At 43.6% G+C, this 72,089-nt stretch overlaps 1 long non-coding RNA gene across 1 annotated transcript; it reads right to left on the bottom strand.

Annotated features, from left to right (window-relative positions):
- Positions 1-41,983: 41,983 nt before the first annotated feature.
- Positions 41,984-64,478, bottom strand: LOC124500955 (uncharacterized). The gene is made up of 3 exons (XR_006959671.1): positions 64,412-64,478; positions 58,776-58,859; positions 41,984-42,248 (listed from the first exon to the last, which is right to left on the bottom strand). It is a non-coding gene; the product is annotated as an uncharacterized LOC124500955 (long non-coding RNA).
- Positions 64,479-72,089: the final 7,611 nt, after the last annotated feature.

Genomic DNA, 72,089 nt, shown 5'->3' with positions numbered 1-72,089 from the left:
TTCCACAAGGTCTCAGTGGTTGGCCTCTTTGGCCTCAAAGGCCAAAATAAATCTATAAAACACGTGTGCGCACGGACGCACTTTTATTTTACACTGGTCTAAAACAAAACTCCTTCCCTCATCTGAACTCTTCTCAGAGCCCACACAGACAGGCTAATGCCAGCAATTACCTGAATGATCATTTCAACAACAACTGAAAGCTTGGCATTGCGCCCTGCTCAGAAAATAACATCCCACCCAATTTGGGGCACCCAATATAAAGCATGCTTTTATATTTTTTCATCTTTCTCTTACTTTCCGTTTCTAGAACGCGGTCTTACTGAGTGGTTTCGGCATCAGCTGTCCTTTGTGATTAAAAAAAAGACCCTCGCTGGAACAGAATGTGACAACCTGTGCTTCAACGTCAGTCCAAATCCTACGGTGTTCTCCTGGCAGAACTCCTGGCATTCAGATGCTTCAAAGGTTTGGGATGTAGCGACAGAACTTGTATTTGGTCTCCTCCGGACTTCTGGAACTTACACTTTGTGCATGGATTGGAGTCGTTCTCGGTGTTGCTCACTCATCTGGCACGCGGCTTTCTGAACTGTGCAAGATTTCACCTTCCCGAGGAAGGACTCCATCATGTCTTGAAGCCTTTCTTGAACCCCTCACTGCATCTACACTGAGTCTGGCGATCGATAGGTCATCAATAAATATGAGATGAATGAAAGTGAATACCTGATATTCGGAGATATTGTCAAATATCTTTCTCTGGTTGATTAAGAGCCTCCGTTTCAACAAAACTGTTTTCTTTTTTTTTTGAAAACTTTATCACTACAGAAAATTTAGAGAGAAGATGTATGACAGACCCATGTACCCATACCAGCTTTGATAATTATAAACTCATGAACACACCTGCTTCATACAAGCAGGGTTTTTTGTTTTTTTGTTTTGTTTTGTTTTGTTTTGTTGTCATTAATAGATTGCTTTTGAGCAGTTTTAGGGTTACAAACAAATTAAGTGGAAAGTACAGAGTCCCCATATATTCTTTCCTCTCTGGTTTCCCCTATTATTAACTTTTTGCATTAATGCTGTATATTTGTAACAATTGATGAGCCATTGTTAATGCATTATTATTAACTAACATCCATAATTCACTTAAGGGCTCACTCATTGTGTTGTACCTTCTATGGTTTTAACAAATACATAATTAACAAATTACCATGCCATACAGAATAGTTTTACCAGTTTCTAACAGTAAGAAAATAGCTATCACTAACCTTTAATTACCTCGGGGTGAATTACATTCACACAGTTGAAGGTATTTTCATTTAGATTCAATTCAAAATTTATGCTTATTATGATGATCTCCCATCTACTGCGTCGTACAATTCATAACAATTGCCTTCGGTAAACATTTTTATCCCCATTTTCTAAATGGAGATATTGAAGCTCTGAAAGGTTAAAGAACTTTCCAAAGGTCAAATAGCCAGTAAGGTGGGGAGCACAAGGATTCCAGCCAGATTAAGTGGGATTAATCCCCACTGCAACATTTATGACTTGGTAAATGGCAGAAATGCTAAAATTAGTCCTTTCTACCATTTGTGGAGCAATTAAGGGATGTAATGGAAAGCAGATCCAGATGGCGGAGGCCTTCCCAGAAGCAAGGTTTCCTATACTCAGGTAGAGGAACAAAGATCTGGAAGTGGCGCGGGGGGAGCCCTTGGTGCCTGATCGCCATCCCCAGCGTGGGGGGTGTGTTGTATGTGAGACTGAACAATTGCAAGAGACAGGCTGGGTCCAGGGAGAGAGCCAGGTTTCAGTTAGGGTATGGAGCTGAAGGTAAGAAGGTAGAGAGGTCCCGTGTGGTTCAGAGGAAAAATTACTGAGGGAAAAAGAGCAGTGGGGGTTATGGAGGAAAGAACCAAGTACCACGGGGTGAACGCGGAAAGCAGACGGGCTGCCCTCTCGGCTGGTAATTGAGGGAAGAATTCGAAGCACGATGGGCTTAATTGACCACGGTTTTTGAAGATCCCCCTCTTAAGCCCTTAGGAAGTGTTGAACCGGCAATCCCTGCCCTGTGTCTGGAAAGTCCGCAGTCAGCACCCTGCTTTCCAGTTGCTCAGAACCATGCTTCCTGAGAGGGAATCTGATGCCCAGAAGCCTGGCCCAACGCACGCAGATTGGTTCTACCAGGTCCTAGTGAGTGGTGAGCATGGCCTGGGTTGATGCACCAGTGGGATATCCCCTGGAATATTGGGCTGTAGGCTTGGTGTTCATGGAGGTGGTTACTGGGGGAGAACATTCGGTTCATGAGCTGTCTGACAGCTAAGATAGCTTTGAGAAGTATCCTGCCCTTTCCGGGTGGAGGGTAGGACCAAGTCTATGAAATGTTGGGTTTCCAAACTACTCTTTCTTCCACCTTGGTGGCTTCCTTTCTACTCTCTCCCTTGGTGCCACCACCTATGCTGCCATGGCCTGCTAGAATTTCTCCCCTGGGCACACTTTCATGCACACTTTTTGTCTCTCTGTACTCCATAAGAATACACCTGTTGTATGTCTAATCCTATACTAATAGACCATGTCATTCTTATAATCATGGAATACGTATCTTGCAAAGCCACTCCAACTTCTCACCCTATGACTAGATGCCCCCACAACACCTCCACCAAGTGGTCCTATCACCTATGCTTGAACAGATTCAGGGTGAGAAAACTCACTACTTTAAAATGTAGCCGAGCTTTGGATAGGTTTGAGTGATAGAAGCTTTTCACTAAAGTAAAATCCTTATATGCCCCTCAAAGTATAATTCCTCTTCTCCAGGCCATTCCTTCAAATATGTGCCTCTAGGTTTATCTTCCTAGTGTAGGTGCCAAATCCTTTGTCCCTCAGACATTGTATACCAGTGGGGCAGGGTGAGATTTTAGTTCCCGGATAAGAAACCTGCCTCAACTTTTTTTTTTTTTTAAACTACATGATGCATTAACGCCATGCCAGATGCTGTGCTAATTGTGAAGATTAAGGTAATTTGATTAATCCTGCTAACAATTCCAGGAGGGAAGTGTTGCTTTCTTTCTGCAAATGAATAAACAGTGGCTTAGAGAAACACATTATTTACCTTAAGGTCACGCTGCTGGTTAGGAGCGGAGCCAGAACCGAGGTCCGGGTCCTCTGAGGTCAAGGCCCTTTCTCCCACCACCACATGACTGACAGTGACCCTCTCCAGACAATGACCCATCTAGCAGAGCAATCAAATGTTACAAGTCCAGACCAAATTACAAGTGTGGAGGCTGAGGGAGAACTTGGAAGCTTTTTTTTTTTTTTTTTTAACATTTCCAAAAAGCGTACATATGTAGAGAATTATCTTTGTTATTCTCAAGCACAAGGGTATTGTGATGGTGGGATTGTTAGTTATGAGAAGAGACACTAGCTGCTATGACAACATACCCTAAAATCTCAGTGGCCTAACCCAAAAGTGTCTTCCACAAAGTCTAACGCAGGTGGTCCTCTTTGGCAGGTGGCCTTCCATGCACCCTGGTATGGTTTGAGAAGATTCATATGTTGAAACCTAACCCCGTACCTGAGAACATGGCCTTATTTGGAAATAGGACTGTTGCCAATATGATTAGTTAAGATGACTGGGTGGGGCTCCAATCCAATAGGACTGGTGTCTTCATCAAGTTGGACTCAGGCACACATACGGGGAGAACGCGAATGTGGAGACAGCCATCTACAAGCCAAGAGGGAGTCATAGAGCAGGGCCTTCCCTCACAGCCCTCAAAAGGTATTAACCCTACTGAAACCCTGATCACAGGCTTCTGAACTCTAGAACTGTGAGACGATACGTTTCTGTTGTTTAAGCCACCCAGTTTGTGGTACTTTGCTGTGGCAACACTAGCAAACCATACATGGTCCCATAGGGCCATTTTCCTACCTTATGGTTCTGCTGTCCTCCAGAGCGTGTTGTCGGCTGTTGTTTACTGGGGCCTTGGTGTTTGTCCAGCGGAAGAAGAAAGAGGACAGATGGAGGGCCACATAGGAATTCCATGCGGGCAGGGCATGGAGGGGAGGTGCATGTCTTTTGTCTGCATTTCATTGGCAAGAAGTCAGTCCCATGGCCAAACCTAACTTCAGGAGAGGCTGGGGAATGTAGGCCAGCTGAGTGTCTATGAGTTGGAATTAACAGACATCAATAAGCATGTAGCAGTCCTTGCCACAGACAACTTAGAGTGGAAAGATCCTGGAAGAAAAAGGCCCCTTCTAGGAGATTGGACAGGAATCATCTATCCCCCATTAACCCCCTCATTCCATCCATAAACCAAGTATTTAGTGAGTACCTACTGTTTTCGAGCATTGAACTTGGTACTGGGGATAGAGAAGGGGGAAAAAAGAGACACATTTCCTGCCTTCCAAGAATTTACACCGTGATAACCCACAAAAGTGCAAGTTGCCTTGGGAAGCTTTTAAAATGTAGTTCTAACCTACTATGGGTGCTCAGAGGTGTCTTAGAGAATGACACATTTAAGTAGAAATAAGAATGAGCTACTGGTTGCAATCTCTTCTCTGCAATTCCAAAATCCAATAAGCTCTAAGAACCAAGTTGTTGTTGTTGGGTTTTTGTTTTTTTTGAAAGTTATTTGGTAATAAAACCTGACCTGATCTTGACACATTTAGTGGAAAATCCTGATCTGAATGGACATGAGGTTACTTGTAATCTTTATTGTACTTGGTGTGAATATTTGTAGATCTTGCTGAAGAAATGCTGATGTTTGATTGCATAGATAGATCAAGGCATAGTATTGCTAGGATGCTGGACAGGGTCACTGGGGAATTGGAACAAAGGGATGTATCATACTGAGAACAAAAGGTGCCACAAATTGTCTTCAGACTTGATTCCAGTCACCCAGGTTTATGGACACCTTTAATAGTCATCTTTCCAGTAGTTCTAATAATTGAGTAGTTTCTCAAATCTTTGACATCAAAGAGGAATCATCAATGGTTCTTCTAATACCTGGAGACGGTGGGCAGTACTGGGAGTAGCATTGAGAGTAGTACCTTTAGCAACCGTCAGGCTGGACCTGTGAGCCACCTTAACACATAAAGAGTGGACTTGGGAATCTAGATTTCTGCTGGCTGGGAGCTTGGAGACAAAGGTAATAATGGGGGGCCACTGTGATATAAAATTGTCGTCTCCTCAATAACTATGGCATGGGGGAAATAATGACAGCATTAATGCTTCCAGCGATGTTTTGCCTGCTTACCTTTTCATAGATAATACCTGGAATCCACAATAAGAGGAAATATTAGTCCCAGTCACTCGTTTACAAGACTCATACATACAAACGAGCAATGAGGAGGTCAGTGTTCTTCAAATCAAGAAATCTGGGAAGTGATTGATATAAAGCAGGGTCATCCAACAGAGCTCTCTTCATGATAAGAAAGATTTACCATTATCTGTATTCTCCAATATGGTAGCCATGAGCCCCATGTGGCTATTGAGCACTTGAAAGGGGGGTGGTATAAAGGAGGTGAATTTTTTATTTTATTTAACTTTAAAATCAAATGGCCGCATGTGGCTAGTGTCTGTGATATAGGAAACCAAGGGTGTAAAGAGTTACCTTGTTCTTTCACATAAATAATACACCATGATTGAAACACAGAGCCAGGAATCCTTTTTTCTTGTATATTAAACACACATACACTGTGGCACATTTTTGAAGGCATACTGACACTAAGTTTCATTTCTATAACTTTATTTCCCCCAGGAAAGTGTTCTATCCTGGAGCCTATTAAGAACTTAAGGAAAGACTCTTTTTACTCTAAATTCTCTGCTGTCAATTAGTTACCTCTATATCTATAATCTCCCTGCTCCTCTCAAACAGAGAGAAAAAAAGTTACAAAGAAACATGGGTATGTTGCAACATTGGTATATAGAACACCTCCTGTTTATATTTCTTTGGCTAAAATGCAGTCATTCCACTTCCTTTGGTGGGATTCACTTATTTCGGGCTTTAACCTTTAATTCCTTACTGGAGTGTTCTCTTGAAGGGCAGGGACACGTTTAATTTATCCTCGTGTAGCAGAGTGGCAATTAGCAAGCATTTGATAAGTGCATGTTGGATCAAACAGCTTATCCCAATCATACAATGCCTAAGTTTACTTAGTAAATACTAAGTAATACATTTCTCCGGATACTTTGAAAACGCCACCTGATGCAACTTAACTTAAGCCAGAGGGTAAGAACAGGTTTATGGCGACATAGCTTAAACTTCTACATTGAATGGAGTACAGTGAAGCTAAGAAATAGAGATATGATATGGGGTCTCTATGGGTATGAAAAGATGATGTGGGATCTCCCACTTTATAGATACTTAAGGGTAGTATCAAAGACAATCGCTCTCAAATGTTTTATACTTTAACTCAGAAAGAGAGAGAGAGAGAGACAAAGGAGAGTCTCAGCGTCTTTTCTAGCTGTGAGTTCTTAGATGTGAAGATCAAATACATTCAGCCCTGTATATCTCCTAAGACCTTTCCCCACCAAAAGAAAAATTACCAATTTCTCCAGTAGTCTATTTGAATTCTGACATGTATACAAGTCTGTATATAGATTCTGACATGTATACGAAACATTCTACTGCTAGGGGTCCACCAAGCTTGGTGAAACCATGGCTCCCTGCCCTTCTGGGTGTTCTGACAGGCACCTTGCACAGAAGTAGCTCCCTTAGACAAATGGAACCCACATTCTATTCGTGGCCAGGATGGTCAGCCAACAGAATCCTCTGTGAGGCGCAAGGCATAGGACCGACTGGAGTTCCAGCTAACACGCTGTATTAAAGGCTTTCAACTACAGGGCTACTTGGATTCTCAGATCCTACTTAAGCAACAGAGGCAGTTTTCTATACAGATCTTTCCATGTAGCCATCTATCGTAACCATAACTTATTTCACCAATCAAAAGGAACTTGTAATATCCTTTATGCTACATAATCAATCCTCTGGGGGTGTATTTAGAGAGTAATATTTAAAGTATTTGCCACTGGAGTGTAGACCCCTTATTTGGATCCTTCCAATGTAACTAAACACCCTTGGAGTATGGATTTCTGACTGGGGCGCTTACGATCTTATTTAACTGCCTCTAAAAAGTCTGGCTATATGCACAATGTGGACACAGATGAATTTCCTGTAAATGACAGACAACCTAAGAGAGTGGTTAAGGGAATGAAAACTAGGGCTCAGCAATCAATCAACAACTTTGAAAGGTCTGACCTGAAGAGTTGGGAAATTGTATTTTATTATCCTACCTGACTGTGTTTTCAGAGCCTTCTTCACCACTGTTCTCTCTCATCTGCCTTCACCCCAGATCATTCCTGAAGAGCAACACTCCTAAAAGCAAGAACAGAGCCTCCGGAATCAGGCTGCCTGGGTTCGAAGCCTGGCTGTGCCACTTACTCTGTCATGGCCTATCTTCCCTACGCCTTCCTTTCCTCCCCGGAGAATGAGGGCCATCACGTGCCTATGCTATCAGGTTGCTCTGAGAATAAAAGCCTGGCACTGAGCCTCACACCTACAAGTATCCGATGGACATTTAAAGAAAAGCAAATGGGTGCCTGTAATGACGGAATTGTCTCAGGCAGAGTATATAGGATAAAAGCCACGGTTTCTGGTCTTAAGGGGCTCAAGACCTGGTGGGAGAGACAGACAAGGAAACAGTAACAACGTAGTTGATCAGAGAGCAGTTCTGTGCAAAATATAACTCCGGGAGTAATCTTCCAGCCTAATTATCAAAAATACATAATGCTATATCAAGGACCACCGAAATGTCCAATAGCTAATGGAGAGATTTAAGATATCAATAGTGATGAAGTACCGAGTAAACTTCAGCATAAAAAAGATTTTAAAACAACCGATAGATTAGAAAGCGGTGTTCTATTTTAAATGTTCCACGTTAAAATTTGCCTCTGTTGGATGCTGAAAACATTTTCCAGGGCCATTTTCCTGTGAGAAAAGAGACTAACGTAAACAGTCCAACAATTAACTACACACACTTGGCCTTTCTGAACTAAAATACGGTTATTGAGCCCAAATCTACAACTACAAAACACATCACCAGCCACAAAAATAGGGCTGAATCATATTAGAAAACATGTGGATTTCAGAACGAGTATAAAGTTTCATCGTTTTAGGATTCCCTTGCCGATTCCTTAATAGGCCATCTACCTTATCACAGCCAAGCTCCGTGTTGCCATTTTCTTTGCAAACCACAGATACGAGCTGAGATTTCATTGTGTAGGCATGAACCATTTCACAAGAAAAGACAAAATAGCCAAGTTAATAAATCCTAGACAAGATCTAGAGTTTATTTTTGAATAGAAATGACAGACTGAGGATTATTAACCTTCTGATCTACAGATGCCTTAAATGTTTGTGAATAGTCAAGCCCTTGATAGTTTTGATAAATTTTTTTTTTGGATTTTGTCATGGCAAGATAAATTATACACATCCTTCATATTTGCGGGATGAGATGGATTGTGCCAAACATTCAGGGTGCAAGTGTGAGAATATTTTCTTTACACACCTTCTTTTATTGCAAGTGTGGAAACTTGAAACTTCTATCTAAAAGTCAACCAATCACTCACTATTTTGTTTCCTTAAATATTTTTACATTTTTTTAAAATCTTTATTTATTTTTGAGAGAGAGAGAGACAGAGAGACAGAGTGAGAGCAGGGGAGGAACAGAGAGAGGGAGACACAGAATCTGAAGCAGGCTCCAGGCTCTGAGCTGTCAGCACAGAGCGGGGCTCGAACCCACAAACCGTGAGATCATGACCTGAGCCGAAGACGGACGCTTAACAGACTGAGCCACCCAGGCGCCCCTGTTTCCCTAAATATTGATTTCCATATAATTAGGCTTTGTTTTGCATAATACATGGATAGTATAATAATATCCATTCACAGTATAATAATTCAAATATATATGCTTTTCTTTAACTGAATTTTTAAGAACATTACCAGAATGCTGATGCATTCCATAGAAAAACTTTTTTACATTGTTGGGAATGGGGATGAGATTTTTAGGTAGAATGAGGGAAAGTAAAGAGATGCTAACATAAAGAGCTTAATAGAAGTTGTGATTAAAACCCAATCTCTTTTTCATTTGAAAATGTAGAATCTGAAAGTGTTACTGTGTTCATAAAAGTGAGAAAATTTAATTCTAGTTCAAATCATTTAATACCAAAAAACATAATTGATATTCATTTTTAAAAGTGTAATTAGGTACATTAATATGGTCCATTAATATCTAGATTTTATACCTGCTGGGTCATCAACCTGTCTTGTCTACATTTGTGCTCATCAGCTATTTCCTTGTCACAGAAATTCACAAATAGAGAATCAAATTAAGGCTCTATTCCTTTGCAGAGCTAGATCTTAACATGTCCCCCCACCCCCATTTATTTTACCTGTGAAGGTAGTTGGAGAGACGAATTAAAAGAACATTGCCCAAAAGATCAAATACAGAAATGAGTTTGCAATTTTCAGTCTCAGTTGTATATTCAACAGTATGCTACACATTTGGGAAAGAAATTCTTCATCGATTCCTTTGAAAAGTAATATACAGACCATGACTCTTTCTGACCACCATCCACTTGGCCTCAAGCTTCCCCAAGAGCATCTCCTTATAATTAATCTGCGCACACTGCTAAGGGCATGCCTGGTAGCCAATCAATCTTGTCTACTGCAAGGATACACACGTTTGTTTTATGTTCTAAGTTAAGTTTTAAAATAAGCTTGAGCACCCAAATGCCAGATACATTGGAAGTTTGGTCTGTTACTTTTGAAGCTATTCCTTCCCTTTCAAATCTACGAACTGCAAGGATCATACACAGTCTAATGGGGGGATCCAGTCTGACTGTCATATCCAAACAGAGCTCAGCCATTTGCTGCCATAATTCTCACCAACACATTGTGTTACTAAGAAGGGGGGAAAAAAAAGAAAAAAAAAAAGGTTGTCCCATAAAATCTAACGGCCAAGAAGGAATATTTCTGGCCCAGTCCCTGCAAGTAGATTGGGGCAGGAAGACATGCCTTTGAGGAAGCTCGTTCTCCCATATTGGATTTTTGAATAAGGCCAAGTCTCTCTTGCTCAGACTGAAGCTTAGGCAGGGAGTGCCCTCACTTGAGTTCCCAGGGTCACAGTTTTAACTACTCTCTAGGATACCAACTGTTCCAGGAACACCGTGTCACAAGAGTCCACCACTTGAGGACCCCCACCCGCATCCCTTTTATCTTTCTAGGGATTTGAACACCAAGAGTGAGGCTGGGAAGCTTCTCATCTTCAGGCCCTCATCCTCAATAGACTTTATTGCCTCTTAGAGCCCCAGACACTCACAGTAGTGAAGGTCTCCTTACCTCTCCCTGACATTAGGCCTTGATTACCTCCTGCCCCCCGCCCGCCATGGTCTACATTCTCCACTGTCTTTCTGGGGGTGGAGCTATGTTCCTGCCAATAGTGATGTGCTTTTTCAAGGATCACCCAGGAGCAAAACAATAACAAAACAAAGAAAAAATAAAAGCGCAAGTTAAATTTCAGAGGAGACATTGCACTACAATGATATATGATCAATCCTTCCAAGCAATAGCCTGTAAGTCTATCTCCCTGGGTATAGATGTATTAGGTCCTTGGGCTGCAAAATACTACAGACTGGGCGGCTTAACAACAGAAATTTATTTTCTCACACTTCTGGAAGCCGAAGGTCTGAGCTGAAGGTGTCAGCATGGTTTGGGCTCTGGTGAGAGCCCTATTCCTGGCTTACAAATGTCCACCTTCCCGTTGTGTCCTCACATGGCCAAGAGAGAAAGGAAGCTGTCTGGTGTCTCTTCTAATAGGGGCACAAATCCATCCCGCCAGTCTCCACCCTCATAACTTCATCTGACCCTAATTATCTCCCAAAGGCCCATCTCCAAATACGATTACATTGGGGGTTAGGCCTTCAACATAAACATTTTGAGAGGACTCAAACATTTAGTCTAGCATAGTACATAAGCCTCATTGCCATTTTTTTTTCTTGGCTAGCATTTAGGAAATGTCCCTCATTTAAGATTTATTTTTATTCCTGAGATGCATCATTTCAACCATAGTGAAACTGACCACCAACAAAATTTGTTTCATATTAATCATTAATATTTCAGAAACTTAGAAAGCAATCCATATTACTATCCAAATTGACTCAACTTAAGTTTTCATCTGTTTTAACTTTTATTGTCATACACACACTCTCTTCTTAGAGAAAAATCAGCAAATATCCCAACATGGAAAAATGTGTAAATACACACACATACATACACGGTGTACCTTCGCACAGTTAGAAACAGAATATACAGAGAAACATAAAAAGTTCTGGGTTTTCCAGCCATTTCTATAATCAACAAGTCTGAACATTTTTGTATCTAAAAATTCTGAGGGTTCCTTCATCACGACTAAAGGGGCTGCAATTTCATTCACGTGTAATTACAGTTTTATACACTTTTATAGCAACATGACCATCTCTAATACCTAAAAAGATTCACAACTGATTACAACAGAAAATATTAACGTTAAACTAATATTGATATTAAATCACGACTACAAGACAGCTGACAGACGACTAGAAGCAACGTGCTTCAACTTTTATCATCTATATTTATGTAGTTTCTTGACAACTGAAATAATAATGGTATCATTTTATGCAGTGAGACTTTTAGGTAACAGAATGGAAATTGTTTCGTTAGGCCCCCTCTTTAAAATCATACACACCCACCAGAATTTATTCTTTGTATAAATGGGCAAGAAAAATTAGCATGACATCAACTATAAAATAGCTCGATAACTTTAGAACCCCGCAAAAAAATCGGGAGGAAGAAGATTGCATTTTCTTTGGCTAAGTACCATTCTAAGAGCTTTTATAGAACTTACACCATTTAGTCTTATAGCCTCTCTGTAAGTGAGGAAATGCCTCAGTTGTGGCATTACAGTGGGTATTGCCCAGGGCGAAGGGCCAGGAGATCTGAATGGTCAACCTATTTCAAGTACCCCGTAGTGTGTGTGTGTGTGTGTGGGGGGGTGCCATTAGCTTCCTGTAAAGGAGGAAAAGGTCCACGCAGCTTTTTCTGAGGTAAGCTGGAGATACTCTTCCACAGTCATTTCAAGTGGTCCTAAGAACTTAAGTATTACCATTTGTAAAGCAAGTATTATGGCTTAACCCCATCGTAGGAGAGGTGGTACTAAGCAGTGGAAGGAGCTTACCATGTGTCATCTCAGATGTGTCAAGGGATCTGGTCATGAACCTGTGGAAAGCTCTGTGAGATTTTAAATCCTTTGAAGCCTTCTTGTGTTCCATTTTCTGGTACAAGTCTCAGGAACAGCATGGCAGAGGATGCCGAGACGACATGTTTTGACATCCAGACTTGGGGAAAGAGGGACACCCAGAGTAATGCATGGGGCAATAGCTACTGCAAGAGAGGAAGGGGGCAGGAAATGACATTGAATGAGTGCCTCCTGCACACCAGGCACTTTGGGTACCTGATCCCATATAAAGACGGCAGCAAGTCTATGAGGTGTATGTGCTATTGCCATTTACAGATGAAAAAATTGCCACTTGACACCCAAATTCACATACCCAGCACCACTGGGGGTTGAGCTCACATTTGTCTGATTGTGAAGCCCAGGCTTTTTTCTCTGTACCGTATATACAAATATACCGTATTGCTTCTACTGCATCTCAGAGACTTTCTTTCACCAGCATAAACCACTCGATCTATATTGCAGATGGTGCTTACAACATTCTTATATATCAGACAGTTTCTCCTGCTTTGAAAGACAGTGTACCAACTTGAATTTAAACTTGAAAATCTGAGCTGTTATCATATATCAAATGCTGCTTGAAGTTTTGAAAACGTCCATGGAACTGGCTGAAGAAGAAACAATGGATTCGTGGTTTTTTTCTCACAGATATTTATACTTTGGTGACTACCACTGAAAAATATATACAGATTTGAGAAGTTTGGGTTTGTTTGTAACTTCCCTAATTTTTTTAAAGTTTTCGTTTAAATTTTAGTTAGTTAACACACATTGTAACATTCGTTTCAGGTGTACAATATGAGCCTCCACTCGGTGCCCATCACAACCAACAGCCTTCCTTAATCTCCATGAGCTGGGGATTAATAAACCCATTCCCTCACCACCTCCCTTCTGGTAACCATGTTTGTTCTCTATAGTTAAGAGTCTATTTCTTGATTTTCTCTCTCTCTTTTTCCCCTTGGCTCATTTGTTTTGTTTCTTAAATTCCACATATGAGTGAAATCATATGGCATTTGTCTTTCTCTGACTGACTTATTTCACTTAGCATCATACTCTCTAGGTCATCCATGTTGTTGCAAATGGCAAGATTTCATTTTTAATGGTTGAGTAATAGTCCATATATATATATATATAGAGAGAGAGATATAGATATATACATATATACATATATAGACATATGTATATAGCTATCTCACATCTTCTTTATCCATTCATCACTCAATGGACACTGGGGCTGCTTCCATAATTTGGCTATTGCACCTTCCTTAATTTTAAGGGTTTCCCTTCTACCTGTTATCAAGTTGTACACATCATGACCATAACTGAGATACTTTCACTGGTCTTCAAGTGAAATTGCAGCCTTAACACACTGTTACATTTTATGAGGAAAGATAAAGGCTGAATTGTGTTTCTCAACCTAGAACCTTGAGTGCTTGTCCACATCTTCAGGCCTTGAGTCTATTCCCTCCTTGAGTCTAAGGCCTCCATCTTAAGGCCTGTCCCCTTGCCTTAAGATACACAGCTCACTGTCTCCTTCTGAGATTCTCCACTCAGAGGCTGAGAGAGTGAGGGCACTGCCCTCAGTTCTTCCCTGCACCCAGAAATCATCACAGGTCATTGGAAGGTACCTTGGGCGATGGCATTTTACCATGACTCTGAGTGGAGGTCATAGCTATCAACCTAGCATCTATGTTTCCTGTTGGATAGCGTCTGGGGGGCTAATGATCATGAATTCTCATTTAATTCTTCCTCACGACTAGATTGGCACTCTACAACAAAGCATCATGACAAAAATGAGAGAAGTAGTTCCATTCTGTCTATGACGAGGGAGGCAACACAGTACTGTGGACAGAGGACATCTCTAGCTGTTCACTCCTACCCAGAGGCAACACCCGAGTCTTTTATTGCCAGCCAGCTGTGCATGTTATCGGGCAAGTCACTTAATCTTTGTGACTCAGTTTTTCATCAAGAGGAAGCAATGATAGGACCTACTCTGTCTTCCTCCATCTACAACTGAAATGAGATCATGTGTCTGAAAGTGCATTGTAAAATACAGAGAGCACTCTACAAACTTCCAGGCTGCTGTGATGTTACTGATTCCAACCTTCAACAGTCTTTATTGTCTCTCTTAGTCATTTGGCATCTCATCAGATACTGCCATAATTAGGGTGACCAGCTCACCCCAGGTTGCCAGAAACTTTCCTGATTCTAACAGTAAAATCTCACTCACACTTGGAGACCTTTAGCCCCCAACAAACCAGCAATAGTGAAGTTACTTGATAAGAAGAAGGCTGACGAAGGCTATCATCTCCTTTTATGATTCCCTCCACAGGAAAGAGGCCAGCAAGGTGTTGCCATAAGTCTGGGCTGTGTTTTCCTAAACCCTCCCAAGCCAAAAGGTTTTCTGAGAAGCGGTAAGCTGGTAGGCCACTGATGGGAAGAGGATGGAGAAGACTGTATAACTGATACCTTGTCATATATTAATAAGGAAACGGAGCACTGCTGGGTGGGTATTCAGGAGACCGCCCTCAGAGCCCGACCCACCTCACTTTTCTGTGCCCATCAGCAAGCCCTGGTGTTCTGTTCCAGATAAAGCGGGAATCTATCTGAGGCCAGACCCCGCTTCCAGGTTGCTGCGCTGTCCCCACCCCCTCCTGTCTCTTCCCACTCACATCCAAGGGTCTGCCCAGCATTTCAGGCGCTTTCCCAGTCATGTGAAATCGTCAGTCCTGCTGAGGTGATGTAAGGTAACCACTTTTTTTTTTTTCCCCCAGAGCCAGTAAAGCAATGATCTCAGCCTGAACTTAAGGCCCCCAACCACCCTTGGGCTAGTGGACTCAATTCCTCAATTCTGACCCCCCACTCCCAGCCGACTCAGGAGAATAAAAAGAGGCGGTGCGGCCAGGCCCCTCTCGCTGCAGCAGTGACCTCCTGCGCTGCTGTAGATACGGCCTAATCAAAGGCCTCTTGTTTTCTTCCGGCTCTGGAACTCACAGGTTGTGCGTGTCTGTGTAGCATGATTGTGGACCCTTAAAAAGAAAAGAAAAGAAAAGAAAAGAAAAGAAAAGAGAAAAGAAAAGAAAAGAAACAAGGACCGATCCATCCAGTCCCATTACTTGGGCTCTAGGGCAGCAGTTTACGGAAAGGGAAGAGATGAAACGATTCCAACATGGCAGTCGTAGAAGAAAACACCTCCCTCTGAATTTCATGGAAGTAAAACTTGAAGTGACCAGAGGAAACCCCAGGAGCTCCAAAGCTATTAATGGCTGTCAGGAAAAGCAAGAACTGGCCAAACGAGCTGGGCTGCTTTCCTGTGAATCATCAGAATTAGCTCAGGCCTCCGCTGGGCTGGGCCCATGTGCCCCAGGTCTCTCACCTGTGGGAACCGGGCTCTCACGATGGAGAGTTGCCACCATCATTGATCATCAGCTTCTTGGTCCTCACCAGGGCCGGGCACAAGAGTCACAACACCTGTCTTTATACTGAGGATTTTTACTTTTTTTTTTTTATCCCTTTAGAAAGTAAGGGGATGTGCTTGATAGTGTATTTTTTGAAACGCTGATGCTTTTGATGATAAACTGAAATTTAAGACCCGAGGGGTTGGGGAGGGGACAGAGGGGGGAATAGTCTGATATCCCTGAAAGGAATTGAATTGTGGATGTTTTCAATGATTCCAGGTTCTTTCACTGGGACAGGATTTGTGTTGTGCTGACAAATGTTTAACAGGCACTTTGGGGGAACGAAAACAAAAACAGAGCCTGATTTGTGGTGTTTGCCAATTCCATGGTGTAAATACTCCCACCATGACCAATTTGGCTGGTTTGAGCACAGCACTAGGAGGGCTCCCAGTTTTCCTTTGCCAAGGTCAGTCTTATCTGATGGCTATCATAAAAATGTATTCATGTATATATGTACGTATTTGTTTATTTCTAATCTAGGTGTTGCTTGAAAATAAATATATTTGTTAAGAACTAAGGGTACCTGGGTGGCTCAGTTGGTTAAGCATCCAACTCTTGATCTCAGCTCAGGTCATGATCTCATGGCTCGTGAGTTCGAGCCCCACATCGGGTTCTGCGCTGACAATGCAGAGCCTGCTTGGGAGTCTCTCTTTCCCTCTCCCCCTGCCCCTCCCCCCTCTCAAAATAAATAAATGAACTTAAAAAGAAAGAGTCAAACTTCATCAAAATGGTTTCAGTTAGCATACCAAAATGTCACTTGCCTTTCTCAACTTCCCTAGAGCAATTTGTATCCTGTTCGTACCCTCCGTGCCCTGCCATGCTTGTTTGTTATTTGAAGTCTGTTTCTTGTTCTTATCTACCCCTTATCCACGTTCTCTGTGCTGAGAACTACTTTGTAGCTGGAACATGTTTCCCGTTTTTATCTTTTGACTTTGCTTTTTTTTAAAGTTATCTAAAACGTATCATGTCACTCAGCAATTCTCTCCCCTCATACTTATGGAACCTCGATGGGCTCCCCATGACCCTTGGGTTAAGTTCAAACTCCAAGGCCTTTGTGATATGGCTTGGACCCCAGCCTCTGTCCCCAGTGCCGCCCCCCCCCCATGAAACTTGCACTCTGGTCACTTTAAAATTCTTGTAGTGACCTGAATACACCGCGCTCCTTCATGTCTCCACACCTTACTCCCTCCGATTCTTCCTCCAAGAGTTTCTCTTCACTAAGCCCTTACGTTAGGCTCGCCCCAGCTTTCGATCTCTGCAGCGGCAGGCATCCTGTGCTGATCTGCATCTCAGCAGTGATACGAATTCCTGATGCCGAGCTGTCTCATTCCATTTAGACTGTGACCCACTTGGCACAGGGACAGTCATCCTACTTGATATTCTGGAACCCTACCCAATGCCCAGCTCTATATTAGGTGCTCAATAAATTCCTATCACTGAAGTGATGTCATTTTTGATTCCTACTTTAATTCTAAAATCCCTATTTTAATTCTTAAAATCCCTTCATCATTAATTGAAAATAGTGCCCCTCCATTAAAAAAACAAACAAACAAAAAGAACACCCGGGTGTTTCAGTCAGTTGAGCCTCCAACTTTGGCTCGGGTCATGATCTCGCGGTTCGTGAGTTCAAGCCCCACATAAGGCTCGCTGCTGTCCTCTTCGGATCCTCTGTCCTCCTCTCTCTGCCCCTCCCCCACTTGCACTCTCTCAAAAATAAATAAACGTTAAAAAAGAAAGAAGGAAAATAGTGTCCATCAATACATTTGCAAAGGAGATTGGTTCAATAAAATAAATATAGCCTTAGAATAGGATTGATATATTGAAGTCGAATCCCAAAAGGTGAAAACTCCAGATGCAAGAAAAAAAAGTTTGAGCTGCATTATCTATGTTCTATAAATAAATAAAAGAGCACACATGCGTGTATATATATGCAAGCTTTCGATAGCGTATGCAAATAGACTTACTTTCTGTTTCATATTTTTCTGTTTTATTTTTGCGCTAACATGTATTTATTATTTGTATATACGAAAACATTTCTATGAGAAAAAATACTTAGCAGGGATTATGTGATGATAAAATCATGAACTTTTTTCCCCTTCTCTATATTTCTCTGCAATTAGTAAACATACATGGTGGGTTTTTAGAAAACAAAACTAAACTAAAACTGGGGCGCCTGGGTGGCTCAGTCTGTTGAGCCTCAACTTCCTCAGGTCATGATCTCTCAGCCCGTGAGTTCGAGCCCCGCATCGGACTCTGTGCTGACAGCTCAGAGCCTGGAGCCTACTTCGGATTCCGTGTGTCCCTCTCTCTTTCTCTCTCTCTGCCCCTCCCCTGCTTGCTCTCGGTCTCTCAAAAACGAAAACGTAAAACCCTAGAAAAAAAATTTTTTAACTAAAACTAAGGTAGGGATGTTTCCCACACTGGAAGATTTGCCAACATTGTATAGGAGCCCACCTCTAATTTACAGTTTCAGGGAAACCTGTTCCCTAGCAATGGTTGCCAGGGCAAGCCTCCTTCCCTCCTATTCTCCATCACTTTCTCTTTAGAGGCCTAAGGGCAGGAAAGACACTGAGAGGGAAGCAAGAAGTCGCATTAGCATCATTTTGTGTGTGCTGCTTAAAAGGAGCTCTAGACACACCCCGTGAGCAGGCACGTGCCTCCGATGGCCACCAGTGTCCCTCAAAAGTCTCAGCACAGCCAAGCACAGCCACTCCTTCTTGCCCCCGGTGCGGGCCTGCACAGCAAAGGCTTCCTGCAAAGGGAAAGACTTAAAAGGAAAAGTCTCCTCTCCCCACCTATCACGCGTCATTCTCTTCACATAGTGTCACGGACTAAAAATAGAAGCGGGTTGTGAGAGAACACAGGAAGGTAGTTTTAATGAAAAGAGTCAATTTATCAGCATTAGAAATAAAAAAGAAGATGGGGGTGATAAGGGGCGGCGGATCTCCCGACGGGTCTCTGCCTCCCCCAAAGGCAGGTGGCAAACCACGTCACGTGCTGCTGTCCGAACCCAGAGACTCCAGAGGAATCGCGTGTGACACGCGGTGACTGTGGCCAGGCTGGAGGGTTTTCTGGGCCCGGTTCCCCATCTCTTCTCAGATGGAGCCCCTGGCCTCCGTAAGAACCGTGGCAGAGAGGGAGACACACAGCGTTTTGAGCAGGAAACGCAGCGGGCTGGCGAGGAGGAGGACATGGAAGGGGTCCCCAGCCTGGGCCTGAGAAGCGGGGGCGGGGTGGCGCACCCCTGCACCATTAGCCCCTTTCCCTCCTCCTTCCCCTCTTCATGCCCTGCTGACAGCTGTGACAAGGCCAGTACATGGGGACGGTGGGAGGTGTTGGCGACCATCCTGAGAGATGGAAAAAAGCCTAAGCCGAGGGGTTCCGAGCCATTCTAACACTGGAGGTGGGGAGCCTGAAGATTGGCCACATCTGTTTTGAGCTTTCCAGGACCTTTGCCGCCTGAAGACGGCTATCATTGAGGAAAGTTTTGAGCCCCTGGAGATTTGGGGCTCTTTGGGCTCCAAACTCTCTGCAGGTTGGGCTATTGGTTTCTATTCTGTGGGCACCTTGATTCTAATACTCTGGCCTCTTAGGCCTGGCCCCGGGCTTAAGGGGAAGGTGATTAAATGGCAGTTCTCTTGTCTGGAGCATCGGTGGCCTCCTCTCCTGATATCTGAGCTGCAGACGTAATGCAGAAGGATAAGGAACACCCAGATGGAAACTCCAGGACTCCAACGGGCCTTTTGGAGTTATCTGTGGTTCCTGATTTAGTCAACTCCTGTTTAAAGTTTTCCGGTGTTCTCAGTGCCAGCTAGACTCTTTGAAAGATCAGCTACCCTACCTGTGTCGAAAGCCCTCTCTGCAGTTTTCTTTGCAGCTAATCTCAGGTGTATAAATTGGCGTTTAATCCTGGCCACGTGACCTTGATGCATTGTGTGGCCTCTCTCTGCCTTTGTTTCTTCATCTGGAAAAAGAAGACAGACTGCTGGAAGAATAGATCTCTATATCAGATAGGATGCTTTTGGCTGCAAGGAACAGGAAGACAATTCCAACTGGCCTCAATAATAAGGACAAACACGAAGGACAAATCGCCTATCCCATGTTGGATAGGCTTCAGAATTAGCTAATCCAGTGATTCAGTGATTTTATCAAGGATTTAAGTAGTTCTGTCTCCGTATTCTACAATCAATATAATTTCTGGTGGGGTCCTTTAGGGTTGTAGGTCATTTAGCCTGTGTATTTGGGGTAACCTCCTTTATTCCCACCAGGTAGAAGAAAGAAACTGATTTCCTGTGTCTTTTTTCAGCGTGTGAAGTAAGTTTGTCAGAAAGTTCTAGAAAATCTTTCCTTATGTCTTATTAAGCAAAATTGGGTCACATGCCGTGTTTGAACTAACTCATGGGAAGAGGGATGATATTGACTTTAGACCAATTACATTCACAGTCAGAGCTCAGCTTCTCCTGAGACACATGGGGAGGGTAAGAACCCGAACAAATTTGGGATTCTGTTATGAAGAAAAAAGTGGAAATGGATGCTGGGTTGGCATCCCAGCACCTGTACACATCCTTTCAGATCAAAGAATCCATTCTCCCCTCAGATACTGGTTACCGTTATCTGGGTGACCATCCTCTGAGCTATGTATTGAAAATATTTGGGGGCACCTGGGTGGCACAGTCGGTTAGGCGTCCGACTTCAGCTCAGGTCACGATCTCACGGTCCGTGAGTTCGAGCCCCGCATCAGGCTCTGGGCTGATGGCTCAGAGCCTGGAGCCTGTTTCCGATTCTGTGTCTCCCTCTCTCTCTGCCCCTCCCCCCATTCATGCTCTGTCTCTCTCTGTCCCAAAAATAAAAAAAAAATAAACGTTGAAAAAAAAATTTAAAAGAAAATATTTGTGGCTAGTTGCAGTTAGAGTTTTGTTGTCCTCTGACAAGAATAGAAGAAGAGTGTGTTTATTTTTACTTTTTGTAATTTCATACACTATATAGTTGCAAACACACATATTTAGGGATATTAATTCTTAGAGAATCCTTTAAATGATTTTTTAAAAGACAAAAAAAAAAACAAACAAAAAAACCAAACCCTGAATTTAGGAAACCAAAGCACTGTACGGATGGCAATATTTGACTTTCAAGACATTTTAAAACTATTTGCATGCAGTTGTCAAAAACTACCACCTGAGGGGTGCTGGCGTTAATGTCACTTAGATTTGAGTCTTTTCTTTTTCCATCTGGATGTAAAGATAATAGCACCTGATCCCCTGTGAGATATGTACGTGAAAGAGCATCGTAAAGAATAAAATAACTAAAGAGGTGTAAGATGTTAGTACAGCCAGTGTCTCACTGTCCAAACAAAGGATTTACAAGAACAAAGACACTTCCTCTAAAGACTTTAAGACCTGTCCAATTGAGAAAGAAAAGAGCTTCCATAAAGTAGACCTACATGCGGCAGAGCAGTTCATGAGTGTGTTAATTTGGGCTTGTTCTTATATTTTCCTTTTTGGGAAGAAAGCAGAAACCACCTGAACTTGGTGTTCTTCCTGTCACTTGTAAAAACATAAGCTCATGGAAATGATAATAAGGAGTGTCTTGGCAAAGTCTGGGAGAAGGCAAATGCTTTTGAAGATAAGGAAAGGGGGAGATAGTGACAAGGGGGAAGAGATTTGTGGAGTCCATGAGTGCCTGAGATTTGGATCCTCTCCTTGGCTGTGTCCCAAGGAAGCAATGGGCCTCTAATCTGCGTGGTGCGCCTGAAGAGAAAAAGATTCTAGCAAAATAAGAAGGGTCAGAAAACCTTCTGGGACCACTTTACTGTTGAGTAAAGGCTAGAGTGACCAACTAGGGTTGCTTGGGCCAGTCCCCTGGGACTTGGGACCTACGGTGCGAAACCTAGGAATGTCTTGGGCAACTAAGGAATAGTCGGTTACCCTAGGGGAAACTAAGAGGCAACCTTAGTTTGAAGTGGAGATAAGAAGACCTTCTCTTGCTTTGTGGGTACCATGAATGTCTTCTCCAGTTGGTAGTTAACTATGGGGGGAGACGGTGTTCCAACCATGACTAAGTGATTTGGGGGACTCAGAATCATCTTTGAGTTGCTTTAAAGGAAGCAAAGAAAGTAATACTTTTTGCATATCGTAGCTTGGACACTCAGCTTCATATGTTAGACACAGACAAGAGATCCACAATCCCTTAACAAAACTCGGAGGCCAGATATATTTGGCGATTCAGAACTTTGGGGAGTTATGAAAGATATTACAGAACATGTCCTCTATATTACATGGCAATTCCAGTGTAGGAACTTGTAAGCAGACACACTGGTGTTTCTTTATAAATATTTACTGATATTTACATTGAGGTAAAGAACAACAAATAGGCTTATGTCAGTTCAGGCCAGGCTGTGCAGCCAAATGAGTTCAGATTGGTTTAGGTTTTGCCACCAAGTCAGCTAAAGTTTTCAGAAAATGTAAGATCTTAGATTTATGACTAATTAATGGATTGATGCTATATTTATAAATATAAAAACATGTACTCCATTTATTATAGTATTAGGTCAAGGATAAAATCTATCTATCTCCTGTTTCCCAATATTGACTTAAGAGTCTGGAGGGGCGCCTGGGTGGCTTCGGTTGGGCGGCCGACTTCGGCTCAGGTCATGATCTTGCAGTCCGTGAGTTCGAGCCCCGCGTCAGGCTCTGGGCTGACAGCTCAGAGACTGGAGCCTGCTTCCGATTCTGTGTCTCCCTCTCCCTCTGCCCCTCCTCTGTTCATGCTCTGTCTCTCTCTGTCTCAAAGATAAATAAAAGTTAAAAAAAATTTTTTTTTTAATTAAAAAAAAAAGAGTCTGGAGAATTAATGAACATATAGTGCTGTTTAACACATTTATAAATTTATCAGAACCTAATACTGGAATCTATAATGCATTTAAATTACAATATAAGGTGATATATGCACCATTCAAATGTTCTAGTTACACATTATAGATTTTTATCCAGACAACTGAGGTGTAATTGTCACAATTTAAAATAGCTTTCCATAAAGGTCAATTGAAATGCTGGATTTGCTTGACCTGATAATGAAGAAGTAAGATATTTTTCTTTGAGTTATACTGAACTACAGGGTGATAACGTGTACATTTTCTCCAGGGTGATCACCACGGGGCTTTTGTCCAGGAAAGTTTTGTTTAATGTCTCTGTGGAAGCCAAGTCTCTGTGGATTTACAAACTGCCATCGGGGCTCTAAGAAACGAGAGTAGTAGATGTAATAATAATAATAATAATAATAATAATATACTTGTTTGTAAGCCTAGAAGATGTGGTTGTTGCAAGCACATTTCCTTATGTGAAAACACAGTCGTTCTCCACCCTGACTCAAAATCATGATTTTCGGGGCCTGAAAAGCCCGATAATAAGTTTATAATCTCTAAAACTTTGATGGTTTCATTATTATTCTTCACTAGAAAGATAGCCCAGATCTAATTTATTCAGAGCTTTGAAGATAAGATTCAGTGTCTCGAATGAAATTCAGCTGTGTATCAGAAGTAAGGGAAAGAAGAACAGGTTCATTTGTCATAATTCTTAGATTTTTCTTTCTACAGGGAAAGCCACGGGGAAAGGGAAGGTATCTTAGACATGAAACCATGCATAACAGGTACCTAGACTGGACTTTATGTCCACGTCTGCACCTCTCTCATTCTGTCACATAACATGTGATTTCTTGCTCTAATCACATAGGATGTTTTGTGAGACTTGAGACTTTGGACAGGATTTTTTCTTCTTTGTTTCATGTGTTTTCAAAAGTCTTCAAAACTCTCTTGTTGTCAGAACAGTTTATACTGTCTTTTGAAATCTCCTTGGTATCAGGATTCGATTTGGCCATTCATTTCCATCCCTTCCATCTGGATATTCAGGGCAAACCCATTACATGCACTGAAATCTGAAATATGTATCTATCGACAACACTGTGCCTCTAATTACTGGAAACGAGGCTCCTTGTCTCTTTCATGGTATTTCCTCAGAGAGGGGTGTGTGAGAAGAGCTGTGGTAATCATCTTTTTTTTTTTTTCCACTTCCTTTAAAACCTTCATAAAAACTCTCTTCCCACCAACTAACCCAATGGCAAATGCATTTAATGTTCCTGATGGCCTCTGGCTCACTGATTTGCCTCATGAAAGCTGGTTACACTGGGCTTACAGTGCTCCTATGACCTGTAAGTCAAATCCACGGCCCCGTGGAAGCTCTCAACTGACAGAAGCTTAGCAACTAAAAGATAGACAGCCAAGGCTGCCTTTTACCTGTCCATACCAACCAATTTTGCTTTCTTTTGCACTCCTAAGATCAATGGTCTAAAAGGACCCAGGGAAGTTTTAATTCAATACTGTTCTCCTTGCCACATTTCCCCCAGGACTCTAGCTAACACTAACCCAAACACAAAAGATCAGAATGGAGGCACAGCCCACATTTTTAGGCTCCCTATTAAATGTAATAACCAACTCCTTTCAGGCTTGGGCATGTAAGTCTGTATTTCTTTTCCTTGTCAATCTATAATTAATCACCCTGTAGAATAAGAAATTGGAGAGAAATAGAAAGTCATGGAAATGAACTCATAATTAAGAGTAAATTATACAGACTTTATTATTTCATGGTGTAAGCCCCAAACCATCCATACTACAGTTCAAGCTAAAACCTCACTGGAAAGTTCCTGTTTTTAAAAGTCTGCCTCATAAGCATTCATAAGAACCCTGCTATAAATAGGAGATCTTTACTCTTACTTCAGTGTTTTTGGTTTTTTTTATTGTTGTTGTTATAGAATGACTCTCTGTCCTGTTACAGCTGATGACACCAGCAGCCAATACACAATGACAATTTACCCCTTAAATCTGATCAGACATTGAACACTGTGGAATGAACCCAGAAGGAATGGAGTATGGTCGACCAGGGCAAGCACTTTGAGAGAGCAAAGACTCGGCGTGGAGACTGGCGAAACCTCTGTCTTTGCCAGAAGCTCATCTGTTTGCCCTCCACGGGGTTGGCTTCTTTGTGTCAACCCGAGAGAGGAGTCAGCTCCTCAATCAGAGTAACATCTACCTACTGTCCTCTGCTCTTTCCCATTAGAAGCCAATGGTTTCCTCTAGAACCTTAGAAACAATGAGTTCATCCAGCCCAGAGTCCAAGCTAATAGAAGAACAACACTGGAGTCGTCTGAATAGCTGTCAAGCTTACAAGAATAACAAGAAAAAAAATCGTCTAGAAAAATGGCCAGCTCCAGGGACCACACCTAATGGGAAATTATTAGCCTTCAGTTAAAAACTTCTTCTTTTTTTTTTGCATCTCCTACTTGTGATAAGTTCATAAATAGCATTACTTGAGTTAGCTTTGCTCCGAGATCTCCCTGCAAGCACAGAACATTTGGTGATCTTTTTCTTTCTCCCTCATAGAAAACTGGAAGCTTCCACCTGTTACCTTGAAAATAAAACTAGGTCATCCATTTTCTCATAAAAGCTTAAATGGAACCAGGATTGCTATTTTAAGGCAAAATATTTGTTGCAATAGTTACATCAATAGCAAATAGGTATATTTAGCCCAAAACTCCGAGAGAAATAAAGCACCTGCAAAGAGCTCCCCCAAACCATGCCTCAGAACAGCAATTAGGGTTTAGGAAGATGATCTTTAAGTAATCATATGAACTGCCACCGAGTGACAGGAGCCTGGAGCATTCTTTTTCAGCACTGCCAGGGAATCCTTTGAGTCCTGCTGTCTACTTACCCTCAAACCAATGGGAGATGCACTGGTCCCTTGCTCCCAGTGCACTTGGAAACGCTGTGTCTTCAGATTCAGATTTATGTGACAGGCAGGTTAGGGCAAGAAACTTTGTTCTATTCACTGATGAATACCCAACACCTAGAACAGTGCCTGGCACATGAAGGATGTTCAATGAGTGAATGAATTACCGATGCCATATAGAATACAGAGGCTACAGTCACCAAAGGGAGGTCATTCAAGGTCATAGAAGATCAGTTCAGGAAGGAGGGATTTCCCTGAGCCCTAATATATCATTTCTAGCTTTGCTGGGGTTTTTCCCCCCACCCTGGGTGTCTCTCCTTCTCCATAGAAGACAAAATGGGATTTTTCTTGAGTTTGAGTCTAAAAGTAGAATTGTTTGCTCCTAGGGCATGTACGTAATCACCGTCCTGTGCTGTAATCATTTTACTTGTCTATCTTCCCTAAGGCCAGTGTGTCCAGGAGGCATAGCAGGTGCAAAACAAAACAGACCAAAACAAAGAAAACTTTTGAGGTTCAAGAAATGCTTTAGTATATAGTATCAAGATCCAAAAACTTCATCATCATACCAACACAATTATGTTGTGTTTGAATATTTTTTAGGCGGGAAGGGGCCCACGAAGGTGAAAGTGCCCAGGGCTCAGGAACGTGGTACAGCACACCCCATCACCATTAGTCTGTGAGTTTACTGCATGTGAAAATCGCATTTTTCCATCTTTGTAAATTTACAACCTAGTGAAGTCCTGAGAAACATTTCGTGCTTAATGTATGCCTGAGCAATGACTGAAATTGATATACGTTCCTCATGAAAGTCAGACAGAAAAAAAATATTGGGCCCTGATATGATTTAACTCATGAGAGGAAGCACAGAGGGAAGGGCAGATAAAAGGAGGAATCGATCAGAGAAAGTGGGTTTTTAGGACTAGGCTGGCAATAGCAGGTGAGAATGGCTCAGAGGAGGCCTGGGAAGCGGGAGGCTGAAGCCAGGGGGGTGTGGAGGGGTATCCGGAGGAGCCTCAAGAGCACGTAGGTGCTGAGTCCACATTTGGCAGGTGATGATGTATTTTCCGGCAGACTGACGAATAACGGAATTTGAGTGCTAGAAGTGCTTTTCAGATCCGCTCTAGCCCAACTCCTCATTTTACAGAGAAGTGTGAATCCTAGTACATTACTGGAAAGTCAGGGCCTGATGCTAGTGCCCTTTCCACCGCTCTCCCACCTCTTCCAATGATTACAGTTGTTACTTACAAGGCACGATGGTGAAATGAACAAGAAACACAACGTTCGTGTGTTTATTTTGCCTGCGGGTAAATTCCACTCACTTCAACGTAGCATAATAAGACAGTCATTTTCAGAAATTTTCATACAGCTACAAGATTATTTTCAGGTCACAGAAGGGGATGTTTTCATTTCTTATTTCTCTCAACTCTTCTTCAACTCAGACTTGGGAATCACTAACATTTGCCCAGCCAGCTCCCAAGTAAGAAACTGGTCAGATGATTAAAGGTATAGGTAGCCAAATCTGCCTAAAGTGGAACCAGAACCCGGAAGCTTCTCGGGTTGGCTATCAATAACTCAAAAGGAGAGGGCGAAATTATAAACAAATTAAAGACACTCCCCCACTATTAACAAACAGAGGAGCAATTTGCAGGTCACTGAAAAAGGTGTTCTCACTTTCATACCAGAATCAGTAAGCTGCCTCCACTCTGATTCCAAAAACATCCTGGTTCTACAGGTTCCCCGTGAGGCTTTCCTTCATTCTGGCAAACCGCATCCACATATCGGACCCATTCTTGAGTCATTTGACAAATATACCGAAGAGTTATTCTGCAGGAACCACAGCATAGGACATGGGATGCAAGGATGAATTACATTTGGATCCCGACTTCAAGGAGCTTATTGCCATCTGGCTGAAGGGCCGCCCGGCGGGAGGGAGAAGAGCAAGCAAGATGGTGAAGGATCACTTCACTCCATTCTGCGTCTAGGACGTGATTTTAGGAGTGAACACTTGCCATGCAATCAATTCCCCCCGTGTGAGCTGAGCCAGAACTGAGGAAGCTGAAATGGAAGGGAATTAGGGCAGGGAGAGGTGGAGGGAGGGTGGAGGACATTGCAGTCTGAGACATTCTCAAGGACATTCCAGTTCAGTACAGCCTATGAAAGGAAGGAACACAACTTGATTCTTCAAAATCTGAAATAAGCTTCATTGTGCAATTTCCCAAATAAGAGAGCTGTCTGATCGGTGCATTTAGCATTCTCACAGAATGAACCTATATGTGGGTTGTACCACCCTGTAGGAAGGAGGAGGCTTCCGTTTTCCATATGAAGATTGTTACCACCAGGTATCTTGACGTAGGGATGGGACATTTGTCATTACTTCTGGTTTGGAAGTTTTAAGGCACTGTTCAAGAAACTAGCTCTTATTCCATGTTGGTAAGAGGCAGACCCATTTCTGTAATTAAGGGCTCAGAGCTTCATAATCCCAGTCCTCCATCAAATTCATCTGTGCAGTATGAACAGGTTAACCTTTCTAAAATGCCAATTTCAGTATGTCATTCCCACAGTCCAAAACTTTTAATGGCTCCCCATGGGCAATAAGAAAAGAAGAAAGTCCTCACTCGGTATTGGAGAGTCAACCCACCATATCCGCCAACCTTGCCCATTGCTCCACCATGCAGACCTGCAGTGGGTTCTTCTCAGGAACCTCACGGCATGCTATGCCCGCTCTCCTCTCCACACCTTGCCTACACCGTTCTCAACCTGGTGGACACCCATCCTTTCTTTCTGCCTATTTTTTCATTTATGTGTTTATGGGATAAATAGTTATGGTGCATATGGTCAGTTCTAGAAACCTTAATAGGTTCTGGAGATCCAGAGATAAGCAAGACAGACAGGGTTCCTACTTCTGGGGCTTTGAACTCCAGCTGTGGCAAGTGCCACGCAGAAGTCGAAGGCATGATGATGACGCGTAACTGTGGTGTGTCACCTTCCAGTGGGTCAGGGAAGGCTTCTCTGAAGGAATGATTTTTAATGGGATATAAAAACTTAAGAGGATGTAGGCATAGAGCATTCTATGAAGAAAGAACCACGTGTGCAAAATCCAAAGGCATGTCCAATCCTAGCCATCACGCAAGTTTCAGCCCAATTTTCAACTTCTCAAGAACCCTTTTCTGACCTCTGGAGTCCATGTTGAAGACTCACTCGCTCTTCTGAACTCACCGACGCTCTAATTTTGTACCACTTTCCTAAGATGTTAGTCACAGTTTGTCTTGTGATGGTGTCACCTTTTATGCTTTTCTTCTCACCTGACTATATCAGGGCAGAGCCATGCTTTAAATGTCTTACTATCCTTACGAGGACCTAGCTTCCAGCAGGAGCTCAAAAAACGTTAATTATATATATATATATGCATACATGCATGCATGCAGCCATGAACGAATGGTCCGGGTGAGTTAAGATCGCACGCATGGCCATTCAGTGAGCCTTGGCAGAGGATATTACAGCAGTACAGAAGATGCTGTATTATTAAAAGTCAAAGAGTCTCGGGCTATTCATCTCATTACACAGATCCTAATCTCCCATCTCCCAAAGAACCATGGAGACAGATGAGCGTTCAGAAAGCCACTATTCATAGTGCTTGTAAGAAGATCCTTCTTCTCTACCTAATGGATGTTAGATTATATAAGTCAAGAAACTCTCAAAATGGAACGAGCTAAATTCCGTTGGATACAATACCTTCCTAGTGAAAAAGAAATCACCTTAACGAGCCTCCAGGCAGAAGAACCCTTTCGTAGGAACCTGCTCAGGGATGTGTGAATAGTAGACACCCCTGACAGCGAACCTTTCCCACCAACCAAAATTTAGAATTAGTACCATATGCCAGTCTGCAGCGACGTCCTGTCACACCCGCCAACATTTTCATCTCAGGGCTTCCTGCCTTCTCCATCTTTATTTCCCAACCTCCTTGCATCCGACCTGCCAAATTTATACCACGTTATATCATTTTCCTCTCAAGGAAATTTCAAAATGGAACATTTGCAATTTCTGCTGGATGCCGCAGAAACCATCTGAGTTTATAGTGCATATTTGTGTTTGGAAGCTGGCTAGAAGGGGGTGCAAACACAACCATAAGGAGGCAGCCTACCTAGAGAAGGCACAGGAAATCTGAACTATCTATACCTCAGCCTCTAGTCTCTGAGTTTTCCCATCCTCTCAATTTTCTTTCTTTTTTTTTGAAACTTAAAACAATTTTTATTTTAATTCCAGTAGTTAACATACCATGTTATATTAGTTTCAGGTGTGCAATATAGTGATTCAACACCTCTGTACAACACCTGGTGCTCATCATGACAAGTGCATTCCTCAACCCCCATCACCCATTTCACCCATCGCCCCCCTCCCCCCCGACCTCCCTTCTGGTAACCATCGGTTTGTTGTCTATAGTTATCAGTCTGTTTCTTGGCTTCTCTCCCTCTCTCTTTTTCCCTTTGCTTGTTTGTTTTGTTTCTTAAACTCCATATATGAGTGAAATCATATGGTATTTGTCTTTCTCTGGCTGACTTATTTCTCTTAGCATTGTGCTCTCTAGCTCCATCCACGTCATTGTAAATGACAAGATTTCATTCTTTATATCTGGGTAATATTCCATCGTGTGTGTGTGTGTGTGTGTGTATGTATCCATTCATCAGTTGTTGAGCACTTGGGCTGCTTCCATATTTAGGCTGTTGTAAATCAGGCTTCTATAAACATAGGGATGCATGTATCCCTCAGAATTCGTGTTTTTGGGTAAATACCCAGTAGCGGTATAGCTGAATCATAGAGTAGTTCTATTTTTAATTTTTTGAGGAACCTCCACCCTGTTTTCCAGAGTGGCTTCACCAGTTTGCATTCCTACCAACAGAGCAAGAGGGTTCCTGTTTCTCCACATCCTCACCAACACCATTTCTTCTGTTGTTGGTTTTAGCCATTCTGACTGGTGTGAGGTGACACCTCATTATAGTTTTGATTTGCATTTCCCTGATGGTAAGTGAGCCTCTTTCCCTGTGGCTGCTGGCCTTCTGTATGTCTGTTTTTGGAGAAATGTCTGTTCATGTCTTCTGCCCAGTTTTACACTCTTTATCAGATATGTCCTTTGCAAATATCCTCTCCCATTCAATGAGTTGCCTTTTAGTTTTACTGTTTCCTTCACTGTGCAGAAGCTTTTTTTATTTTCATGTAGTCCCAGTAGTTTCCTTTTGCTTTCATTTCCCTTGCCTCAGGGTACCGATCTAGAAAAAAGTTACTAGGGCTGATATCAAAGAAGTTACCGCCTGTGTTGTCTTCAAAGATTTTTATGGTTTCAAGTATCATATTTAGGTTTTTAATTCATCTTGAAGTTATTTTTGTGTATGGTGCAAGAAAGCGGTCCAGTTTCATTCTTTCGCATGTTGCTGTCCAGTTTTCCCAACACAATGTGTTGAAGAGACTGGGTTTTTTTTCCCCCCATTGGTTATTCTTCCCTGCTTTGGCCAAGATTAGTTGATGATTTGTGTGTGTATTTCTGGATTTTCTATTCTATTCTACAGATCTATGTGTCTATTTTTATGCCAGTACCATACTGTTTTGATCACTCCAGCTTTATAACATAACCTGAAGTCTGGAATTGTGATGCCTCCAGCTTTGCTTTGCTTTTTCAGGATCGCTTTGGCTATTTAGGGGCTTTTGTGGTTCCATACAAATTTTAGGATTATTTGTTCTAGTTCTGTAAAAAATGCTGTTGGTATTTTGATAGGGATTGTACTAAATATGTAGATTGTTTTGGCTACGATAGACATTTTAACAATATCTGTCCTTCCACCATTCTCTGGATTTTAAATAAAAGTTCCAAAATGGGGAGCATTTTGCTCAACCTAAGTAGAAATGCAGTCTTTGCTGTAGGGGCCAAACCAGAAGGTATCTCACTAGGCCTGGCATGAAGAACAATCCCGGGATAAATTGGAGCTCAGTTCAGTTCACAAAATATCTTTTGAACACCTACCAAGTTGTATACTCTGTGCTGGGCACTGGATATACAAAGATAAATAAAACGTCGTCTTTGATTTAAAGGAGTTTGTGATCTAGTGACAGATTTAGACACTTAACAAATGATCACTGCACAGTATAGTAAGCACAGTGAGAGGGAGGGGATGAGAAATTGGAAGCCTTTATCCACATCAGGGCAGCATAGGAAGGTAGGGTGGCCTAGAGGGTTAAAATGATTCTGAAATGGACACGCCAGTGTTATAAAGATAGAACATGTTGTTACATAGCAACATAAAATGTTCCACATAAAAAGAGGTCACTGTGTTTCTGGAAAATAGTTACTTAGTTCCTGGGCTCCTGGATCAAATGAGGATTCTATGGCACAAAAGAAGCCAAAGAAATGGGAGATTTAATTATTTTAATCACTGAAAATGGGCAATGCACACAGCTCTTTGCTCAGATCCTAAAATTTGACGACAACTTTTGTAAATTGTTTCGGGCAGCATTTATCAATGTCAATACCATTGACATGTTAGACTGGATAATTTTTGGTTGTTGTGGGGTCTATCTTCTATATTATAGGATGCTCAGCCTCTACTCACTAATGCCTGTAGCATTCTCCCTCCAGCCCCCAAACTGGGACAAATCAGAATGTGTCAAATCACCAAATGTCCATTAAGAAACAAAAATCGCCCCCTATTAAGAACCATTAGTTTAGGGCTCAGTCAGCTAAGTGTCCAAGTTCAACTCAGGTCACGATCTCACAGTTTGTGGGTTTGAGCCCCGCATCAGGCTCCTTACTGACAGTGCAGGGCCTGCTTAGGATTCTCTCTCTCTCTCTCTCCCCCACCCCCGCCTTTCTGCCCCTCCCCAACTTGTATGTACGCTCTAACTCAAAAATTAATAAATAAAACTTCAAAAAAGAACCATTAGTTTAGGATGTTTAGTAGAAATAAACACAATCATGTCTATTTTTTTCTAGATAATCAGTTCCTATCTAAGGCTCTATGTAATAGTCCAAACGCAGGGACTTGTCATCAGCATTGCTATTAAGCCTTTTCTTAGCCAATTTCTGCTTGAGATCTAGTAATGGCTGTGACAGAAACTTCTAATTTCTCTAATAATTCCTTCTTCTTTTTCTTACTTATTTTGGAACAATAGCCCAAATTTCTAGCTGGGTATCCAGAATAAGACATATTCTGGTCTTGCCAATGAGCTATAAGCAGAATTCGTGTGCACTATTTGCAGAAACGTCCTTCAAGGGAGGACGGGTGCCTTTGTTCTATGTCTCCTTTCTGCTGCTTGACGTGAATGTAATTGCTGGAGCTCCAGCAGCCATATTTGATTATGAAGTGACCTTGGGAATTGAACTCACGCACGATGGAGTAATCGATGGAAAAGCTTATACTGTGGCGGGGCCTTGCCACCTCTGAACTGCCACCTCCACACTAGTACATGAGATACTGGGGTTTTCCTACTGTTATCATAAGTCTCTGTCACTTTCAGCTGAGCCCGATGTTAACCAATACAATAGCCTAAAGTAGACATTTATTATATTTCCGAAAGTCTCTGAGCCATTCTTTTCCTCCTATTAGGAAGCTTTGTCAGCTGTTCTAAGACTTTTACCGAAAACCCTGTCTTCCATATTTTCCTCTCCTGCAGTGTGCAATACAGGAGGCTGGTTATTTCCATAATAACCTCCCACAGCCCGGCTCGCTCCCACTGTAGTGGGTCAGTTACACTAGACATTCTGTTGCTACCTAGTTACTAAAAGTTGATATCTCCCTACACCCATCAGACACACAAAAATGAAATGATAATGCATATTAGTGGCAGAGTGGCAACCAAAAAAGTATGCTTTCATAGATTATTGGTAGAAATGTGACATGTCACAACCAATTTTTTAAGTAGGCTCCACGTCCAATGTGGGACTTGAACTCATGACCTTGAGATCAAGGGTCAGATGTTCTATCAACTGAGCCACCCAGGCACCCCTTAAAACTCAGTTTAATAATAGCTAGTGCATTTAAAGATACATATACCTTTTAACCTAATTATCTAAGAAGTAAAATCAATATTAATTAAGAATATATGTGGCAGGATATTTATTGCATTTCTTCCCACAGTGGCAAAAATGAACGGAAAGAGGGGCGCCTGGGTGGCTCAGTCGGTTAAGCATCCGACTTCGGCTCAGGTCATGATCTCGCGGTCCGTGGGTTCGAGCCCCGCATTGGGCTCTGTGCTGACCTGGAGCCTGTTTCAGATTCTATGTCTCCCTCTTTCTCTGACCCTCCCCTGTTCATGCTCTCTCTCTCTCTCTCTCTCTCTGTCTCAAAAATAAATAAATGTTAAAAAAAATTTAAAAATGAATGGAAAGAAAGGAAAGATCTCTCATAAGATAAGTGACTGAATACATTTGAGAACCAACGACACATAGTCGGTATTTAACACCTTGGGGCAGAATGAAACTGCCCAGAACATGGGTGGGGAAGGAAAGAAAAGAAGAGATGTGAGGACTGAATCCTGGAGTGCTGCAGCATTAAGAGGTCAGGATCCAGCCAGAAAGAGAGAGAGAGAGAAGTAGTGGCCAGTGAGGTTGATGGAGAACAAGGGGAGTAGCTCCCCAACAGCCCAGGGAAGAATGTTTCAAGAAGGGTGGAGTGATCAATGGTTCCAAATGCTGCCAAAGGGCTAAGTCAGGTGAGGACCAAGAAGGAACCATTTAATGTGACAACGTGGAGATCACTGGAGACAGAAGCAGTATCTGTGGATTGGTGGGGACAACAGCCTAACTGGCGGGGGTTCAAGAGAGAATGAAAGGTGAAGAAATGGAGACGGTGAGCATACATAGCTCTGGGTTTTTACTAAAAAGAAGAAGGAAATAGGTCAGTGGATTCATGGAAGGTGTTTTGCTTTTAGGTGCAAGGCATTGCAACATGTTCTAAAAGAAATGAATACGCATAGAGTGGAAAAAGATGACTCAGTAGAGAGGAGGCATTTGCAGGGTCAAAGTCACTGACTAGGTAGCCTCACAGAGAGGTGAGCCTCAGAACAGGAGAGTGCACCCACTATGACCTGAGGGAAGGCAAAATACATGGGCACCAATGCAGGTATGGGGGCACAATTTGGTGGTGCCATGTGAGGAAGTTCTCCTTGATTACTTTGGCCAACATCCAGCTCAGACCAGAACTGCTCAGCATAAGTCAACAATGTCCAGACTCATGAGCTACATATATGCTTGTTGTGTTAAGCCACTAAGTTCTGGATAATTTGTTGCGTAACATTACAGTGGTGCGACATTGTCTCATATCCAGTACATACAGAGCTGCTTTATTTTTTAAAATGGTTACATACAGCATCCAGTCATACGCGCCTTATTTTAGTTATTTTACTATTTCCCTGCTACTGTTTAATTTCACTGTTACTGTAAGCAATGATGCAAGGAATATCTTCCTACATAGATCTTTGCACACACATGGATCTATCTATACAATGAATTCCTAAATGTGGGATTTCTGGATCAAACTGTATATGCAAGGATAACTCTAATAGATATTGGCAAAATACGCTCTATAGAGGATATTCATTTACATGCTTGCCAGTAATTTGAGTTTCCATACATCCTGCTGGTATCAGGTGTTTTGTCTTTGGTTTTTGTTTTGCCAATATGATAAGGTTAAAAAAAGTAAATTCCTGGGGGCGCCTGGGGGGCTCAGTCGGTTAAGCGTCCGACTTCAGCTCAGGTCATGATCTCATGGTTTGTGGGTTGGAGCCCCACATCGGGCTCTGTGCTGACAGCTCAGAGCCTGGAGCCAACTCCAGATTCTGTGTCTCCCTCTCTGCCCCTCCCCTGCTCATGCTCTGTCTCTGTCTCAAAAATAAATAAAAACATTATTTTTTTTTAAAAAAAAGTAAATTCCTATGGGTGCCATTTTCATCCCTCTGCTAATGTGTTCTAGAACGAACCCACCCCCCATTCTACTTGTTCCCACTTACTGTGACCATCACCTATTTCCTGATCATCAGCCCTGCCTTGAGAGACACAGACACCTCCTACATCACACCATTTTCTGGTGGTTCTATTTTGTCAGTGCTCTCCTTTTGTTGACAGATTATCCCACTAAATTTCAGGAAGTCATGACTAATCTAACACGAGAAAAATAGAGAAAACATTCCACATATTTACAGAGAAGTGAGTTATGTTCAAGATTGTTATAAATGGCAACATTGAAGGAGGGTTAGAAACAACTGCAAGGGAATAGGGAAATTAAAAAAAAGAGAGAGAGATGATGAAAGGACAGAGTTTGCTGAAGTCCCTTTGACTGCTACCATATTTCCTGACTTTGACCTCTCAAGGGATTTATCTGTTAGCTGCAATTTACTTTAAATATTGCGTGGTCAGTACAGTAAGTTTGTGAATGATAGTTTTTACCTTAGAGTTGGTCAGCTGTCCCAAGAGGGTGACAATTCTCACAGGTCTAAAGAGAAGTCACCCAAATAAAAAGTCATACCAAAAATAAATAAATAAATAAATAGATAGATAAATAAATAAATAAATAAAAAGTTATACCAGTTATTCACACACACACACACACAGAATGAACATATATGAATATATATATATATATATATATATATACTATATATATACACAAATACCAGATAGATAGATAGATATATGTACAATTGTGGAATACTAGGATAATGGGGGACATACTAATGAATATACAAGGGGCTGCAGGTGCATATAGTGGGAGATACAATTCTCAGAGGTAGAATTTGGACCATTTTATCCCAATCCCCATATTACCATATCAAACATATCAAACATATATTAGGAATCTTTATATAATTATTCGATGTGCTGTACAACTTTAGGTAGTGAGACAAGAGGGAAAAAACTTCATTTATGAATAAGTGTAAGCAATTTGACCTTAACCCAAGGCTAAATTGTCCTGTTGGAAGCATTTCTAATTTTGCCATAGATTCTCAGCTTTATCGCTTTGCACTCAAAGGGCAATTAGCTTAGATAGTGGCTTTGATTTTTGAAGTATTTTTCTTTTGTACATCTAACCAGATTGCATTTGGAATAATAACCCTCTCTGAAGTCAATAGGTCTTTGGAAAAGAGAGTGTGGATGACTGGAGAGAATCGAGATAGATCCCACCAAGACAAAGTAGTGGAGCCTAATGCAGCCTTTTATCTTCTCCATTAAATGGTCATGCAAATAAGCGGCTCAAGTGAGTCAGCCTTCTTGAAACTGATATGATTTCCTGGATGGATCAAGAAAGCATAATGTCTTTAAGCTCTGAGTTGAAACCCTTAAATAAAGCACTAACCTGAAAAGATGTATTTAAATTCAGCTGTTCATTGTCTTTTCAATTCTATCGCTATTCCACTTAGCGTATTTTTTTCTCTTTCACACATAATAAGCTTTAGTTATGAGGAAAAGAGACTGGCTGCAGAGACAACCCAGCCATTCAGGATTTCTAAACGGTCTCATCAGATAATCACAAACATTGGTGCCATTGAAGGGGCTCAGTCCATAGTGGGGAGAAAGCATGGTGGCAGGACCCCAGGCTCAGCGGCCGCGCCTGTGCTGAGATCTTGCCACAACCTTTTCCACCAGGTTGCTCAATTATATTTTTTTCCCCCCGAATCGACCAATGATTTGACTGAACTGAGAAAGAAGTGGCTGTTTTGACTTGAAACTCTAGCCCGCTGCTGAAGTTTGTACTTCACAATAGCTAAGTTTAATTCACTGCTAAATTTAGATTCAAACTGAGATACAAAACAGCTACAGATTATGTTCTAAAGCCAGTAAATCATTGTTAACTTATTCTGTGGCTTCAACCACAACACCAGCCGTGTAAAAATCGTGTAAATACCTCTCTTACCTCTCTCTGAAAACTCCAAGCAGCCAGTGATACTTTGTTTCTTTTTCTTTTTTTCTTTCACTCTGTTATTTGTTTGTTTCTTTGGAGGATGTATTAACCCAGGACTGGTTGGTTCTGGCCCATTTATTTTTATTCATAATTAGCAGGTTTCCAAGAGCACTATCTCCCTGCACCATGCGGGGTCTTCTGTACCTAAGGGATCCTTCTTCTTAGCCTTCCCAGTCTTGCCTCCACACCTGCCAAGGGTCTTTAACAACACTGGGCCCATGGAAAGAGGCAGGTGTGTATTCACCTGGGGGGGTGGCGTGAGCTCATCCCAGCTTCCCATAATGTTTTATGCCTCCTCTGCCACCCAGGCAACCTATCCTTGCATCTACCACAAAAGAATCAGAGACCCCAAAGTTGCCCTATTCAGGAGAAGGTTGGCAAAGAGATGTCGTTGGTCATGCCAATTTCGAGAGCTTCACCGATGACCGTGGTCTGGCTGGCTATGTCCAGGCTTAGCGGAAAGAGCGCAGTGGTTGACAAGCCATGTCTCACACGTGTGAGGAGCCCACCAGGTATCTGGTCTCCCTCCCAATTGGAAGGCATTCTTCACACTCTACGTGCTGGTGGAGCAGGTGCAGCCGGAAGGAGCAAGAAACAGGCTGTCTTTCTATCTTCCCAGGTTCATTGGCACTCAGTACTCCCACAGCCTCTTTCTTTTCCCACCCTCAGAGGTCAGAGAAGACTTTTCCGAAGGTGACCCAGAAAAGGGACCCTCAGTAAAGCCCTACAACAAGAGGTCTGTAATGAAGTGGCTGAGCGAGAGCCGCAGAAGGGCCAGAGTATAGATTCACGTTTCCTCCTCACTCCCTTTAACGATCCTCATGTTACACTAAACACCTGGGAGATAGAGAGGCTACGGTTTTCCGTGATGAGAAGCAGAAGCGTGATCCCTGCCCCTAGAAGCTGGCTGCCCAGGGGCTCTGTGGTACATACTTGCTTCCAGCCAGCTGCCAACACTGGAAAACCCTACTCCCACCTTGAGCCCATCTCCAGCCTGCTTTACTGACATTGTCCTTTAAGAGAGTATGCCCCTTCCAAATAAGAAGGTTCGAATAAATGAGTTATCTCTGTGTGTTCCTTCAGGTGTTTCTTTTTTTTTTTTTTTTTTTTAAGTTTATATTTGAGAGTGAAATTGAGCAGGAGCAGGGGAGGGGCAGAGAAAGAGGGGGAGAGAGAGAAAACCAAGTAGGCTCCGAGCTGTCAGCGCTGAGCCCAACTCGCGCCTCGAACTCAGGAACCTTGAGATCATGACCTGAGCTGAAACCAAGAGCTGGACGCTTAACCACGGAGCCACCCAGGCACCCTCTTTCTTTTTAACGGCAGTGTTTGCTTATGTTAGATTAGGGCGGGGTCAGGACCGACTTCATTCCTGTCTGTGGGTTCTCACCCTTTCAGTTTAGTTTCCTCAGAAAATGTTTTGATTTATTTTGGTTTTCAGTTTTAGCCCACAGTTCTCATTTTTACTCTCTATTTCTCTCCTCAAGCCCCACCCCTCCACTCGCATGCCTACCCTCTTGCTCTTTCTCTGCTTGAAATCTCCCATAAAAAAAAAAAAAAGCATCTTTAACTCTGTAATGATCTCTGTAATGTATCTCACTCCCCGGTGGAGTGAGATATGGTGGCAAGAGTGTGCATCCAGGGGACCTGGATTCTTTCACATAGGAGCTGTGTGATTAGAGGCAAGTTAACTTCCCTCTAAGAAGAGATGCTTCCTGCCCTATCTTCTTTGCAGAGTTTTTACAAAGATCAAGTAAAGAAATGCCCTCGAATTCTCTTTGTGAAGTCCAAATTGCTGGGTAAACGTTATTTCATCATTGCAATCCTTTTGCAAATCTGGTCACCCTACTGTAAGGTGCCAATTATACTGCAGGAGGATCTGATTGTCCTTTGTGGCAGCTGACCAAAGAATGACAGCTTCTAGGCAATGCCTCTCTCAAATAATTCTCCCTTATCTGGGGTCCCTCTTCATCATTCCCAAGAATGCTGCCTGATTTCCTGACATTAACCACAACACAGACACATTTAGGAGGGAGAAGCTAGTAGGGCACCTTCAGTCAAGGAAACACCATCACCTGCATCAGCGTGCCTCCCACATGACTCAGAGACTTTTATCTTTGCCATCCATAAACTTCTTTAGGTGCAGGTCAGAAATCTCCAGATCCCTCCCAGCCAATGTGTTGACAAAACTGTAGAGGAAGACTGTGCTTCCGATGTTGGGATTTCTGTTTTGACAGCCTTGTATTTGTATCTCAGTGAAAACCCCCTTAATGCTGAATCTGTTTTCCTATTGGTGCTCTACTTTAGTAAAATGATAAATTGCATCTAATCTGTGCTATACTGCGTGGGAGCACTTCCCTAAAAATCTTCTCCATACTTCTATTTTAAGAAACGATTTGCATTGAAAAGTCAATGAATATCAGCATTATGTGTGAGGAGATGGCACCTAACTAAAAGCTCAAATATCGCATAATACAATCAGTTCGTATTTTCAAGATAGCAGTTCATCCACTATAGAAATTTGGTTTCTGAAAATCCTCAGGGTTGAATTTATAGTTGAGAAATAAAATATCATACAGAAAAAAAAAAAAAAAGCCCACCAGGTCTGGTAGAGCTAAGGTGCATTGTAAACCTTAAAATATTCTTACAAATATATTTTAATCAGTTTCAATGAAACAATAAAGGCAGCACATTCCATAAAGACAGAATCAATGAGACGATGAGGTTTTCACCATTTGAAATTTCTGATGGTGTGTAGAGTATTTGTTTTGCCTCTCTCCAAAAGGGATTTGCCGCCATAGGCACAAAGGTACGGCTGAGCAGGAGGAAAGTCAGTGCTCCCATAGACTCGGCCATGAGAGGCAGGAATGGGATAGAAAGCAGGCTGATTGTCTTTTGCCTCTAACCAGGCTGCATGAGACCAGGGAGTAAATACCCAAATGATACCCTGAAGTGCTGAAGGGAAAGCAGGGGAGTATATTCCAAACAGATCAATCAATGTCATGGGCATGCGGGGTGGAGAACCACGGCAAATGATCAAAGCTGAGGCTTAGAGTCCAATAAAGAGCTTAGAAAGGAGAGAAAGAAGCAAGAACGAACAATGGCTCAGAGCAGCAGGAAGCAAGAACAGCAATGGTCGGAGATAAGGCATTAACCTCTGCAGCAGTTTTGCACATTCCGGGTACACTGTGTGGACGCGCCAGGTCCATCCACATGTTAGAGTGATACCTGGGCTGCCCTTGAACCTCCAGCAAAGGTCTGAATCCAACGGCAGAAGAAATATGACTTGGGCTGTTTCTGTGTGCAGAGTCAAAGAAGTTTAAGTCCCAGGAGGGCATGCCTCTTGAGGAAGGAGAGACAGCCTACAGGGCAGTGAGTTTCTGACAGTGGACCAAAGCATCCCTCCAAAAGTCTGTCCTTCTGGCTGTGTGTCCTAGAATCAGCCAGCGCTGTGTAGATAACATCAGGTCTTCAACAATTTATGTGCTTCCAACCGCCCTATGAACGAAACTAACACTTCCCTCTAGTCACTTATTATTCTTCCTTTTCAGAGATCTCTCTCCATTCTCACTTCTCCTGCTGTTATATTATACAGCATTTCTTTAATAAACAACCTCAACATTTTCAACGTCTCAGCAAGTTTTGATACAACTACGTTCATTCATATCTTCCACTTAACAACCACGTTTCCTGCCAGTCCTAATCTGTCCTAGTCTCAGTTTATTACTGAAGATCCTTGTATTAGTCTTATTATCAGTATGTTTATTTTCTTCTTCAACAAATCCAAAGCTGGAGAAGTTGGTTGCCAAGAGGATCTTCTTGGAACTGTCAGACCAATTCCCTGAGAATTCAGGAGAGTGGCAGTTTCTTAACGCACCTTCTCTTCTCTTGAGATTTCCACCATCAAAGTTTTAAATATTCAGGCTAATCATCAATGAGCAAAATGTCTGATTTTAGAGACATGCCTTCTTCAAGCAAAAAACTAGACCAACACCTACATTCGTCAGCTCAGGATGCTATATAACAAAATACCACGGACTGGGTGGCTTAAATGACAGAAATTTCTTTTCCCTCTGTTATGATGACTGGAAATTCAAGATCAAAGTAGCCCAGTCAGTGTCTGTTGAGAACTCCCTCCCTGATTTGCAGACAGCTCCCTTCTCCATAGATTCACTAATGGCAGAGAGAGAAAGAGAGAGGGAGCAAGTTCTCTACTGCATCTTCTTTGAAGGACTCTAATCCCATCCTGAAGACCTCACCTTCTTGACCTCATCTAAACCGGATTATCTCCCCAAAGCCTCATTTCCAAATACCATCACATTAGGGCTTAGAGCTTCAGCCTATGAATTTTGAGCGTTTGAGAGAATTCAGTTTACAGCGCCATCCAAAGAGCAGATAGGGTACATTTCCAGGATTACCGCGCAACTTTCCATACACTTTCCATACCAAACCGAAAGCAGTACGTGGTACATAGTAGCTGTTTAATAATACTGGTTGAGCAAATCAAAAAAGAGCAAATGTCTAGACCTATCCTTCCAATATAATGGCGTCGCATAGCAAGAATCAGCATGCATTTGTTTAGCAAATGGATATATTAGTGAATCAATACTTGGTACCCACATATTCTAGCATTGGAGACCAACCCTGCACTATAGTTTGTTAGCTGGATGGATCTCACTGCCTGCTGCCAAAACTCCTTCCTGCTCACTGTTTGTTCACCGCGTTCTTATTTCCACCGTAGAGCCTTTGGTGGTTACCTGTCCCTGCAAGAAAGACAAATAGGGTAAGGTTTGAATAAAGCACGGCTGGCTTCTAATCCCACAGCGACCATTTTATACTTGGGCAAAACTGGGCACATCACTGAATGTTCCTAACAATCTCAATCTCCTCGGGGATTCAAATACCTTCAAAGGAAAACAATTAGAATTAAATGTTTTTTTTTAAACAAAATTATATTGGGGCGCCTGGGTGGCACAGTCGGTTAAGCATCCGACTTCAGCCAGGTCACGATCTCGCGGTCCGGGAGTTCGAGCCCCGCGTCGGGCTCTGGGCTGATGGCTCAGAGCCTGGAGCCTGTTTCTGATTCTGTGTCTCCCTCTCTCTCTGACCCTCCCCCGTTCATGCTCTGTCTCTCTCTGTCCCAAAAATAAACAAAATTATATTTCATGAGCCTGACGCAGCATCTCGATACATGTCTATTCTCTCCTGAGAGTGGGCAATTTCCATTTTCTACAAATCCTGTTTCTTCTGTGAAAGTTTTCTCCCTAAAATTGTGTTCAGTCTTGGTGACATGGTTAATCCAGGCACTCTGCCCTCTCAAAGGGGCCCTGAGATCTGATCTACCCGCTCCTTCTTTTCACCGCCTCAGGCCTCCTAGGGGAAGGCATGTACCCCAAGCTTAGCCAATCACGTTCTCTTAGGACATTGCTGAAAAGAATGATACGAAGACAAAAGAAAATGTTTTTAAGTTCATTCATTCCAGCCGTGATACCTTTAACAGTCGTGTAATTTTTTCGTGGTCTTACCTCATTTTCCAGCCCGATTCTCTGGTCTTCCTATTGACTACATGAACTTAATCAAATATATGATTTGATTAAGTTAGCTTCAATTAGATTCTCTAGTTTGCAACCACAAAATGCTGGCTATAATTTTAAAAAATTATATTTTTAGGGGCGCCTGGGTGGCGCAGTCGGTTAAGCGTCCGACTTCAGCCAGGTCACGATCTCACGGACCGTGAGTTCCAGCCCCGCGTCAGGCTCTGGGCTGATGGCTCAGAGCCTGGAGCCTGTTTCCGATTCTGTGTCTCCCTCTCTCTCTGCCCCTCCCCCGTTCATGCTCTGTCTCTCTCTGTCCCAAAAATAAATAAAAAACGTTGAAAAAAAAATTTTTTTTAATTATATTTTTAAAACTTCTCTTAAAGGCACAAAAGTAGCCAAATAAAAAGAAATAGTTCTTGTTCATAGGCAGAAGGATTTGATAGTGTAATGATAAAATTTTTTCTGTAAAATCAACATGGTAGTAATGAAGCCACCAAAGGCTTGTTCCCAGCTGAAAAAAAAAAAAAAAAGTTAATTCTACTCTATATTGAAAGGCATTGTTATACCCCAAATTATGAAAACTGCAGTACTGGACTATTTAATTAAGGATACATTGATAGCTATTTTGGGAAGGAAAAAAACCCTTCATCTATCAAAATAAATTCCAGAGGGATCAAAGATTTAAATGCAAAAAGTAATCATAAAAATTTTATGAGAAAATAATATATTAATGTACTTACGCTCTTGGAGTGGGAAAAGCCTTTTCAAGTATGAATCAAAAATTGGAAGTCATAAGGGAAAAGGCTGATTAATTTGGCTAAATATATTTTAAAAATTCTCGGTAGAGCAGAAATACCAAACACATGACCCCCTCCACTGCACTGATTCCCGGTTTGCTCCTAGCCTCATAATATTACTTGTGATTTACCATTTAATCCCTGTAATCGTTTCTTTGTAACCCATAGTGAAGATTCCATATCAGTACTTAGTTATACAATATTGATCCAGATTCAGGAATCTGGTGATAGTCCCCTTGAACTGAAGCATGTGCATTATTGAAATATGTGTGAAATGATGAAGGTAGAGTTTTAAAATACATATTATCTGTCACGTAAGCGCTTTACATTTATTGTCTCCTTTAATCCTAGCAAATAATTCAGCCCACAGTTCTAAATGACTAATACTATTGCATCCATTTTACAGATGAAGAAATGGAGAGTTGAAGAAGCAGGGTGAACACTTGAACTCAGGTCTATCTTTGAACCGAATGTGTGTTGTTAATAGCTTCATTGCGCGCTGTTGATGGAATGGAGATTGACGCATCTCCATTTGGAAGACTTAGTAAGCATAAGACCAGATGCTACCTATTGTTCTCTCCCTCTGAATAAAAAGCAAGTTTCACTACACACACAAACACATGTTCATTCATTCAAAAACCTTTACTGAGTATCTACTATGTGCCAAGTGTAAGTTCTAGAAGTTAGTAATCTGTCAGTGAATAAATCCAAGTGTCAAAGTGTCTGCTCTCAAGGGAGGAAACAGTACGAAGCAAACACATAAATGCTACATGGCAATAAATGCTAGGAAAGAAAAAGCAATTAAGGAGAATAGAGTGATAGAGAGAAGGCAGGATGATCTATTATGACAGATGGTCAGGAAAAGCGTCTCTATTAAGGGGACATTTGAGCAGATACTTGAGGCATTAGGGAGCCAGGCAGATATTTAAGAAGAGAGTAACGAGCACGAGAACTCCAAGTGCAAAGGCATGGGCACACTGTCATGCTCATGAGGACCGCCATCAAGAGCAGTGTGACCGGAGCGAGCGGTGGGCAATGAGGTCAGAGGTCTAGCAAGGGCTAGAACACCCGGGGAACATGTCCACCTGCCATGTTCACAAACAATACCCTTTAGTGCCAGTGTCTATGAGACAGCACTAGTCTGACTTTCAAGCAGAAAAAGCATTCTATACTCTTGTGTGCTCTTGGAAGAGAGCTGCACAATCTGATGGCAGGCTCAAATCACCTACTGTGTGGTACCCAACCAGAAAGGCACACTATGCCCTTAGAAAATGGGAAGCCAGGAGACATTTATGATTAACTTACACATCTGCTAGGTAATCTCTCCCATTATTGTTTTCATCAAGCAGAGTAGACTAAACAGTTGAAATGATCAATTAGCTTAATTGCAACTTGGAGCCGTGTTCCCTACCGTGAAATGAATTCTCTCCACTTTGACGAGGTTATGCATTTGAGATTTACAAGTGATAGCGCTAGTATGATTTTGGTTTACAATTACTCTGATTCTCCTCCTTGTGGGTTCTTGTTAAAAACTCAACATGTTTAACGTTCAGTCATTAGCACATATTGGGGGAAGCGAATTAGGGGAAGGAATTCTGTGGATTCTGTAAATACATTTTTGTTTTTTAATTCTGTTCAGCTGTGGGCCGATGTCCTATGTAGACTTGTGATTAGGACCCAAGTCTGATCAAAATCAATGTCAAAAGATGAATTTCACAAGAAAAAGAGTGAGGGGTTAAGAAGGTAACCTTTAAAAGGGAAGATTGTTTAACTGCAATTGAGTTACTGTATTAAGAAATTACATTCCTAAGGATCAAGGAATGACAATTTTTTTTTTCTATCCAAGGCCATACAGTAAATATTTTAGGCTTTGTGGGCCATGTAGATCTCTTTTATGACTACTCAACTCAGTGTGGAAATAGTATGTAAATGGATAAGCCTGGCTTGTTCCAATAAAACTTTATTTATAAAAGCAGGTGGCAGGCAAGATTTCCCTCACAGGATGTAGCTTGCAGACTCCTGGTATAGAGCCTCTGGTTATTTATTTCTGCAAGTGCTCAGGAAAACAGGTAAGGAGATAGAAAAATAGCACAGCTTCTTTCTCTGTTCTCCTTGCTCACGAATCTCCAAACCAAATGTGATTTTCAAAAGCAACCCAATCAGGCAAAAACAAAAATAAATACCAAATAGAAATAATAGTGGGGCTCAGGGTACAGATTACCTCTGCAGTCCTAGGACAATGCTAAATATATCGATGCCTAACCACGGCAGGGAGGACTCTACTTTTGCAGTGGGTCATAGCAAGTGTCTTGTTAAGGAAGGTTTCCAGTCAGTCATATGCTCCCTCCTTCTTTTGTTGCATGTGAAATCTGACTAAGGTTTGGGGGCGTGGCTGTGACAATTGCATCAACCGCTATCACAGACTTTGCTTTCTGGGGCCGGAGAAACTTACTGGCTTTCCCTGGGCTCCAGCTATGGAGACCCTCCTGGCTGGCTCCCCCGCCCTGATGTGCCAGCCTCCCTCCGATATTCCCAGCCAGAAGGGTGCTCCTCGAGAAAGAGGCAAGATACAGAGGCAGGATTGCTTCCTGTACCCGCTCAACTCAACTATAAACCCTTAGAAGGGCAAGGTCATACGGCATATTTCTTTCTTGTACCCTTTAAGAGGCTAACATAGACCTGTCTGCGGAGAGGGTGCTCGAGAAACCCTGGTTGGAAGGAGGTGCCCCCAACCCTGTTGCTATTTATCTACTGATCGTTCAGGGCCTTTTCAGGTCCTAATACTCAGCAGCCCTCACTGACCTTTCCCCCTACCTCCTCGCACACCACTTCCCGTGCCAGACAGGAACTAAGCCCGAAGGTGAGACGCCTTACTTGTTGGAGAGCCTCAGAATTTTGTCTTCATGGCCCATAAGCAGATACATTTCGTGATTCTGTAACATTAAATCACATGCGTCCTCATTAACCAACAGTGGTGGTGGAAAACCTAAACACAGAAATAGGCTGGTGGGACCTGTGAAAGGCACACGTTCCCCCTCCCCAACAGCCTTTTTTTTTCTTTTCAGATTACAGTGACAGATTGTTCTCAGGGAAAGGCATAAGTTACCCCGTGTGCTGGACGCTCTGTTGTCACCTCAGCGTTGCCACCCCTCTAAGTCTGGTTACCACGTTTCACAAATTCCCTTCTCTACACGGCCCAGCTTAGAGCTTGCCCACGAGAGGAACTTGCAGACATTTGGAAAGTGGAAGTGAAGCACAGCCGTTCCTATTCTCCAGAAGCGGCTGTAGGCTGATGTGGAGGCAGACAGGAGATTCCCAGGGGCTTCCAGAGAGTTCTCCAGAATCATCTGCTTTGCCGCAGCAGACTGAGACTGTTGAAGCTCCTCTAGGATTTCTAAGAATTCCAGCAGCTTCCAGGCAACCACCTGCGTAGGTACTCCTGCCTGAGATCAACAGCGTCAACAACCTTGACCTCTAGTGGCACCTTTGCTGATTTCTGCACCCTCAGATTTCCCACAAAACCCCTTAAGTCCATGTTAAACCCTTTATCCAGACTGAGCCCTGTTTTACCACAGGTAAAGAAGGATAGGGTAGTATACAGTTAACAGCACCTTAGCATTTACTTTCCTTTCAGAAAAGCATGGGTGTTAAGGAGAGCATCCACTGACGACCCAAGTGCTCTATTCCATTGAATCTAGGATGTTTTTGACTATAAAACATACAGGCGCCATTAAGAAAGAAAAATGCCCCCGGAGCACCTGAGTGGCTCAGTCGGTTGGGCCTCTGACTTCGGCTCAGGTCATGATCTCGCAGTTCGTGAGTTCGAGCCCCAGGGCAGGCTCTGTGTTGACAGCTCGGCTCTGTGTCTCCCTCTCTCTGCCCCTCCCCCGCTCACGCTCTGTCCCCCTCTCTCTCAAAAATAAATAAGCATTAAAAAAAAAATTTTTTTTAAAAGAAAAAGAAAAATGCCCCCTCCATGGAGGTCAATAGGAAGCCCCTCCATAAAGCTGGGAGACCAAACAGTTATATCTCCGGTGCAAGCATAAATGAGACATCTCATTTAGGAAAGGAGGGGGAGACATTGCCGATGGGGCAGCAAGAAAATCTCCCCGGTTAGAATTTGAACTACAAACTGTTCATGCGGCTTTGCAGTCTGAATTTATACTGCCAAGGTAGCCCCCAAATGCTGAGGCAGAGAAGGTACAGGTTTGGGGTCGGTGGTGCCCTCAATAATCCGGCCCAGCAAAGGCAAGCCCTCCCTGGAAGACCTCACTTTCAGTCCAGGTGCAGGGATTGTGGGCCTGCACCGACAACCGGAAGATGCACTCTGTTCTCAGACTCGGAGCACGGAGATAACAACCACGGTGGGTCTTAGAATTATGAAACGTGTTGGCAGACGACGCCATACTAGCTGTGTTCTGTGAGTTTCCCACTCAGAAGGTTGAGAGCATCGCCTTTGGATTGTGAGGCGGAGTCAGGCAGTTAATCTGCATAGAGCCCAGACTCTGCTGAGTACGAGACCCCCACCTGGCCCCATCCCAGTCTCCGGACGTGCTGGCACAGGCTTCACACGCCACGCACGCACTCTCCACACTCTGTTCCAGCTTCTTGCAGCCACTTCCAGCTCTCAAGGCTCACTGGCCCATTGCACATTTCTGAGCTTTAATACTCATCATCCGTCTGCTCTCCGCTCTCTCCTGCCCTTTGTGGGTTGGCTCACTCAGGAGGAGAGCATTGCCTCCTTAGGGAAGCTTTCTCTGAGCGTGTCTGGTTTACGTGTGCCTTCTCTCGGCTTCCATAGCTCTCATGTTCAGTAAGAGCCCACCAGGGTGCTTACGCTTGCTAAGAGTTAAGCTTAATAAAACACCAAGTGCCTACCCCAATGGCCGGCACACTCTAGATGCTCTATAGATGCAATTTCTCTTCTCACTTTCTTTTTTATTTTTTTAACGTTTATTTATTTTTGAGACAGGGAGAGGCAGAGCATGAACGGGGGAGGGTCAGAGAGAGAGGGAGACACAGAATCCGAAACAGGCTCCAGGCTCTGAGGGGTCAGCACAGAGCCCGACGCGGGGCTCGAACTCACGGACCGCGAGATCATGACCTGAGCCGAAGTCGGATGCTTAACCGACTGAGCCACCCAGGCGCCCCTCTTCTCCCTTTCTTAAGGGCCTTGAATGTCCAGTTCAGCAAGATGCGTTCCCTACAGCATGCTGGCCACAGTTGAGGCGACAAGGGTGAATAAAACAGGCCCTGCCCACGAGATGACAATACGATGAAAGAAAAGCAAAGAAAAGTAGCTTTTTAATTCACACGAGACAGTATTACAGTGACTCACAGGATGGCCTGAGTCAGGCTGCTTGTGTGGCTCAGGAAAAGGAGCAAAGAGTGAGGATCTTCTCAAGCATCTCAGAGACCCAGTTATCACTAGTCTGGTAGTGCAGAAGGTAGAGATTCGTGAGCAAAGACGTGGGTGCATGAGATGACAACTGTAAGAAGCGATGTGATCAGTGTTTGAATTTACACAGCTTTGTATCCCAGAGTTCACGGGACCGGGCACATGGTGGGAAGGAACGAAGCAGTGAAGGAAGGAAGGAGAGAGAAGGAGAGAGCAGGAGAGAGGAGAGGAGTCTGTCCTGCATTTAACTGTCCAGCTGGTTATGGGCAAATGGAGCCCATATTTATTTATTTATCTATCACTAACCAATAAAGCATCTAAGTCAAGAAGGGAGGGAGAGGGAAGGGGGGGAGGGAAAAAGAAAGGAAGGAAGAAAAGGAGGAAGGAACTCCGTGGGGAGGATTTTTTTAAATTTGTTTTCGTCCTTCTTGTCTCACACTCTTGACCTTCCTCCCAGTTTTTATGAACTTAAGATTCCAAGGTGCCCATCCAAACTAGGGAGATGGCCCTTTTCCCCCCATGCCAAAGCAGCAAGGACCTCTGTGCGGTTATATGTTGGTAAATATTTAACAACCGGCTCTCCGGGAGGAAAACAAAAGCCCTGACTCACAGCACGTGCCAGTTTCAGTAGCACAAGCCCTTATCTCGGCCGATTTCAGGCTACCACATGACACAACTGGTCCCAGAACTGGGAAGAGACAGCGCAGTGGGCTCTCAGGAGCTGGTACAAACCGGCCCCAGCACGGCAGTGTGCGTGGGAGTTCCAGAAATGCAGAAGGCCGGCAGGGACGAGAACCGGTAGCTAGAGCACCGGGAACAGCAAGCTGTAGGGTCCTAACTTCTGGAGGCCCCAGGCCAGTTTTTCCGCAAGGGGCCACCCCTCCGAGCACCCTGGGAGGTCACATGGTTCAAGGCCCCAGCCCTGCAGGAGGTGGTTCAGGCAGAAGATGCGGTAAAAGTCTGATGAGAATGTAGATAGTCACTAAGGCTCCGCTGCACTTGGGGTGAAATCCGAAGTCCAAAGCTGCACCCCCTCCCAACACCCTAGAGAGCCAAGAGGCAGCTGCGGTCCTCCAGCCCTGGCCAGAGTTATGCCCCGAGCTGAACACACAGGAGCCCCCCTTGAACGTGTGCTGAAGGAATTAAGGTGCTCTGCTGTGCGCCTGGCAGGTGGTCAAGTCTCCTCGAGGGGAGGAGGAAACGGAGAGGGAGGGTGAGCACAGTCATAGTATCCGAAATACCTGTAAGCTTCCAGGAGCGACAGGAACATTTATACAGCACGAGGGTATCCATGGGAATGAGGGAAGGGTAGTGGACAGAGGGAAGTTTAGACTTATTATTAGAAATGGCTAAATAATGCAGGTTCTTGAATTGCCCTCTCTTCCTCCTTTTTCTTATCAGCTGGGAGAAAATGGTGAGTGGGCACAGAGGTAGTGGGAGTAAAACAAAGAAACTCTTTGTAGCAAAACAAACAAGAGGCTGTGGCTCATGGGCATAAAACTGCAATCTCTCTCCTTCCCCAGGCAAATGTGGGGCTCCCTCACCCCGTCCGACACCCTGCTGCTAATTCTCCCCTGGATGTGATCAGAGAGTTCAGGCAGATTATAAAAATGCTGAGAGATGTGTCCGCACAAAGGCTTGTACGTGGATGTTTATAGCAGCGTTACTTAAAATAGCCAGAAGGTGGAAACAACCCAAATACCCATCAACGGATTAATGGATAAACAAAATATGGTATATCCAGACAATGGAATGTTACCAGGCTATAAAAAGAAATGAAGGACTAATATATGCTACCATATGGATGAATCTTGAAGGCATTATGCTAAGTGAAGGAAGCCAGCCGCAAAGGACCACGTGTGACCATATGATTCCGTTCCTTTGAAATGTCCAGAGGAGAATATCTATGAGATAGAAATTAAATTGACAGTTGCCTAGGGCCGAGGATGGGGTCGGGGGGATAGAAGGTAGTTGTCAGAGGATATCGGATTGCTTTGGGGGGGGCGACGGAAATGTTCTAAAATTGTGTTGATGGTTGTACCTATCCGTGAATATACTAAACACCATTCAACTGTACAATTTAAATGGGTGAATTTTATGTTAGATAAAGTGTATCTTAATAAAGCTGTTTTGAAGAAGCTGATGGAAGCTGACGTATGATGTGTGACGTCTGACCTGTCCTTGCCTCAACCCCTCCTCCTTATTACCCCAGTCACAGCGTGGCATCATTCAGCCGGACTGCTGAATTATGGGTGTAGGACCTCTCGGACTACTGAAGCAAAACTCGTCAGACAATAAAAACAAATGAGACAGAACACATCTGAGGGGAGAGATTAAAAGTAAACAGAGGCGTGCAGCCACAGTCTCTCCAGCTACCCAGTCCAGACACCCAGGAGTTATCCTTGGCACTTCCTTGGCCATCATTCTCCGTATTGGGTCCATCATCAAGTCTGTGGATGGTCCTGCCCCAATGCTTCGAACCTCTCCCCTTTCCCCCGTCTCTACTGCTAACCCCTAGGCCAAGCTATCACTTAAACACTCCAATAGCCTCCTAACCATCTCCCTACTTTCACTCGTGCCCTCTCTTACTCTCCATGCCGTAGAGCAAACTTTCTGAAACCCAAATGTAACTGAGTCACAATCCCCAATAACTTCCTATGGCTCTTAGGAAAAAGAGAAAAATCCTGAAGCTTGCCTACAAAGTTCTGTGTCATCTAGCCCCTACCTTAGCCTGCTAGCCACAGCTTGTAAGAGCCTTCCCCTGGCGTTCACTGCTCCAGACGCACTGGCTTTCCTTTATACTTCTTCAGAGGAACAATGCTTCCTTATTCCACAGGGCCTTTGCACATGCTGTTCTCGCAAGCAGAAAGGCCAAATCCCTAACCATTCACTTGGATCCTTTTTGTCCTTCAAGTTGTAGCTCAAATATCACTCCAATGGCTTCCCCTAACCACATTACCGAAAGTGGCTGTGCCCCATCCCCTACACTCTGTCACACAGTCTGGTCGTTCCCTTCATAACATGAGCACAGTCTGTAATGGATTGATTATTTATTAATTCTCTACTGGAATGCAAGTCTCCTCATCTTGTCCCAGACTTCCTAGTCCTAGTCTCTCCCACACACCCACTGCCAGCCCCGTACAGGGAACAAATTCTCAGCATAAATTTAGGAAATGTGACGTTCATGTTTATTCTCTTCACATGTTCTGTTTCACCTCTGCAATTCCCCAGGGCCCTCTATCTTCTCGCTGCTCTGGGGCCTCAAGGCATATCCCCTCACCTGGCCTGGCCTATCCAGGCAGTCTCAGTAAAAAATGGCCTTCCTCCTTCCTTCTGCCCCTTCCCCATCCATGTTGCTGCTGACCTCAACTGAAGCATAAGACATCCATATCCAACCCAATTAATTTACATGATAGTGAGAATGTGGCTAGCCCCTTAAATAGGTGTAGGAATGATGTTTCTAGAAGAGCACCAGCAAGAGAACCCCTTCAGCAGAGTAGCACATGAGGGTATGGCCAAGGGGCTAACTCCCCCCCCCACCCCGTCCCCCCAAGACGACTGTCCTCAGCTGCTCTGGCATTTTATCACCCGTCTCCTTCCTTTACTCCTGCAATTTCCAGGGCATCAGCAACTCCCAGATGAGGGCAGGGGATGGGACAGACACGACCTCAACTGTTTGTACACAGGGCCATTTTCAAGCCTAGGTTTTGCATCTGGGGACGGCCTACATTACAGTGCTGATAAATATATTTTAATTGAATTCTTCCTGAGCTCCATGCCCCAGACTTACCCAGATTGTTATATTGTTTCACATCAGGTGTTTTATCGTAGCACTGAAACAGGAAACCGCTGTAAGAAACCAGCTCCACACCTAAATTAGTCTAGATCAAAGGACTCCAGATTCTGAGTGCTTATTGGCCTCTGTGTCAGGTCACAAGTTCAGGCTAGGTCCTTCACACTTGTGGGTCCAATGAACAGAGCTCCCCAAGGTTTCCTCATTCAAGACCCATTTGGGGGGCGCCTGGGTGGCTCAGTCAGTTGAGTGTCTGACTCTTGATTTTGGCTCAGGTCATGATCTCACGGTTCGTGGGTTCGAGCCCCTCATCGGGCTCTGTGCTGACAGTGTGGAGTCTGCTTGGGATTCTTTCTCTTCCTCTCTTTTTGTCCCTCCCCGCTTCCTCTCGAAAATAAATAAGTTAATAAAAAAAAAAAACAAAACACATTCGGGACACTTGTTACAAACGCATCTTCTCAAGCTCCTGGCTTGCTGAATTAGAAGCTTTATGGGAAGGACCACCTGGTCTAAAGATTATGGGAAATCTCCAGGAGAGGTGGTGACTCCTAGAGCAGTCGTGGTTTTGTTCTTGGTAGTTCCGTCCCCGGGAAACCCTCACGGTAGTCCCACCGTTGGAATCTCTGACTTAGCAGGATGGGGCCCAAGAAAGTGAATTCCTAACAAGGTCCCAGGCCGTGCTGGAGCTGCTTCTCTGGGCACCACCCTTCAAGGATCGCCGCTTTTGAGCAAAAGTCTTTGAAAGGATCATCGGTGTTTGCTGTCCCCCACCCCTCCCTGGCCATTCTCTCCTGAACGCACTGCATTTGGGATTTACTCCCTTTCTTTCCCCTGGAACTACTCCCGTCAGGATCATCCAGGACCCGCTCTTTGCTAAGTCCGGGCTCCCTTCATCTTACTTGGCCTCCCTGACATGCCCCATCCGTGAAATGTTTCCTCACCAGACCCCCAAGACACCCCCTCTCTCACTCTCCTGGTTTCCCTTTTAATGGCACTGACAACTCCTTGGCAGTCTCCTGGGCTTGGGGACCTCTTTTCTTTATTCTCTTTCCTCACTGCCTACAAAATCCACATGCTAATGGCTCTCAAATATACTCCACCTCAAGCCTGGCTCTCTCTCTGGAACTGTACGCGAACCGTATATATTTCATATATCTGACCGCCTTGTCAACAATTCCACGCACGTGTCCATTGAGTAGGCGTCTCAGACTCAGTTACAGAATTAAACTCTCATGCCCCTTGCCTCCACCGTCCTGCTCCACGCCCCATCTCAGCAAAGGGCACCCCCATGCTTTTCATTGCTTAGGCCCACATTGTTTGTGTCATCCTTGACTCCTCTCTTTTTATTTTTTAAGAAAAGTTTTTTAATGTTTATGTTTGAGAGAGACACAGCGTGTGAGCGGGGGAGGGGCAGAGAGAGAGGGAGACACAGAATCCGAAGCAGGCTCTGAGCTGTCAGCACAGAGACCAAGGCAGGGCTCGAACTCTCGAACCACAAGATCGTCACCTGAGCCAAAGTCGGATGCTTCACCGGCTGAGCCACCCAGGCCCCCTCCTCTCTTTTTATCACAACTCATACCCCCTCCATGAATAATACTGTGGGATTTCAAGGCTCACCTTCACTGCCACCACCCTGGCCCAAATGACTCTTGTCTCCTTCCTGGATTCTTGCAACCACGTCCTAACTGGTCCCCTGGCTTCTGTTCTTACCCTGCTTTGGTCTGCCCTCCATGCAGCAGAGCAATCCCGTGACAAGAAGGACTCAAAAAAAAAACAAAAACAAAAACAAAAAACAACGTCTCGAGAGTGACCAGCAAAAGCCTGACCAGTCTGTGCAACTGCCTTGTCCCACATCATCGTTTGCACACTCCAGCCACTCACGCCAGTGCAGCTCTACTGGGCTCGCTCAGATATGCAGGACACCTCAGAGTCTTAGCGTTTGCTCTTCCCCTGCCTGGAATACTCTTCCATTATATGCCTGCACAGCTCACCACTCTTCCCTTCCATCCTTCTCAAGTGTCATCTTCTCCGGGACGCCTTCCCTGACCAGGCTGTTTACAAGTGTTTAAGAACCTCAGTTCTCATTCCCTGTCCTCTCTCATGTTCGTCGTCAGATGCGTTCCCTTAATTGTCTTATGTTATTTACTGTTTATCTACCTCCAGTGGATTGTAGGTCGATAAAGGCACAGATTTTGTGCATTTTGTTTATTGATGTATCTGTCGGCACATAACCGGTATTGAAAAACATTTGTTGAATGCATGAATGAGTTCTGATTTTGATACTAGGTGCTATGCATAAGTTATCTCATTTATCTCCATTTCCCAGCTAAAGAAACTGAGGTCAACACGGTTATATTAACCACATTTGTCTAAGGTCGGTATAAACTCCAGGGTGAGCCCTTATTTGCCCGTGGTCTTGAAGGGGGCCCATAACTTTCTGACTGACTCTCACTGGACACTGGAATTTGTCCCCAAATGACGGGTCATTCTCGGTAACAAGGACAGCTGGGACTCAGGTCTGTTTGGCTCTAAAGCCCTGATTTTTCCACAATGCTACCAAACCCCTACTGCAGATTCCGTGGTATTCTAGTAAATGTGTTTATGTCATTCAAAGCATTCTTTTTTTTAACTTTTTATTTAGATTCCAGTAAGTAAGCATGCATAGTGTAAGGCATACAATTTAGTGATTCAACCCTTCCATACATCACCCTGTGCTCACCACAAGTGCCCTCCTTAATCCCCAACACCTATTTCGCTGCACCCCCGACCCACCTCCCCTCTGGTAACCATCAGTTTGTGCTCTGTAGCTGAGAGTCTGTTTCTTGGTTTGCCTCTCTCTCTCTCTCTCTCTCTCTCTCTCTCTCTCTTTTGCTCCCTATGCTCATTTGTAACGGAAAGCGGTCATAATTGACTGCACGTTGAGTAACAGTTCACCCTGTCCAGCTCCCAATCCCCATGCTCAGTGCTTTCTAGATTTCCTAACTGCAGATTGTCTATTCCCACTCAGAGCCTGGCTGAGCCACTTCTAGCTTCCGAGCCTGAAGCGGGGTTGGACTGGAGACAGGGCCTGCTTCGTCAGCCAGTGCAGAAATGAGTGCACAAAAAGGCAACCTCCAACCTCCTTCTCTAAACGTCCCCTGGTCCTCTTGCTTTCTCACTGCTTCTTTAATGTCTCAGTAGCCGCCATGTCAGCATTAGGATCTTCAAAAAACAGAAGGAAGCCTCACTCTTAGAAGAAAAGCAAAACAAGACAGAAGTTTTCCATGGAAGTTGGCTCTCTCCCCATTTGCCCCCACTTATGGGGTCTTTTCAGTCTCTGCAGAAATAGTGTCTTTTCCACTGTCAACCAAGAACCCTCGGCTGTAAGACTTAGGATTATTTCCCTTAGATGAGCACTGGGTGTTGTATGGAAACCAATTTGACAATAAATTTCATATATTGAAAAAAAAAAAAGAATTATTTCCCCTACAATTCCTTTACTTTTCCCAAACTGCCATGCAAAATCTCTACCTCTTTGTGGTCCCTTTTTCTCTCTTGCTTATGACTCTCCTGTCTCTTTTTAAGTGAGTATTCTTAACACAAGTACTTCTAATTCCATGAAAAGTCAATTAAAAGTCTCAAAAATGCCTAAAAATACAGAGAGCATTTAACTTGTCTTAGGAGACCTGCTGGAGGAAATATTGTTGTCCTTGTCGCTGAGAATTTCAGTGACTCGGAGACAAATTACATCTATTGCCTAAGGAATGAATCAGAAGATGTTGGCGACACCCTCTTAGATATGGACAAACAAGGAATATTCCCTTGTGGAAGGGTGTGCCCAGGCAATGTTCAGAGACACAAAGGTCAAGATCCAGATAATCCCCATGACCATAGTCAGCCCTTCTGCTGTCCCACCAATGATCAGAGCCGGGGTTACTTGGAGCCGTTTTCTGAGGAGTCCCTATCTACCTTACCCCCTAGGACTTCTGTGCCTGTGCAGTGTGACTTCACTGCATGAAAATAGGGAAAACAAATGCAAAAAGAGCAGGGTCTCTGCTCAGAGAGCAGCGCTAGGGCTCTCTTAGAAGCCTTCCAATCATGACTCGAAGCATGGTGGAATTTTTTAATTCGCCCCCTTGTCTGCCAACATGATCAAAAGTACCCAAGTAAGAAAGCACCAGGAGCTAGGCAGTCTTCCCAGCAGAGGCTGCATTACAGCTGAGCATTGTATTCCAGGGGCCTGTCCCAGGCAGAGAAGGTACAGGAACCAATTAAGATCTGTGGAGGCCCTCGGTGTTGAGAAGGATACAAAGAGGTAATTTTTAAATAAAAAATGCTAAGCCATAAAATAAATATAAAAGAGTCCTTTTTTTTTTTGCCCACTCTGATATCAAATAATTTTTTTAAATTTTTTTTAACGTTTATTTATTTTTGAGACAGAGACAGAGCATGAACGGGGGAGGGGCAGAGAGAGAGGGAGACACAGAATCTGAAACAGGCTCCAGGCTCTGAGCGGTCAGCACAGAGCCCGACGCGGGACTCGAACCCACGGACCGCGAGATCATGACCTGAGCCGAAGTCGGACGCTTAACCGACTGAGCCACCCAGGCGCCCCTGATATCAAATAATTTGAAAAGAAAAGATACTGTTCCTCTGACTTACTGGCGCCCTACACACACACACACACACACACACGCACACGCACACGCACACGCACACATCCTGTTTTCGAAGTAACACGGCCATGCCAGGCAAAGGTTTTCTTCATAGGAACTTGCCTGAAAGTAGAAGACGTTTATCCAGATTCATCCATCCCTTATTAAGTGCCAGCTATCTGCCAGATGCCACACTCAGCAAATTTGCACATCGCCTTTGCTGATCCTAGCAATACAGTTTTATGGTGATTTGGGGACCAATTCCATCCATTCCACGCAAGTGAGAGCAAATCAAAGGGTTTGGTAACTCCTGCCTAAACGGCGGACCATGTTTTACAAACAAGAAAACTAAGCGTGTTGGTGAATCCACCAAGTAGCAGAGGCCAAAACAGGCGAGACACGCAAGTGATTTATTAAGGGAAAAAACAGGAGCAGGCAGGCAGAGCCTTCAGACCTGGCTCCCGTGAAGCAGAGAGAGAGAAGAAAGAGAAGAAGTAGGAAGAGTCTAGGCCTGTAGCACACATACATGAAGAGCACAGCCAGGCTTAGGAGGGTCCTCAAGCCAAGGAGGGTGCCCACTGGAGGAGTCACAGATGTGTCCCGAATGGGGCTGCCTTGATGTGTTACTGTGCTAGGTCACAGGCTGGTAAGAGACCCCCTGGCTGGGGGTAGATCCAGTGACTGGGGAGTGGGCTGGAAACAGGGCATCTGTCAATTATGTCCCTGAAGCAAGACATCTGAACGGTGTATTTCCTTGGTCACCACACTGAGGCATTAGAGAATGAAAGTCAGTTTTCCTGTGTCACCTCGCTTGTTTGGGGGTGAAACTGTGATTCAAATCCCGGCTTTTTGGGTCCGTGTTCCATATTCTTCTCACTCTGCCAAGCAGATCCCTTAATTCGAGATGGTGTGGAATTATGGAATTTTAGGTTATTTGCATTTATGTGTTAAATTTAATTTTTTTTTTTTCAAAGGTCTCCTTTCAACGTGTGGCAGTCAGCTGGCTTACGAGTTGGGGAGTTTTGCCAACTATCAGGCTGTCCTGTGTAGGATTCTATCCAGGTTTTTGGGTATAAGCCCGAGCCAAGAGAAAACGTGACACCCTTGAAAAGTAACCAGGCATCATCGTACCTCAGGCGTCTCTGAAATAGAACTTGCATTCTTGTCGGAGACACAGCATCCTGTCCTATTAAACGTCTTTTCTTCCGGCGGATGCTATAAGACAATGAACAGACACATCAACTTCTAGCTGTGACAAAGATTGGCTTTTCTGACACATTCACACCCCTCTTTCTCTCCTGCTAAGGAGGAGGTCTTGTAGCACAACGAGCCATCAAAGTTGTGCTGTCGACGATCGCAAAAGAAAGGTTTGTTAAATAGATGCCATCCTCTGAGGAATTCGTCCATTCCACAAATATTTACTGAATGCCTATGTCCCAGGCACTGGAAATGTAGTATTGGGTATGGGGACAGATGAGCCCCTAGTATGAAATTTTCCCTCCCGGGGGGAGGAGAAAGGCAAGAAACCACAAAGAAATAACACGGAATAGCAGTAACCGCTATGAAGAATATAAAACATTAGAAGAGGCTCGAAAGGAGTGGGGAAAGGTGGAGGTGCTTAAATAACACTCCAGGGATGGCTTCTGAGCATGGACATGTATGAATGGAACCATCTGTGTGAAGATGCCAGGCAGAAGGAACCTTGGGGAGAAAGGGCAGCTCCCGGAGGCAGGCACACGCGTCTGCATTTGAGGCGATGGAATGGAAAGCCTGCAAAGTACGTGGGGGTGTCATGGCTCAGAGACTTAGCTGGGGACCGAGTCACACAGGGCTTTGTAAAATCCAGATAAAGATTGGATTCCATTCTAAGTGCACCCGCGAGCCTCTAGAGAGTTCTAAGCACAGTAGCGTTGGGAGCTGAGTTAGTGTGCTGTGGGAAAAATGCATTGTGGGAGGCAAGGATAGAAGTGGAGTGGCTGTTTGGCAGGGACTGCAGTGGTCCAGAGGGAGAGCATGGTGGTGATGGAGATGGTGAGATGTGTTCAGGTCCGGAAGCCCTTGGCCTCCTCCCACACGAGCCTGTAGGAACCCCGCCTCATCCATGCAGAATGGAGGCCTGAAATAATGGTCTCTGAGCCCTGACCACATAGGATGTCATCTGAGACATCAGTAGGATGCAGTGTCGAGCTGGGATGTGGCAGAGGGTCTTAGCCAAAGACAGAGAGGGAAGTCAAAAGCGTGTCTCACTTTGCGCACGGTTGAAAGAATCAATTCAACAAGCAAAGACCTATTAAACCGTATTTTGGGGGATTTGGGGCATGTGTTTAGGATCCGCTATTGGTAAGATGCGTTGCTTCTGGTAATCGCCTGCGGCTGCACACCCCTGGAGACACTACAAGGCACACTGGTGAGTCACATGCTCCCAGCGGTAGCTAACAATTCTACAGAGCTCACTGTAGCAGGCACCGGGTGTTTTTCCCCTACTATCTCATCTAATGCTCATAGCAACTCTATAATGAAAGATCATCATTCCTACTTCATGGATGAGGAAACCGAGGCACGGAGAGGCAAAGTTATCACACCTGATTGCTCTCACTTTGACAGATCTCTTCTGCTAAATATGAGGGGGGCTCCAATGACTCCAAGGACCTTCGACCCTCACCCTGTAACCCATGGCTGTCTTGCATTTAAGGGCACCTGTGGCATTCTGAGGGGCATCTTCTAAGACATAGAGCTATGGTGCAGTAATCACGGAAGTGAGTTTTCTCATTATAGGTGTTTCCAATGTATCCTGGCTGTCAGATGGGCCCAAGAGAAGACCTTAGAAGAGGGCACCCAACCCAGCAATTGCAATTGCACTACGAGGTATTAATCTAAGGGATACAGGTGTGCTGTTTCGAAGGGACACATGCCCCCCATGTTTATAGCAACACTATCAACAATAGCCAGAGTATGGAAAGAGCCCAATTGTCCGTCGACGGATGAATGGATAAAGATGTGGTATATATATACATAATGGAGTATTGCTCGGCAATCAAAAAGAATGAAATCTTGCCATTTGCGACTACGTGGATGGAACTAGAGGGTATTATGCTAAGCGAAATTAGTCAGTCAGAGAAAGACAAAAATCATATGACTTCCCTCATACGAGGACTTTAAGAGACAAAACCGATGAACATAAGGGAAGGGAAAGAAAAATAATATAAAAACAGGGAGGGGGACAAAACATAAGAGACTTTTAAATATGGAGAACAAACAGAGGGTTACTGGAGAAAAATGGGAGGATGGGCTAACTGGGTAAGGGGCACTAAGGAATCTACTCCTGAAATCATTGTTGCACTATATGCTAACTAATTTGGATGTAAATTTAAAAAATAAAATTAAAAAAAAAAAAGAAGAGGGTGCCCAGCCCTCAATAATCAGAAATTGCACGGGGCGCCTGGGTGGCTCAGTCGGTTGAGCGTCCAACTTCGGCTCAGGTCGTGATCGCGCAGTTCGTGAGTTCGAGCCCCGCGTCGGGCTCTGTGCTGACAGCTCGGAGCCTGGAGCCTGCTTCAGATGCTGTGTCTCCCTCTCTCTCTGGCCCTTCCCCTCTCGAGCTCTGTCTCTCTTTCTCTCTCTCTCTCTCTCTCAAAAATAAATAAACACTTAAAAAATAATAAATTGCTGGTCCACCAATGTCATGGTCCAGCTCTAACCAAAGCACTGTTCAGCCTCATAGTGAGGAAACTTTTAGCAATGAGTTCATTTATTATTTATTGACCTACTAAATGCTAGGCACTGTCCTAGACACTAACGGTGACAGAGAACAAAACCACTCTCTGCCTTCAAGATTCTTACAGGTTAATAGAAATACCAACCAGGTAGACTGGCTAAAGTTCACAAAAGGAGAGAATTAACCACACAAAGTGTGTGTGTAAATATTTAACCAGAAAACTGCAGACCAGAGAAATGTGTTAGCTGAACAGAAACTAGGATCCAGAATCCATGTGGGTTGGGGCGGGCAGGGAGAGAAGGATTTAAGAGAAGAAAGGGGGAAACTATTAAGGCCGCAGCAGAGGAATTTGGAGTATGTCTAAGGATTCCAGACGTTTCACTGAAAAAGGTAGCATCTGGCTGTATTTCTGCCTGAGGCCATTGTCCTCCTTTGAGGCTGAAAGCACTTGCCATCTGCTGGAGGATGCTAATGTTAATACAAGAAGCATTTTGCTTATGACTTCTATTCTGCCCAGGAGAGGTGGGTAACAACTCTAATAGCACATGGAATGGAGGAAAATATGTTCTTGGGAAGCTCCCAGGCTAAAATCTGACCACTCTTAAGACCTCTTCGTGAGATAGTGGGCAAGATTTGCTTAGGGATCTTTTGCCAATAATTTTTTTTTTTTAATTGGGAGAAACAAATCTATGGCAGAAGGATGAACGTTGGGAATTTGAGGATTCTGGGGCTAAAGTTACCCTTCTCCCTCATCCATCCCACTCTCCCAGACATATGAAAGAGTCACTTGGGTAACGAGAAGAGGAAAACAGGAAAGGTTTCTGGTGAAGGTCCCACCCTTTCTTCTGAGTTAGAATTGCTCATCTGGGTCATATTACAGAGGTGGGGACAAAGTTTCCAGAGGCTTCACTAAAGTATTTTCTGGGAGAGGGAATTGGCGTCTTCTTTTCTTCCCCTCTTTGGCATGGATTATTAGTTCTTTGACACTCGGTGAAAATAAAACGAAACAAAAAAAAAACAAAAACAAAAACAAAAACAATGGGTCTGGGCAATAGGAAAGAGAGGGCAGTTCTGGGTAGAGCACTTTCTCGTGACACCAGCCTCCAGGCCAACCATCTGGAACGCACCTCTTCATCGATGCCATGAGTAAGAACTCTCCTGTCAGTCATAACACCGCCTTTTCCACTTAAATTACAAATACTTTTATCTGACTTGTTGTTACCTTTTAGTTCTGCTTACAATATTTTTTACTTACTGAAGGATTTTCCTTTTGTATAGATAGTAAGCTCTACCAGTGTTGGTCTTTATAGTTTCTACCTTTGACTTTAAACATACACAAGGCTCCCACATCCAACATTTTGAATTATTCATCTATATGCATTCTAATTCTTAATTTTTTTTAATGTTTTTATTCTTTTTTTGGGGGGGGACAGAGAGATACAGAGCATGAACGGGGGAGAGGTAGAGAGAGACAGGGAGACACAGAATCTGAAGCAGGCTGCAGGCTCTGAGCTGTCAGCACAGAGCCCGACGTGGGGCTCGAACTCACGGACTGCAAGATCATGACCTGAGCCAAAGTTGGACGCTTAACCGACTGAGCCACGCAGGCGCCCCTATATGCATTCTAATTCTTTAGCATTAATCTATTCTATTTTTGTGTATGACATGGGATAATGATCTCATTTTAATTCATTTTCCCACATAATTAATTTTCCCGGGACAACTTTTTTTTTTTTTAATGCATTTCTTCGGTAATTTGAAATGTATTTTCATCATACACTAAATATTTTATACACTTAAGTATGATAGATCGCAGCACCACAACATTGCAAAATATTTTAGAGCCCCTCCTAATGGTATCCTGCCTGCAGGAAGGTAAGACAAATCTTGTTGAATTCAGGCATAGCCATATAACTTGTGTCGGTCAGTGAAAGGCAAGTAGGAATGACAAGTATCACTTATGCAAAAGGCAGTAAGAGTCAGTGAGTGGCTCATCGTGCCTTTACCCCCCCCCCCCTTGTAACAATACCATTAACGTTTCCTGATAGATACTCCTCCATCAGCCCATGTCCCAGGATGAAAACAACATGGAAGAAGATAAATCCTTGGGGGGGGGGGAAGCTAAGCATTCAAATTGTCTTGTACCCACTCAGTTTTAGGGTTTCGGTGTTATCTTCCCTCCACTAACACAAGAGTCCTGGCAACAGAATGGGCTGTCGTGCCGTTGTCCGCATTACCGTTTCACACATGACCATCTCTGTGAATTCCTGCCTGTGGGCCCGACCAGAGCTCCGTGGGAAATGGTAACATTGGGTTGCCAGAAGTGGTGTGGGAAGGTGAAGAATGGGATTTACTTGGGGAAATGCTGAAAGGTAAGGGATGTGGGAAGCCAGTAGAAACTTGCCCAAATCCCCTTTCCTCCGACCACGGGTGCTGCTTATGCCTCATGAATGCAAGCATGTTTAGAGACGCTGCTGTGGCAGTCACCCTGTAAGGCACCGAACTTTCTGAGAGTTGGCACTGTAATTGAAACACCACTGGGTCTGGAAAGATTAGGTGCAAAGAAACCCCACTTTCAGGGGAAGGGCTCCTTCCGTGCCCTGCCTCGGCTTCCAAGTGACTTGCCCATCCCCCAAAGGGCTGAATGCCAACTCTGAGCTATGTCAATGAGGCCCCAGAGGATGTTCAGGTTTGCATGTTTCCAACTTCAAAACCTCTTCACAGCCTCAGACTTAGCCAGTGGGAACCGATGGGTTCTAGTCCGAATCACGTCGGTGTACGATAAGACCTAATTCTGTGCCTCTGCCTAAATTTTGACATTGAATGGCAGCCAAAATCTGGCTCTCTTTTGAGCTGGAAGTCAAGGCAAACTGTACTATTTCAAAGAGCATTCCTACTCCAACCTCCCCCCCCCTCCACAGCCACCTCCACAGCTCTGCAGAGATTCACAGACATATAAATCAGAGTTGGCTCAGGGTAGAGGAGGAAGGAGAACTGGACGCCACCCAAACAGAGAAGTCATACCCAGAACAATTAGTTACCAGCAACATACATTCCAAACAGCACATCACAGGAACAGGAATCTCCCAAGTTCAGTGCAACTAAGAACAGAAGCAGCTAGAAAAACAGAAAAGAAGAAAAAAAAAAAACTGGTAAAAATTCTAACAGAAAGCTACATTTTTGCTATTGACTGAATCTTTCTGTTTCCTCCAAATTCATTTGTTGAGACCTAATTCCTAAGGTGACGGTATTTGGAGGTGAGGACTTTAGGAAGTCCTTGGATCATGAGAGCATATCTCTTCTGAATGGGATTAGTGCCCTTATGAAAGAAGCCCCAGAGACCACCCTTCGCCCCTTCCACCATGTGAGGATACGGCAAAACGACAGCCGTCTATGGTTAGGAAGCAGGTGCTCGCCAGACTCTGAATCTGCCCATCCACGATCTTGAACTTCCCAGCCCCCAGTACGGTGCTGTTTATAAGCCACCCAGTATGCGGTATTTTGTTGTAGCAGCCTAAACAGACTAACACAGTAAAATGAAACAGAATTCTTTCCAGTTGTTATGGGAAGTCCTACCTGAGAAAAGGGCATGCAAGAACGGCACTGGGCACAGGAAGAGTGTTACCAGTGAATTAGATGGTGGAAAGCAGAAAAGGGCACAAACTGGACCAAATCCAACCTATTCGCATTATTACCCCCTTCCTGAGAAGGAGGCTAAAGGAGCAGGTTATACATGACGGTGGTATCGCTACAGTCATGCTGATGTGGCTGTAAACTTGACGCGGTTCTTACTCCGTAGCTGAGGGTCAATCATTCTGAATGATTAAGAGTCGTTTTTCTTCATACACCCCCGAGGTGAATAATCTCATCAGACTTTTTCTAGATGGACGTCTGAAGTAGGTAGGCCCCACTGCCAAGTGAAGCCAGAACCGCGGTGCCCAGACTGGACAGCCCAAATAATCAGCACTCCTTCCAGAACTGCGCCGTATAACGAGGCTTACGCTTCGTGTCTGTGAGCTCCTTGGATCCTCACGGTGCCCTCGTAAAGCAAGTAGGGTCCATATTTTACAGATTAGGAAACAGGGGCACAGTAAAGCCTGGGTCATAAAGCTGGCAAACGACAACGCTTTCTCATTGAAACTAACTCTTCCGGAAAAACGCTGCGAAGATTCAATGTTCAAGCCAACCCAGAAAGACGTGTCCTAGACATATTTGAGGATGGCTTCCAAGCTCCTTTGAGATCTCTCCTGAGCCCAGGGGTGGGCCCTCAGCAGCCAGACCTAACACATGAGACCTTCCTGCACCCTGGCCACGGCTGATGGATCCAGGTGGAGGCTTGATCCCATGCAGACCATTTAGAACAATGTCACAAAGCAGTGCTTGGTGGCTCAGTTAAGCATCCAACTCTTGATTTCAGCTCAGGTCATGATCTCACAGTTTGTGGGATCGAGTCTCATGTCAGGCTCTGCACTGACAGCGTGGAGCCTGCTTGGGATTCATTCTCTCTCTCTCTCTCAAAATAAATAAATATACAAACAAACATTTAACATGTCACAAAACAAACAAACAAAGAAGGAAAACCATGAGAAATTCAGAGAGTGAGTCATTAGAACTAGATTCTGTTAGGGGCAACTCTCTCAAGCCATTCTTCTTGGGTGCTGTGAGATACTTCAGTATCTCCATTCAACTTTTCAAAAAATATAATTTAGGGGCACCTGGGTGGCTCAGTCGGTTGAGCGTCCGACTTCGGCTTAGGTCATGATCTCACGGTCTGTGAGTTCGAGCCCCGCGTTGGGCTCTGTGCTGACAGCTCAGAGCCTGGAGCCTGCTTCAGATTCTGTGTCTCTCTCTCTCTCTCTCTGCCCCTCCCGCACTCATGCTCTGTCTCTCTCTCTCTGTCAAAAATAAATAAACATTAAAAAAAAAAATATATATATATATATATATATATAATTTGATTTTTTTAAACTTTTGCCGAACTAATCACTTTCTGCCACTGGCAACTAAAGAACCACAGTTAATACAACACAGTTTTCCCAGTCTCTCTCTTTCCGGGTCTTAAACTTGTCTTTCCACATAACACCTCTTGCTTTCATCCAAGTGCAGTTCTCTCTTCACTGATCATTTTCTCTGCTTTTGTGTAACGATGGTAAAGTTGGGGTACTTTCTCTTTAGGCCACATTTTCCTTGGACTCACCAACTATTGACCTTCTCAGATGACCACGAAAAAAATCAGAGGCTAGAGAGAAAAAACCCACTTACGTACTCAGGAGGAATGAGTGGGCTGGCAGGAAGCCAATGGGATTGCAAAATCCCTGTTAAATTAATAAACTCCCTGTCAAACTGCCTCAGTTCCTCTGCACACTAACAAGACACTAGCAGTCTGTCTCGGGCCCACCAGAACCAGTGAGCTGACTCAGATTGCAGGGTAGGTCAGTGCAGTATCCTTAAATCACCTCCCCTTCGAGTAGAGTTTGCAGCTCACATAATACCAGATCAGCAGGCCCGTAGGTAAAACAACACTCAGCAGAGTATTATGAGCTCTAAGCTTGCAAAGTGGAGTTATTTAAATAAAAAAAAAAAAAAAAAAAAATCATCAGTTTAAAACTTCATCCCTCTTTGCTTGAGTGAAGGGAGACAAGGACAACCTTTTAGCTGCGTTTCCATCCGGTAAGGCTGAGCGCAGCAGCTATAAATTAGCAAATAACAAACAGAGTGGTGAGGTCACACCGGAAGTGCCCTGGAGCCTTCCCGCGCTTTCCAGGGAGTTCTACAGGATTATGGGAAAAGCGGATGCAGCGTGGATGCAGTCAAGAGGGATGATTGCACGAGAGGGCCCAACGGGCTTCGCACGGAGGTCTTCTCGTCTCTAGGTGGTGCCAAGCATGGGCAACCAAGGGCGTTTTTTTATGAGCCTCCAGCGTCTACTTGAGCACGGTTAAAGGTGCTCTTAATTGGTCTTCTATTCAGAGGCCTTAAATTAACTTTAACTAAAAATAGTGCTTACTTGGTTCAACGAAGGAAAATTGGATTTAGATTTAGAGTTGCTGTACAGATGCAAAATAAGCTCTAAAGCCTTCACTTTTTTTTTTTTTTAACCATAGCATATGGGCAAAGCAAAATGCAAATGACTTTGCAGTTCTCGATTTGAATAGAAGTACTTTTGTGTCTGACACCAACATGCTTTTTCACTTTTTCAGTTTGATATTGGGGAAGAGGAGAGTTAGGGAAACGGAGGCAGATTGGGACTCTTCTCCACGGTTAGTCACCGTGGATGGGTAAACCTTTCTCTGGGGTGTTCCTGGAGACACTCTACCGTTCTTGGGATACTTTTTTTGCCTACTAAGTATTGTCCTTAGTATTTTAGCACTTCGTTTAACCTCCTAGCCTTACTAGCCTATAAATTCCTGGGAGAGGAGGCTACGTGCTACCCATTTTAGTCACTCGCCCAGTTCTGAGCCTGATGGCTTCCCGAATTAGTTTTACAAATAAACGTATGAAGTACAAGTAAACAAACAAAAACGACGGAAAACACAGCGAAGTAGATGGTGGGCTCTAGAATAAAAAAAAACTTTAATTCTGCCCCTGTCCATATTCACTATGGGATCTTGGACAGCAATTCTGTTTTCCATCTCCTCATCAATAAAGAGGAGATAATCACAATACCCCTTGTAGAGGGTTGTTGTAGGAGGATTAAATGGGATAATGTGTAAAAGGACCTAGAAGACCACCTGGCATTCAGTAAGAGTTCAATAACCATTAACCAAAGTTGTTGCTATTGTGTCATTACCTCCCTTGTTTACAATTAGTCGGTGGCTCTTTGGGCTGTTTTGAAACATCCCTCCTTCTCCTAAGAAGAAAAATACATTCTGATGCAGTACAGTCCTGGGTAAAAACTATGATTCTGAGTTAATTAAAAAAAATTTTTTCTAAATATGCTAAGCATATCTGCTTAAAAATTCAAGAAAGTAAGTTTGGTATTTTAGAAACATGTCCATCAAATCACCACTATAAAATGTCAGCACTTCAGAAGACTTCCCATCTATGAGTCACTTCGTTAATATGATCTATAGTTCACCTGTCTCGAGGTGTGCAAGAGTCATTTGCTTATTTTCCCTTAGTACGGCTAAAGAGAAATGAGGCACAGAGAAACATTCGGCTCCAAGATAATAGAATCAATTGCATAGCTTATCCAAAAAAAATCTCTTCATTCTCAAGTCTTCATCCAAATACCAAATGCAGAAGCAAATTTCATTTCGCTGTTTCTTTTAAGTATAGCTTTTAGTTAAAGGGCGTTATCATTAAACCGAACCTTCAAGCATCCAAATCTACAGTTAGATTCAAACAGCTAGCATTCTGGTGGTCCTGTCCGTTGAAAGAACAAGCTTCAGTTAATTTATCACATGGAACCCAGTCAGAAGACAGAAACCACCCCAATAATTTTAACAAGGGAAAGTAATATAAGAAATCGCTAACTAGGTACTGAAAAACCGAAAAGGCAAAAAGAGAATGCTGTTGGGGAAGCAGCAGTGGCAGGAAGCGGCTACTCTCCTAGGCCAGGAGGAAGAACAAAGAGAAGATGTTGGTGCCATGGAGCTCAGCCGGGACATCTCAGAAGGGCCGCTGCATGGCGGGTGCTGGTTTCTCTAAGCTCGGAGGATGGCTCCAAGGGCCTGCGACCCATGCCGTGAAGAAAGGCATCCCCAGGCTGCTGCTGACACCTCTGAAAGGTGTGAGGAGGCGGGTTCTGGGCGTGAGGAAACCTACCTCCTGCAGCCCACTGTTGCTACTGCAATGACAAAACGCTTTGCAAGGGCGATCTGACAAGAACTGCAAACAAATGGGAAGAAGGAAGTCCCTCCTCCCTCCTTCCGGTCTCCATCCAGCACCTGCCATTGGTGGAGGCGAACCAGAAAGCAGCCGGCAAAGCAGGAAGTGCTTTGCAGAGAGTCCGCCCTGGTTGACATCGCAATAAAGAAAAAGGTGTGTTAGGGTTAAGAGATAATCACTGAACTGGCATAAGTGCCTAAAGGAGGGACAAATTAAAATATTTTGTTTGGCTTTATCATTACTTATACCCAAGCTAGTGATCTGTCTCCTATACTTTTCTTGGCTCCTATTTGCATGTTTTTGGGTTTTTCTCCTACTCATAATTGAGGTAAGAAAGTTGATTTACCGATCCAAATACGTTTTTTTAGACCTTTAGATTAAAACTGGGGGTGTTTTTTAAAAGCAGAACACCAGATTTTTCACTCTGAAGCCCTACAAAATGACGATTTATCCACTATACTTATTTTCATAAATGCTATTTATCTTCAAGGAAAGAATATATAGGAACCTGTAATTTTATTTATTTAAAAATTTTTTTTTAATTTATTTTGAGAGAGAGAGAGAGTGAATGAGTAGGGGAAGGGCAGAGAGAGAGGGAGACAGAGGATATGAAGCAGGCTCTGTGCTGACAGCAGAGAGTCTGATGTGGGGCTGGAACTCAGGAACTTGGACGATCATGACCTGAGCCGAAACCAAGACTTGGACACTTAACCGACTAAGCCACCCAGGTGCCCCATAAGAATCTAGAATTTTAAGTGATTGAAAGATAACACTGAGAACCTAATGGACTCTGTAATGTGTCAGCAAATAATTATAATGAATAAGTTTATATAGTTATTATTAACGATAAGTACATATAAATATAGTAATTGCTCTGGAATCATCCTGTTACTGGAAAATCCTCAACATTTTTGTTGTGACTGTCTTTGTTTGAATTGTTACAAAGGATGAATTGTTCAACACAAGTAATCCCTAACCAAACCTGTTAAAACTTAATTTCATTCTACTTCACAGTAACTAAGAAGTTGCATTCAGATGCATTGGAGACCAAATCTAAAATATTTAGCCAGAGAATAGCACCCCTATTCATTTAGGACTACTATTGATTCAAAAAACATTCTTGCATGTCTGTCACTGAACATGACTTTGTAGGTTGCTTAAAACAATGTCTCTAATTCAAGAAGCTGATAGTTTAATTGGAAAGAACTTACTAAACATCTAAATGGGCCTGAGTCTGAGACAGGTGGCTGATCTCCTCATGGCAGTGGGGCATTTGGAAGGCTGGCTGCAGCACAACTCCCAGCCTCCCTTTCAGCAACCTGTGACTCTGTGATTAATTTCTCTCCAGCGGACTATGACAGAGTAGGGGTGCCTGGGTTGTACGATATTCTACACGCGTTCCTTCGTGTTTCTCCCTTGCCTGGAGGTGTGATGACAGACAATGACTAGGGTGACTTTGGAGGCCATGTGTTGAGGGCAGCAGAGTGACATCACTGTGAGTTTCTAATTGACCGTACAGATCAGGGACAACCCTCTCGAATCACCCCCACCCCCAACCTGGAACTTCTTCCCTGGACTATAATGGGAGAAATGAACCTTGACTACACTTAAGCCAGGATACTTTGAGTCTATTTGTCATTCGAGTTTAGCCTACTCTAATTAGTCAAAGACCAATACATCGTACAGAAGGATCTCAAGTAATAGAGTCAGAGTTCCTAGAAGAGATCAAACCTAACCTGGGTGTTGCCTAATTACAACTACAATTGATTTGGAACTTTAATGTGCCAAGGACTGTCCCAAGAACTGACACATATTATCTAGTTGTCACAACAGACCTTCGTGTTAGGTATTATTAAACCTTACTTTGCAGATGAAAAAAATGGAAGTTCAGAGCCGTTGAGGTACTTCCTCTAAGTCATACAGCAATGACGAATGGGAGGCCTACAATTTGAGCACAGGTATTTCTGTCTTCACAGCCAGGGCAGGCCGGTGGGGGAATATGGATGCATGTGTTCTCATTGAGGCTGGGGGGATTCCGGGAATGACAATAGCTTTGGGACTTTTCCTTCCCAGTGATATTCTTCTATAAAAAGAGTCCACCTTGTTCTCCTGTTCTTCCAGCCAGTCTTGACTTCTAAAATCTGAACTGCACTGCTTTTTTTGCCACCAATGCTACAGCAGTGGGAAAGCCCAGAATAAATTATCAAGGCATTTGGTGCTGAAAAGGAAACAAAAAACTCAGCCCTCACTCACCATCCCAGCCATCCCCCAGCAGTAGCCCAGTCCATCCGAGAGAGGATTGAATGGAGACCGAGAGCAATAAAGTGGGTTACCCTTCCTCTTTATAAGGAGCCTCAGGATGATTGGAAGGGTGAGGGGCAGGGATCTTGGCCACAGAACAGAAGGAGAGGAAGCCCAATGAAGGGCAAATACGCATTGCTCAAGATCACCAACCATTTGCAAAGATAATCAAGAACTAACCGTAAGTCATTTGTTTTTGGCACTTGGCTGGCCCCAGAGGGATTCAAGGCAAATAAACAAATGTTGGCCTGGGGATGTCTAAACAAAACCACATCCAAGAGCTACTAGGCCTCGGAAACCATGCAGAGCTTTGAATAGAGGAGGTGGACATCCATGGGGCATATGGACAGTATTTCGGTATTTCCAATGTTGTCTTTGAGCAGACATGTTTAAAGTGTTAGAACCGGTCTTTTTTATTTTTAATGGAGCACATTTATAAGTCATTTCTATTGCAGATGGTCCGGTGCCCCAGAATGCCACGAAATAGCTAAAGAGAGCCTTATGTTCAGCTTGCTGTGCTCCAAGACACTCTTGAAGCCCTTCCCCGAAGCCTGTAATTCTCCTTAACCAACAGTGACAGCCAGCAACCAAAAAGGTTA

This window comes from Lynx rufus, unplaced genomic scaffold (genome assembly GCF_022079265.1).
Source record: "Lynx rufus isolate CCGP_SWC_20201006 ecotype Redwood Valley unplaced genomic scaffold, mLynRuf1.p SCAF_7, whole genome shotgun sequence".
Classification (NCBI taxonomy): domain Eukaryota; kingdom Metazoa; phylum Chordata; class Mammalia; order Carnivora; family Felidae; genus Lynx; species Lynx rufus.
This window is presented reverse-complemented; position numbering and strand designations above follow the sequence as displayed.